The sequence below is a fragment of the Coffea eugenioides genome, chromosome 5, assembly GCF_003713205.1.
Source record: "Coffea eugenioides isolate CCC68of chromosome 5, Ceug_1.0, whole genome shotgun sequence".
NCBI classification, from domain to species: domain Eukaryota; kingdom Viridiplantae; phylum Streptophyta; class Magnoliopsida; order Gentianales; family Rubiaceae; genus Coffea; species Coffea eugenioides.
Genome location: NC_040039.1, coordinates 15414428 through 15486516, shown reverse-complemented (window position 1 = coordinate 15486516; position 72089 = coordinate 15414428). Strand labels below are relative to the sequence as shown.

Below are 72089 nucleotides of genomic sequence, written 5' to 3'. Positions count from 1 at the left end.
TTTGCTTGTTTCTCAATATGAATTTTTCAAAATGCATCCTCTTGAAAATGTTGATAAGATGTGTAGTAGATTTTGTGACATTATTCAAGATCTTAAATTGCTTGGAAAAGAATATTCTTTGGGTGAGAAAAATAGAAAGATTTTGAATGCCTTGCCAAAAGAATGGGAAAACAAAATAAATGCTATAGAAGAGGCAAAGGATTTAAATTCTATGTCCATTGAATCTCTTGTGAATTCCCTAACCTCTTATGAATTAAAGCTGAAATTCAAAGTGCAAGAGAAAGAAAATGCAAGAATGTATAAGAGAGGCATAGCTTTTAAAGCATCTCAAATGGGGGATAACCCATCCTTCATGGGTAATGAAAACATGGAAGTGGACAATGATATAACTCCTCACATCAAAAGTTTCAAGAAGATCTTCAACAAGAGAAGTTCAAGAGGAGATTGCAAAATTACATGGGATGAATGCAATTCAAAAAGAGAAAAATAAGAGTTGGCCCAAATGGCACTAATGGCCTTTGGAGAAGATGAGGTAAATTCTTATCACTCTTCTAGTGATGAAGATAATGAAGATGATGATGTGCAAATTCTTATGATTAAAATGCATAAAAGTTTGAGAGAATCTTATGCTAAAAATAAAGATTTGAAAACAAAAATAAATGATTTGTTGGAAGAAAACTCCAAACTTTTTCAAGAAAACAAATGTTTGAGAATGGAAAATGATGATTTAAAAAATCAAAAAGGTGTTTTTGATTGCAAAAATAATTTGAAAAGGAAGTTGGAAGAGAAAACAAAGTTTTATGAAAAAATGTTGGAGAACAAAATTTGTTAAAGAAAAGAATTAATGACTTGAACGAGTTTCTCCAAAATGAAAAACAAAAGTTTTCTCAAACAAAAGAAAGCAAATCTTTTCAAGGCACAAATAAGTTTGCTATGATAAGAAGTAAGAAAATTAGTTGCATTAAATCCACTTATGTGCAAAATACTTCTATCATGTGTCACTTTTGTTGCCAATTTGGACATATGCAAAATGATTGCTATGTAAAGAAAAATATGAGAAAAGGTATGAAATCCATGTGGATTGCTAGATCATGTTGTACTAACTCCCAAGGACCCTATAAAGAAAAAATACCAAATGAAATTTCTCATACTTAGGTACATCATGAAGATTTGATCCAAAATGTGCTAAATGGTTGAAAGTACATTTGAAAGTTTTGATATTCAATATGGTCTTGATTTGAAAAATAAAGGGGGAGTTTGCTTTTTGATTGATGCCAAAAGGGGGAGTAGGATTTATTGAAATTTCTTTGTATGTTGGCATTTTCTAAAGGGGAGTTTTATTTGAACTTATTTGATCAAAGAAATCTTCATTTTGTTTGTCATCATCAAAAAGGGGGAGATTGTTGACCTTGGTTGATCAGTCCTTGGTTTTGATGATTAACAAACCAAAATGTAGATTTGGACTAATGTTTTTATGTGAGAAATTTGTTAGAACAGGTCATTGATCCAAAAGAGAATCGAAAAGATTTGAATCAAAGAGAAGTTAAGAAATATGAAGGTTCGGACGTAGAGGATCGGACGCTCGATAGAGGATCGAACGTCCGACAGACGACGATACTCTTCGGACGCTTGGATCGGACGCTCATTCATTGCTTCGGCCGTCCGACACAAAAAGAATGAAAGTTGAACATTCTGACTTCTATCGGACGCAGGGTTCGGACGCAGAACAAATGGTTCGGACGTCCGATAGGTGGTTCGGACGCATGGTTCGGACGCAGAGCAAATGGTTCGGACGTCCGACAGGCCAACGGCTAGTTTCGACAGCATTTAATATTTGACCGTTGGAGAGCCTTTTTGGAGCCATTTCTCACCTTCTATAAATACCCCAAAACACAGAAGACACAGACTTTTGGCCAACACTAAATACAAGCTTACAAGTGAGATCTTTGAGTAGAAATATTCTTTGTTGGTTGTATAAGGGGTTGGGAAAGTTGGGTTGTGAGGTTGCTCAAGTGAAGGTTACTCTCTAGGAGGAGTAAAACCTTGGTGAAGGTGAACCTATCACTTGGAGTGGTAAAACCTTGATAAAGGTTGCCTCACTTGTATAAAGTAGTTCTTAATTGAATGGGTAAGCTTTCAATTGTATCTAGTTGAGGGTTTACTTGGAGAGTAGTAAAATTCCTTTGCTCAACCAAAGTATGTTTGGGGTGAGGAAGGAGTGAGCCTTCACTTGTACAAGTTGGTTAGCACTACCATCAATTGAAGAAACTATTTGGTGGATTCAACTCCAAGTTTGGAAGAAGCTTGGGAGTTTGATTGGTTTGAATTTCTTTTACTTTATTGTTACTCTATTTTTGTGCTTTAAAATTGCTTATATTCTTTGTCATTGTATTTACTTGATTACTTGTCTGGTTGAGTATTTTGGTTGTATTTGGTTGCATCGGGGCTTACAAAGAAGTTGGGAGTTTTTCTCTTCTTTTCCACAAAGAAATTCGGCCAAAGAGGGAGAAATGGAAGATGATTTTTGGTCAAAATTAGTTTTAAGAAGGAAAGAAAATATCTTGGTCAAAAGTCCACCCTCGAATAGAAACGCGACATGTGGCACCTTTTATGTGTAAGCTTATCGTCTTGTCTCTCCACTCTCATCCATATAACGACCTTTCATATAACACGAAAGTTGGTGGAGAACTGGCCAGTGAATTGGCTAGTGGCGGGAAATGAAATCAATGAATGAATGTCAATAAACTGGAGGAATTTTCACTTGCAAATGTTTTCTAATGTCGGAGGGATAAGAAAAATGATTGGCGAATGAATGAATGAATGACTTGAATGAATGGCTCCAAGTGAGCACGTATCCTTCCAATGATTGAGTGTTTGTTTCTTGAATGACTGGATATTACTGTACAAAATACGCAAATTGTTAAATGTAACGTTTCCATGATTTCTATACCGGATTACTCATTTGGGAACCTCATCGGGCTTTTAGCTTATTTCAAGCCATTTGTTTTCTTTATAGGGGGTACAAGCGAGGCGTGAGACTGGTACAGGCTAGCATAGTCCAGTTTTTGAAATTTTGCGATTGTACTCGCACTAGTCGCTCAATTAGGGTTGAATGTATTGAGAATTTAAATCTTTTGATATATTTGGGATTGTATGGATGTTTGAGATAGAAATGAATATATCTGTATATTCCAAACTTGGGAACTGTTATTTCCTTTATTCTTGAGGTTGCACCCTATTTTCTTGATGTGAGTGAGTGAGTCCTGGCGAGAGCTAGGCAGACGGTCCGCCAAACCCCTGGGGTACGCCTTAGGGGGAGGTGAGGTCGTCACACGTTTTCCATGTGTCTATACTCAAGAAATATCATCCAGACCAGTCTCATGTACTGCAATCGGAAAATATTGAGATTGACGAGACACTGACTTCTGAGGAGAGACCGGTGAAGCTTTTGGGATGTAAGGTGAAGGAACTAAGGAATAAGAGAATCCCTTTGGTAAACATCCTATGGAGGAATCAAGGAGTAGAGGAAGCCAGTTGGGAAGTAAAGGAGGAAATTCGAAAGAAGTACCCAGACCTATTTCTAGATCACGATATGAATTTTGTGGACAAAATTCTTTTAAGGGGGAGAAGATGTGAGGACTCATGTTTTATTTTTAATTTAGTCATTTTCAAAATTATTTGCCCTAGTATTACTTAATTATTCTAGTATTGCATGAATTACCCTTAAATTTCATTTTTTCGCGTGCGCGTCGAAAGTTTCTCGAAAGTCGTGTCGGTCCGATTAATTGGTGAACTGAGGAATTTGTATTAGACTCATAAGTATGAGTAATTAAAGTGTTAGAGGAATTATCTTGGAGGATTAGTATATGAGTGTATCAAACAAGAGAGAAAAGTGGTAGTACAAAACCCTATTACGACACTATTGAAAGTTGACTTTTGGCAAAGCTTAATAGCTACTTTTCCCTCTAATCTTCCAACACAAGACTCACACTCAAGACTCTCATCTCTCTCTCATCCATTCGGCCAAGACAAGAAAAGGAAAGGGAAGAAAGAAACTTCATCTCCTAGCTTCAATTTCACTTGCAAATCATCATGCAACTTCATAGATTATTGGGATTTTGTGACAGCCCCACCTCCCCCTAAGGCGAACCAAAGGGTTCGGCAGACCGCTTGCCTAACTCTCGCCGGGACTCACTACAGTCCTTAAATAAATTACAACACTCACATCCAATAACATAGGGTACAACCTCCATAATAAACGAAATAACAATTCCCAAGCTTAGCACGTATACTTACATACATTCCAATCTCAAGTAGTGGTACAATTCCCCAAATAAGACAAAAGTCCTAAGTTCTCATATAATTACAATTATAATATCAGTCTCAAATATTACATCTTCCAAAGTTTCCCCGAATTCACAAACCACAAGTATATCAAGTTCGAATTCAAATTATACAAGAGATATTCCTTCAGACACTCTAATAACTTATTACACGGGCTTCCTTAGCCTAGAGCCCTGTGAAGGGGAAATAAAATATTTGGGGTGAGCTAGAAGCTCAGCGAGTATCCAGTAAAATCAATAATCAAGTACATTGCACAATAATGCATTTAGATGATGGCATGATGTGACGCCCCGAAAAGTATAAGTGTGAGAACCCGGAAATTTTCTACTTTTCTAGGGTTTATTTTTTAAACGCCCGCCTTTTCTACATTTTCTTGATTAGAAAAATTCCCCAGATAAAGTTTATGAGCAAAAATAGTTTTAAAATGATTTTTCTAGTATCAGTTAGTTTTTGAGAAATTAAAAGCGTATTTTGGACGTGGGACCCGCAAGTGCGGTAAATGCATTATATTTTTGACAACTTGTTGGAATTTTGTATTAAGTGATATTATTTTACAATGTGTTAAGATATTTGTGTAAGAGAGACAAAAAGTTAGGCAAGCAATTAATGAAGAGGACATGTGTCACTTGAGGATTTATTCTTACCTTTTTGACCTTTTGACCTTTTGACCACTATTCATGCCTTTACCATTTAAACCAAAATTGACCCAAAATTCTTCTTATTTTGAAGCTCTTGGCCGAATTTCTTGCTAGGAACAAAGGAAAGAAAACTCTCTCAATTTTCAAGCTCCAATCTTGTCCAATCTTTCAATTCAACCGTTTAATCTTCAAATTTTTCCATAGAACTTCTTAGTTTGGTGATATTGAGGTTGGTTGTGGAGTTGTTTGGAAGAAATTGGTGCTAAGTTGCTTACTTTCTTGAGCTTGCAAGGTGAGTAACTAGGGAATTCTTCCTTTGATCTTGATAATGTTCAATTAGTGATTGGTGGTGGTTGAATAAGTGATTTTATGGATGATTTCATGATTTTGGTTGAAATTAGTGAAGTTTTATATTTAATTAGGATTTTTCTGTTCTCATATGATTGTTATTATGTGGTTATGTATGATGATTGGAAATGATAGTTGAGGAAGCTAGGAGGTGGAAAAAGTGATTAATTGCAAGTAAATTCTGTTTTGGAAGAAATCTGGAAAATTAGGGTTCTTGGTTCTTCATTCTGTCCGAAATTTTTGGTCCTAGATAGAGGCCGAATTGGCCTTGGCTCAAAACATGAAAGTTGTAGGTATTGATGTTTAAGGGTGCCTGTAACATTTCAGGTCAATTGGAGTAGTGTCGAATGAGATAAGCCGAATTTACTGTTGCTGTTCTGGGTTCATCAGGATGTAAGAACTGCGTCTGAAATGGGTTGTTTTGACTGGAATTGTTTTGGATTTGGGTGTTCAGGTCTTCTGATGAAATGTAACTTGATGTCCTAGCTACCATATGCCTTTGGAATTTCTGCATTTGGACCTGTTTAGACTGAGTTGTACTGATTACAGCATAGTGTAATTTGTAAACCTGCAATTACGGTTCTGGTTTGGTATTTGGCATATATGACTTAGTTGTGCTGGGATTTGGACTGAGTGTCCTTCTACATTGTTGTAGCCCTGGTTCTTAGCTTCGAAACGGTGGGTCTTGCACCTTCATCCGACCATCGTAGTGCTTTTGGCACCATTACCGCAAAATGACGTCAAAACTGTTTTCTGGTTATGAGCAATTGTGGTTAATTGCAATGTGATTGGGTTTGATTGTAGGTTGGAAAATAAAGGAATTAAGGGGAAATGCTGTCCGAATTTTGAATGGGCTTGATTGCTTTGCGTTTGTGCTTTAGGGCTTGGACTTGAGTGAAGTAATGCAATATGATGGATGGTTTCTGAGCCATGGAGGTGAGTGACCTCAAACTATTTCTAAATTATTAGTGAAAACCGTTTCTTGCATTATTTCTTTTGACTGTTTCCAGAATTTACTTTTGAATCGCTTTTTCCGCATTTTTACTTTTGAACTGTTTCAGAAGTTAATTTGGGATGTTTTCTTACATATCATGCTGCTGCATATCAGTGTCTTGTTATTCATCGATTTTGCTTCAATGATTGTTAAAACGAGTTTTCTAGTGTGTGTACTTTATCGCACTCGACCTAAATAAATATGAAATTTTAATGATTAAGATTGATTGAAATGTTAATTGTGCATGAATGTAAGCCTTTTGGGCTGAACTGGCCATTGCCCCTTGTTACCGGTCGTCTCGAGCCAGAAGCGGACTCGGTCGGGCGACTAGGAACTTGGGTGAAAGTTTCGGTATACTCGAGTATTACCTTGTAGGTTGGTGGAGCCTGGCCAAAAGCCAGGGACGGGGTGAATGAATGCACGAATGAAACCAAAATGCAATGAAATGACAGGAGAACGAACGTATCCTTTTCATGAATGTTACTATCGCTTTCCATTGTAAATGTTTCTTGAATTATTGATACTCCATATTGAAATGACATTATTGAAATGAACGATTGTGAAACTGATTTGATAACTGATTTTACTGGTTACTCGCTGAGCTTCTAGCTCACCCCAAAATGTTTTATTCCCCTCCACAGGGCTCAAGGCGAAGGAAGGGCTTGTAGTGTTTATTCATGGATTATCTCATGTATGGATTGAACTTAGAATTCCTTTTGTGTAATCGTTCATATTGGGATTGTATTGAATGTTTAGAATTGATTGGATGTGCAATAGTCTAGTTTTGGACGTCCTCCTGTAGAATAGTTGGTATCAAGGATCAGAGGGGCGCAGTGGAAGCGTGGACGCTTCGCTTTTGATATGTAAAGTTTGGGAACCTTTGATGTATATTTGATATAAATATCTTGAAATTCCATTGAGGATTGTAGTGAACGACTGAGTCCCGGCGAGAGTTGGGCAGGCGGCCCGCCGAACCCTCTGGTTCGCCTTAGGGGGAGGTGGGGCCGTGACAATTGGTATCTGAGCTTAGGCTTCAGATCTCTGTAGTGTATCCTAGGCTTGAAGTTTAGGATGCCGGACCGTGGGTTTGATTTGACTCTTGCGAGATTCTTGCGGGATGTCTCGACTTGATTAGTACAAGAGGGAATGTCGAGGACGACATTCTTTTAAGGAGGGGAGATTGTGACGCCCCGAAAAGTATAAGTGTGAGAACCCGGAAATTTTCTACTTTTCTAGGGTTTATTTTTTAAACGCCCGCCTTTTCTACATTTTCTTGATTAGAAAAATTCCCCAGATAAAGTTTATGAGCAAAAATAGTTTTAAAATGATTTTTCTAGTATCGGTTAGTTTTTGAGAAATTAAAAGCGTATTTTGGACGTGGGACCCGCAAGTGCGGTAAATGCATTATATTTTTGACAACTTGTTGGAATTTTGTATTAAGTGATATTATTTTACAATGTGTTAAGATATTTGTGTAAGAGAGACAAAAAGTTAGGCAAGCAATTAATGAAGAGGACATGTGTCACTTGAGGATTTATTCTTACCTTTTTTGACCTTTTGACCACTATTCATGCCTTTACCATTTAAACCAAAATTGACCCAAAATTCTTCTTATTTTGAAGCTCTTGGCCGAATTTCTTGCTAGGAACAAAGGAAAGAAAACTCTCTCAATTTTCAAGCTCCAATCTTGCCCAATCTTTCAATTCAACCGTTTAATCTTCAAATTTTTCCATAGAACTTCTTAGTTTGGTGATATTGAGGTTGGTTGTGGAGTTGTTTGGAAGAAATTGGTGCTAAGTTGCTTACTTTCTTGAGCTTGCAAGGTGAGTAACTAGGGAATTCTTCCTTTGATCTTGATAATGTTCAATTAGTGATTGGTGGTGGTTGAATAAGTGATTTTATGGATGATTTCATGATTTTGGTTGAAATTAGTGAAGTTTTATATTTAATTAGGATTTTTCTGTTCTCATATGATTGTTATTATGTGGTTATGTATGATGATTGGAAATGATAGTTGAGGAAGCTAGGAGGTGGAAAAAGTGATTAATTGCAAGAAAATTCTGTTTTGGAAGAAATCTGGAAAATTAGGGTTCTTGGTTCTTCATTCTGTCCGAAATTTTTGGTCCTAGATAGAGGCCGAATTGGCCTTGGCTCAAAACATGAAAGTTGTAGGTATTGATGTTTTAAGGGTGCCTGTAAAATTTCAGGTCAATTGGAGTAGTGTAGAATGAGATAAGCCGAATTTACTGTTGCTGTTCTGGGTTCATCAGGATGTAAGAACTGCGCCTGTAATGGGTTGTTTTGACTGGAATTGTTTTGGATTTGGGTGTTGAGGTCTTCTGATGAAATGTAGATTGATGTCCTAGCTACCATATGCCTTTGGAATTTCTGCATTTGGACCTGTTTAGACTGAGTTGTACTGATTACAGCATAGTGTAATTTGTAAACCTGCAATTACGGTTCTGGTTTGTTATTTGGCATATTTGACTTAGTTGTGCTGGGATTTGGACTGAGTGACCTTCTATATTGTTGTAGCCCTGGTTCTTAGCTTCGAAACGGTGGGTCTTGGACCTCCATCCGATACTCGTAGTACCTTTGGTGCCATTACCGCAAAAGGACGTCAAAACTATTTTTCTGGTTTTGCGTTTAACTTTCATTTCCGGACTTTTCCCTAGCTTGACTGGTACTACTTGGAGCTTGCTGAATGGCTATTGGATGAACTTGTTGTTGTTGTGTGTGTACCTTTGGGATGGAATGAGGAAATAATGAAGCCATGATGGCTGGAAAAGTAAGCAAATTCAGGGGAAGTGCTGTCCGAACTTTGAAAGGACTTGATTGCATTGAGTGTATGATGGATGATTGCTGAGCCATTGAGGTGAGTGACCTCAAACTGTTTCCAAATTTACTTTTGAACCGCTTTACTGCATTATCTACTTTTGAACTGTTTTCAAAGTTAATTTTGGAACTGTTTTCTTACATATCATGCGTGCTTGCATATCAGTGTCTTGTTATTATCGATTTTGCTTTCAAATGATTGTTAAAACGAGTTTTCTAGGCGAGTGTGTACTTTATCGCACTCGACCTAAATAAATATGAAATTTTTCAATGATTAATGATTAAATGCTACTTGCGCATGAATGTAAGCCTTTTGGGCTGAACTGGCCATTGCCCCTTGTTACCGGTCGTCTCGAGCCAGAAGCGGACTCGGTCGGGCGACTAGGAACTTGGGTGAACGTTTCGGTATACTCGAGTATTACCTTGTAGGTTGGTGGAGCCTGGCCAAAAGCCAGGGACGGGGTGAATGAATGCACGAATGAAACCAAAATGCAATGAAATGACAGGAGAACGAACGTATCCTTTTCATGAATGTTACTATCGCTTTCCATTGTAAATGTTTCTTGAATTATTGATACTCCATATTGAAATGACATTATTGAAATGAACGATTGTGAAACTGATTTGATAACTGATTTTACTGGTTACTCGCTGAGCTTCTAGCTCACCCCAAAATGTTTTATTCCCCTCCACAGGGCTCAAGGCGAAGGAAGGGCTTGTAGTGTTTATTCATGGATTATCTCATGTATGGATTGAACTTAGAATTCCTTTTGTGTAATCGTTCATATTGGGATTGTATTGAACGTTTAGAATTGATTGGATGTGTAATAGTCTAGTTTTGGACTTCCTCCTGTAGAATAGTTGGTATCAAGGATCAGAGGGGCGCAGTGGAAGCGTGGACGCTTCGCTTTTGATATGTAAAGTTTGGGAACCTTTGATGTATATTTGATATAAATATCTTGAAATTCCATTGAGGATTGTAGTGAACGACTGAGTCCCGGCGAGAGCTGGGCAGGCGGCCCGCCGAACCCTCTGGTTCGCCTCAGGGGGAGGTGGGGCCGTCACTGTTGGTATCAGAGTTTAGGCTTCAGATCTCTATAGTGTATCCTAGGCTTGAAGTTTAGGATGCCGGACTGTGGGTTTGGTTTGAAGTATTAGTGATTCTTGCGGGATGTCTTGACTTGATTAGTACAAGAGGGAATGTCGAGGACGACATTCTTTTAAGGAGGGGAGATTGTGACGCCCCGAAAAGCATAAGAGTGAGAACCCGGAAATTTTCTACTTTTCTAGGGTTTATTTTTGAAACGCCCGCCTTTTCTACATTTCCTTGATTAGAAAAATTCCCCAGATAAAGTTTATGAGCAAAAATAGTTTTAAAATGATTTTTCTAGTATCGGTTAGTTTTTGAGAAATTAAAAGCGTATTTTGGACGTGGGACCCGCAAGTGCGGTAAATGCATTATATTTTTGACAACTTGTTGGAATTTTGTATTAAGTGATATTATTTTACAATGTGTTAAGATATTTGTGTAAGAGAGACAAAAAGTTAGGCAAGCAATTAATGAAGAGGACATGTGTCACTTGAGGATTTATTCTTACCTTTTTGACCTTTTGACCACTATTCATGCATTTACCATTTAAACCAAAATTGACCCAAAATTCTTCTTATTTTGAAGCTCTTGGCCGAATTTCTTGCTAGGAACAAAGGAAAGAAAACTCTCTCAATTTTCAAGCTCCAATCTTGCCCAATCTTTCAATTCAACCGTTTAATCTTCAAATTTTTTCCATAGAACTTCTTAGTTTGGTGATATTGAGGTTGGTTGTGGAGTTGTTTGGAAGAAATTGGTGCTAAGTTGCTTACTTTCTTGAGCTTGCAAGGTGAGTAACTAGGGAATTCTTCCTTTGATCTTGATAATGTTCAATTAGTGATTGGTGGTGGTTGAATAAGTGACTTTATGGATGATTTCATGATTTTGGTTGAAATTAGTGAAGTTTTATATTTAATTAGGATTTTTCTGTTCTCATATGATTGTTATTATGTGGTTATGTATGATGATTGGAAATGATAGTTGAGGAAGCTAGGAGGTGGAAAAAGTGATTAATTGCAAGAAAATTCTGTTTTGGAAGAAATCTGGAAAATTAGGGTTCTTGGTTCTTCATTCTGTCCGAAATTTTTGGTCCTAGATAGAGGCCGAATTGGCCTTGGCTCAAAACATGAAAGTTGTAGCTATTGATGTTTTAAGGGTGCCTGTAAAATTTCAGGTCAATTGGAGTAGTGTAGAATGAGATAAGCCGAAATTACTATTGCTGTTCTGGGTTCATCAGGATGGCCGAACTGCGCCTGTAATCGGCTGTTTTGACTGGAATTTCTTTGGATTTGGTTGTTGAGGTCTTCTGATGAAATGTAGATTGATGTCCTAGCTACCATATGCCTTTGGAATTTCTGCATTTGGACCTGTTTAGACTGAGTTGTACTGATTACAGCATAGTGTAATTTGTAAACCTGCAATTACGGTTCTGGTTTGTTATTTGGCATATTTGACTTAGTTGTGCTGGGATTTGGACTGAGTGACCTTCTATATTGTTGTAGCCCTGGTTCTTAGCTTCGAAACGGTGGGTCTTGGACCTCCATCCGATACTCGTAGTACCTTTGGTGCCATTACCGCAAAAGGACGTCAAAACTATTTTTCTGGTTTTGCGTTTAACTTTCATTTCCGGACTTTTCCCTAGCTTGACTGGTACTACTTGGAGCTTGCTGAATGGCTATTGGATGAACTTGTTGTTGTTGTGTGTGTACCTTTGGGATGGAATGAGGAAATAATGAAGCCATGATGGCTGGAAAAGTAAGCAAATTCAGGGGAAGTGCTGTCCGAACTTTGAAAGGACTTGATTGCATTGAGTGTATGATGGATGATTGCTGAGCCATTGAGGTGAGTGACCTCAAACTGTTTCCAAATTTACTTTTGAACCGCTTTACTGCATTATCTACTTTTGAACTGTTTTCAAAGTTAATTTTGGAACTGTTTTCTTACATATCATGCGTGCTTGCATATCAGTGTCTTGTTATTATCGATTTTGCTTTCAATGATTGTTAAAACGAGTTTTCTAGGCGAGTGTGTACTTTATCGCACTCGACCTAAATAAATATGAAATTTTCAATGATTAATGATTAAATGCTACTTGCGCATGAATGTAAGCCTTTTTGGGCTGAACTGGCCATTGCCCCTTGTTACCGGTCGTCTCGAGCCAGAAGCGGACTCGGTCGGGCGACTAGGAACTTGGGTGAACGTTTCGGTATACTCGAGTATTACCTTGTAGGTTGGTGGAGCCTGGCCAAAAGCCAGGGACGGGGTGAATGAATGCACGAATGAAACCAAAATGCAATGAAATGACAGGAGAACGAACGTATCCTTTTCATGAATGTTACTATCGCTTTCCATTGTAAATGTTTCTTGAATTATTGATACTCCATATTGAAATGAACATTATTGAAATGAACGATTGTGAAACTGATTTGATAACTGATTTTACTGGTTACTCGCTGAGCTTCTAGCTCACCCCAAAATGTTTTATTCCCCTCCACAGGGCTCAAGGCGAAGGAAGGGCTTGTAGTGTTTATTCATGGATTATCTCATGTATGGATTGAACTTAGAATTCCTTTTGTGTAATCGTTCATATTGGGATTGTATTGAACGTTTAGAATTGATTGGATGTGTAATAGTCTAGTTTTGGACTTCCTCCTGTAGAATAGTTGGTATCAAGGATCAGAGGGGCGCAGTGGAAGCGTGGACGCTTCGCTTTTGATATGTAAAGTTTGGGAACCTTTGATGTATATTTGATATAAATATCTTGAAATTCCATTGAGGATTGTAGTGAACGACTGAGTCCCGGCGAGAGCTGGGCAGGCGGCCCGCCGAACCCTCTGGTTCGCCTCAGGGGGAGGTGGGGCCGTCACTGTTGGTATCAGAGTTTAGGCTTCAGATCTCTATAGTGTATCCTAGGCTTGAAGTTTAGGATGCCGGACTGTGGGTTTGGTTTGAAGTATTAGTGATTCTTGCGGGATGTCTTGACTTGATTAGTACAAGAGGGAATGTCGAGGACGACATTCTTTTAAGGAGGGGAGATTGTGACGCCCCGAAAAGCATAAGAGTGAGAACCCGGAAATTTTCTACTTTTCTAGGGTTTATTTTTGAAACGCCCGCCTTTTCTACATTTCCTTGATTAGAAAAATTCCCCAGATAAAGTTTATGAGCAAAAATAGTTTTAAAATGATTTTTCTAGTATCGGTTAGTTTTTGAGAAATTAAAAGCGTATTTTGGACGTGGGACCCGCAAGTGCGGTAAATGCATTATATTTTTGACAACTTGTTGGAATTTTGTATTAAGTGATATTATTTTACAATGTGTTAAGATATTTGTGTAAGAGAGACAAAAAGTTAGGCAAGCAATTAATGAAGAGGACATGTGTCACTTGAGGATTTATTCTTACCTTTTTGACCTTTTGACCACTATTCATGCCTTTACCATTTAAACCAAAATTGACCCAAAATTCTTCTTATTTTGAAGCTCTTGGCCGAATTTCTTGCTAGGAACAAAGGAAAGAAAACTCTCTCAATTTTCAAGCTCCAATCTTGCCCAATCTTTCAATTCAACCGTTTAATCTTCAAATTTTTCCATAGAACTTCTTAGTTTGGTGATATTGAGGTTGGTTGTGGAGTTGTTTGGAAGAAATTGGTGCTAAGTTGCTTACTTTCTTGAGCTTGCAAGGTGAGTAACTAGGGAATTCTTCCTTTGATCTTGATAATGTTCAATTAGTGATTGGTGGTGGTTGAATAAGTGATTTTATGGATGATTTCATGATTTTGGTTGAAATTAGTGAAGTTTTATATTTAATTAGGATTTTTCTGTTCTCATATGATTGTTATTATGTGGTTATGTATGATGATTGGAAATGATAGTTGAGGAAGCTAGGAGGTGGAAAAAGTGATTAATTGCAAGAAAATTCTGTTTTGGAAGAAATCTGGAAAATTAGGGTTCTTGGTTCTTCATTCTGTCCGAAATTTTTGGTCCTAGATAGAGGCCGAATTGGCCTTGGCTCAAAACATGAAAGTTGTAGCTATTGATGTTTTAAGGGTGCCTGTAAAATTTCAGGTCAATTGGAGTAGTGTAGAATGAGATAAGCCGAAATTACTATTGCTGTTCTGGGTTCATCAGGATGGCCGAACTGCGCCTGTAATCGGCTGTTTTGACTGGAATTTCTTTGGATTTGGTTGTTGAGGTCTTCTGATGAAATGTAGATTGATGTCCTAGCTACCATATGCCTTTGGAATTTCTGCATTTGGACCTGTTTAGACTGAGTTGTACTGATTACAGCATAGTGTAATTTGTAAACCTGCAATTACGGTTCTGGTTTGTTATTTGGCATATTTGACTTAGTTGTGCTGGGATTTGGACTGAGTGACCTTCTATATTGTTGTAGCCCTGGTTCTTAGCTTCGAAACGGTGGGTCTTGGACCTCCATCCGATACTCGTAGTACCTTTGGTGCCATTACCGCAAAAGGACGTCAAAACTATTTTTCTGGTTTTGCGTTTAACTTTCATTTCCGGACTTTTCCCTAGCTTGACTGGTACTACTTGGAGCTTGCTGAATGGCTATTGGATGAACTTGTTGTTGTTGTGTGTGTACCTTTGGGATGGAATGAGGAAATAATGAAGCCATGATGGCTGGAAAAGTAAGCAAATTCAGGGGAAGTGCTGTCCGAACTTTGAAAGGACTTGATTGCATTGAGTGTATGATGGATGATTGCTGAGCCATTGAGGTGAGTGACCTCAAACTGTTTCCAAATTTACTTTTGAACCGCTTTACTGCATTATCTACTTTTGAACTGTTTTCAAAGTTAATTTTGGAACTGTTTTCTTACATATCATGCGTGCTTGCATATCAGTGTCTTGTTATTATCGATTTTGCTTTCAATGATTGTTAAAACGAGTTTTCTAGGCGAGTGTGTACTTTATCGCACTCGACCTAAATAAATATGAAATTTTCAATGATTAATGATTAAATGCTACTTGCGCATGAATGTAAGCCTTTTGGGCTGAACTGGCCATTGCCCCTTGTTACCGGTCGTCTCGAGCCAGAAGCGGACTCGGTCGGGCGACTAAGAACTTGGGTGAACGTTTCGGTATACTCGAGTATTACCTTGTAGGTTGGTGGAGCCTGGCCAAAAGCCAGGGACGGGGTGAATGAATGCACGAATGAAACCAAAATGCAATGAAATGACAGGAGAACGAACGTATCCTTTTCATGAATGTTACTATCGCTTTCCATTGTAAATGTTTCTTGAATTATTGATACTCCATATTGAAATGACATTATTGAAATGAACGATTGTGAAACTGATTTGATAACTGATTTTACTGGTTACTCGCTGAGCTTCTAGCTCACCCCAAAATGTTTTATTCCCCTCCACAGGGCTCAAGGCGAAGGAAGGGCTTGTAGTGTTTATTCATGGATTATCTCATGTATGGATTGAACTTAGAATTCCTTTTGTGTAATCGTTCATATTGGGATTGTATTGAACGCAGATTGGATGTGTAATAGTCTAGTTTTGGACTTCCTCCTGTAGAATAGTTGGTATCAAGGATCAGAGGGGCGCAGTGGAAGCGTGGACGCTTCGCTTTTGATATGTAAAGTTTGGGAACCTTTGATGTATATTTGATATAAATATCTTGAAATTCCATTGAGGATTGTAGTGAACGACTGAGTCCCGGCGAGAGCTGGGCAGGCGGCCCGCCGAACCCTCTGGTTCGCCTCAGGGGGAGGTGGGGCCGTCACTGAAGGCCGATGCCGAAGAGAGAGAAAAAAGAAGAAGGGCCCTACACTGGGGTAAATTATTTTTGAAAAGATTCTCTCGAAAAATCAGAAAAAGTCAAAAATCAAAAAAAGGAAAAATGAATGAAAAAAATCAAGTTTAACTTCTTGTTTCTCGACAAATCTTCTTGAAACATCACGTTGGACCTGGATCTTGTGCCGCCACTTCACAAAGATCACGTTGGGCTTGGTTTCCATGCCGCCAACATCACAACATCACGTTGGGCCTGGATTTTGTGCCGTCAACTTCACAAACATCATGTTGAGTTTTGATTTTGTACCACCAATTAAGGCAGGCTCGGGTTTAATCCCACTGACCAATTTATCACACTGGAGCAAATATTTGGATAATTTTCCGAGCAAGTTTTATACAGTTTTTTCATACATACCAGCATTTTATGCTGCCACTAGCCGTTGGGTCAGTCCCACTAGTGCGCATTTCTTTTACACTGCCACTAGCCGTTGGGTCAGTCCCACTAGTGAGCATTTCTTTTACACTGCCACTAGCCGTTGGGTCAGTCCCACTAGTGCACATTTTTTTTACTCTGCCGCTAGCCGTTGGGTCAGTCTCACTAGTGAGCATTTCATTTTGCAATGCCCACTAGCCGCTGGGTCAGTCCCACTAGTGAGCATTTCATATTACACTGCCCTAGCCGTTGCGGTTAGTCCCACTAGTGAGCATTCTTTTACTCTGCCACTAGCCGTTGGGTCAGGTCCCTTAGTCGGCATTTCTCTTATTCTGCCATAGCCGTTGGGTCAGTCCCACCTAGTAAGCATTTCTTTTTGCATTCGCCACTAGCCGTTGGGTCAGTCCCACTAGTGCGCATTTCTCTTATTCTGCCACTAGCCGTTGGGTCAGTCCCACTAGTGAGCATTTCTTTTGCATGCCACTAGCTGTTGGTCAATCCCACTAGTGAGCATTTCTTTTGCATCGCCACTAGCCGTTGGGTCAGTCCCACTAGTGCGCATTTCTCTTATTCTGCCACTAGCCGTTGGGTCAGTCCCACTAGTGAGCATTTCTTTTGCATCGCCACTAGCCGTTGGGTCAGTCCCACTAGTGCGCATCTCTTTTTATCGCCACTGAACATGGGTCAGTCCTACCAGTGAGCATTTCATTTTCATTGCCGCTAAACATGGGTCAGTCCCACTAGCGTGCATTTCATTTACATTGCCACTAAACATGGGTCAGTCCCACTAGTGTGCATTTCATTTGCATTGCCACTGAACATGGGTCAGTTCCACCAGTGAGCATTTCATTTTCATTGCGCTAAACATGGGTCAGTCCCACGAGCGTGCATTTTTTTCATTGCCACTAAACATGGGTCAGTCCCACTAGTGTGTATTTCATGTTTCATTGCCACTGAACATGGGTCAGTCCCACCACTGAGCATTTCATTTTCAATGCCGCTAAACATGGGTCAGTCCCACTAGCGTGCGTTTTATTTTATACCGCCACTGAACATGGGTCAGTCCCACCAGTGAGCTTTTCATTTCCACTGCCGCTAAACATGGGTTAGTCCCACCAGTGAGCATTTTATTTCATTGCCGCTAAACATGGGTCAGTCCCACTAGCGCGCATTTTATATCGCCACTAAACATGGATCAGTCCCACTAGTGAGCATTTCATTTACATCGACACTAAACATGAGTGAATCTGATTTTAAATTTCATGTTGGGGTCAGTCCCGATTTTAAATTTCATGTTGGGGTCAGTCCCGATTTTAAATTTATGTTGGGGTCAGTCCCCTTCGGGTCAGTCCCGATTTTAAATTTCTGCCTCGGGTCAGTCCCGATTTTAATCTTCTGTTGCGGGTCAGTCCTGATTTACATTTCCTGTCTCGGGTCAGTCCCAATTTAAATCCCTTTGTTCGGGCCAGTCCCATGTTTAAAATTCCTTGTTTAGGTCGGTCCTCCGAGTAGTGTACAGCCGAATAACACAGGTACGTATTTGGTGTCTACTTTTTTGTCTCAAGTTTTTCCAAATCTCAGACAAAGAGGGGCAAACTGTAGACACCAAATTTTTAAGGTATTTTTTGTTTACTGGTTTTTTTTATTTTTGATTAATTTCATTTACTTTTAATCTTTTATTTTTAAGTCATTTTATCTTTTAATTAAACTTTAATCATTTAATCATTTTATTTTGCTTGTTTCGATTCTAGGTTTTTATTTTATTTAATTTTTTATTTTTGATTCGTGTCTCTTGTCTTACTTTAATTGAATTAAAAGTTTTTTTGCACTAAAAAGAAACAAAAAGAAAAAAGGAAAAGTCAATCAAAGGGACAAGAATAAGACACATAAGCTTATTTTGGGGATTGAAATCTTGGCCTTTCATATTAGGTTTAGTTTTTGGGGTGCCTTTAAAGATGAAAGGAGCCGCAAGCCAAAAGGGGGGGAACAATTAGACAGGGGAGCTTCAGTCTGAGGCTGGAAAAAAAAAAGGAAAGGGAACAGAAAAAACAGAGGCGGCGATCTGAAGGAAAAGGAGGAGACAACAAAACAGATGGGGTTTTAGGGCTGGAAGAAAGGAAGAGAGCCGGCTGAGGGGAGCTAAGTGAGAAAAGACTACGGACGGCTGAAGAAAATTCAACGGGGCGAGCAAAAGAAAAGAAACAGAGGAGGCCGAGAGAGGTTTCAGCTAAAAATAGAGCGAGGGGGCTGAGGGCAACAACAGAGAGTGATAGAAAGGGGGAGGCGGCTGAGCTTGGAAAAAACGAGAACTGGAGAGTAAAAAGGGCCGGCAAGAAAGGGCGAGAGGAGGAAAGGAACCGAGGGATTGCCGCAAGTGAGAAAGAAAAGGGAAAAACCAAGCGACGAAGAAGGCTAGGAAATCTGGGAGAAAAAGCTTCGGGAGTTGGGCTAGAGGAAAGGTAAAACCAGAAACGAGGGTTTCTGGAGCTGAAGGAAGAAAAGCAAAGAAACCGAGAAAGAAAGGCGAGAAAGTCGTGGGCTGAGGAAAATAAAGCCACGGGCGGCTAAGAGGAAAACGAAAGAGCTTGGGGGAAGTGAAGAAACCTGGGTAAGATCATAGAGGAATCAGAAAAGAAAGAAACAGGAGGAGACCCAGGGAGCTTTGTCTGGGGGCTTGAAAAAAAAAACAGAAGAAAAGAAAGAAACAGAGAGCTGAGAGAGCTTGAGGCAAAACAAGAGGAAGAGGGCCGGAAAGTAAACTAAGAGGAAGGGAAACCAGAGAGGAAATTTTCTGAAGGAAGAAGAAACGAGAAGAAGAGTCGGCCCTGTTTCTTTTGCCTTTCTTTCTGTCGCGCATCGCCGGCCATCCCAAAATCTCCTCTCTCCTCACGCCATCTGCCCAAGCTACCACCAGTCCACATCCGCTGCTGCTCGCTCCCTCCGTCGACCACCACCAGCACCGCCACCGTCCAGCTTCGATTCAACTTCAGAAACCGAGAGCCCTGTAAGTTTTCTCTTAAAATTTCAGTTCTTCTTAAGTTTCTGAAATGGGTTTGCCGTGACATTTTTTTAGTGCAAATCTCCTGTTAATTAGCCTAAATTTTTGAATACATATGCTTGTGGGCTGATTGGACTGAATTTCCTTGGGTTGCTGACAATTTTGGGGTTGATTATAACCCCATTTGAGCCGAAAATTGATGATGTTTTAATGCCCATTTGGCGTTGGATGAAATGTCTGATTGAAAGTTCTAATTAAAAGATAACTTGCCTACATCTTGCGTAAAAGGAAAATGACATGGTCAGCAATGGTAGAAGGTAGAGTTTTATTTTTTGAGGGTTTCTTGCGTGCTTATTTTGGTGTCATTTCTGTTTTCTTTGTCTTGTCCTTCCCTATGTATCAAGCTGCTGTTATGAGAGGGAATAGCTAGAGTTGAGACTGAATTGTCGATATTGCTCTGATTGAAAAGAAAGCTGAACTGATAATATTAATTGATGTTAGCTTATTTGATGCGCTTTTCATTGAGATGTTTTTCATCATGTCCAGCCATCTGTTTGGGTTTTGCCGCATGTTTCATTACCTAATGTTTGTATTTGGGAGAAAAACTTGATGTTTGATGTTCGGGTTGAGATTGGCATAAGAATTTGCCGCTTTGGGTTGCTGAAGCTCTGTGTTTGCTTGAAGTTAATGTTTAGCTTGCTGTTCATGGTTTTGGATAGTTCGTGCCTTATATGTTTGAATAGGACTGAAATCTTTTGATATTTTGAACAATTTTTGAGTTTGATCAACTTCAATTCAAGCAAAAATCTGATGAAATTCTAATGCCCTCAACCTGTTTGTTAAAATGACCGAACGATGTTTGGCTTGTATTGATATGCGAGGAAGACGAACTGGGTCGGGGAAATATTTATGAATTTTCAATTTGACCCCTGGACTTTACTTTTCTTTAATTTCGCCCCCAAACTGCTATAATTCACTCAATTGGGTCCCTGCTTTTGTTACATTTGAACCCCTCAAGCTGCCCTTTGTTCTGTCTTGGCCCAGAGAACTAGATAATTTAACCAATTTTGTCCCTTTAAATGTTTTCTTCTTTGATACGAGTTAATGTGATTCTTGGATAGATTATTTCTGGGATTAAGAGCATAATTAGTCCTTAATAATTTTAGTTATCTTGTTTATTTTGTTGGATTTAGTATTATGGGTTTAGGTTTTGGGTAATGATATTTGTTTGGGTTTGTAAAGGTGGATCTGATTTATTTTGATTGGGTTTCTAGTTTGGGTTTAAGAGAGTGGGTTTAGCTTATATACTTGGGTTTCTAGTTTAGGCTTAGGAGGATAAAATCCAACACTTTTGGGTTGGGTTTTAGGATTGGGCCTTGACTAATTTGGTTGGGTTCTGATTGGTAAAAAGTGAATTGACCCACTTCATTCTCTTGGACTTCCGATCGGGCCAAGTGGTCTTGGCCCAAAAAGAGGAGTCATAAAATGGCCCAATGGCCTGTTTGATTAAGAATCTGGTAATTGAATTTGCGAATCAGTCCCTGGATTTTCCCTTAACTATATTGTGGCCCTAGAGATTTTCATTTTCTTTCAATTGGGTCCTTAATTTAATTGCAAATAGGTCCTTGAACTTTATTTTTCTTTGATTGCGACCCCAGATTTTTGTGATGATTATAATTTGACCCCAAAGCTTTGTTAATTTTTGTAATCAAGTCCTTCATTGTTTTAATTTCTTGAATGTAGGTTGTTTATATGATTTAATTGATTCAATTTCATGATTCATTTTTATCTTTATGATTGTTTTGTTAATTAAAGTGGTGCCTTGACCTTTTCTTTGTATTTTGGAGGGCAAATAAGTGATTTCATTTCACTAGGGTCCCGACCCAAGGGAGGTACACTCTATCCCTTATTTCCACTTTATTTGACCCTATGTGCATTATATGACTTTATGTGCTTAATTGCATACCTTTTAAGTGTTTTCATTTTATTTATTTATTCGCTTTATTTGTTTTAGTTTAGTATATTTATTTTATTTTTTGAAAGGCATTTGAATGCCACAATTGTAATAGTTAGGCTATTATATCATTTCATTTAATTCCTCCCCCTTAGATTGTAGTAGGCTTCCCCCCCCGAATGTAATAGTTAGGGTTTTATTTTTTTTACTTGCCTTATGTGTGTTGCATGCCTATGTGCTATGTGTTACCGCTTTCTTAGGTTTTGGCATCTAGATATGCATGCTTATGTGTTATGTGAATTACGTGCTCACATGTCTACTTGCTTTAATTATGCACATTACTTATATATGTGTATGATGGATGTAAATGCACGAAACCGTGGCTAGTCCAACGCTAGTCATGGTCTTCCCCTCGAGCTCTTACAAGTCCAATGCTTGTGAGAGAGCGCTAGTGAAGGACTAGTCCAATGCTAGATCCAATAGGACCGTCCCTCGCTAGTACATTCGCATGCCTTCATCTCATGCATATCTTCACTTTCTAGGGCCTTTTTCACCATGTCGCATGACACTTCCCTTATATATGTATACCCCTTCCTCAATATTTTCCCTTATATGTATATTACTTGCCCATTTTGCATGCAAACATGACATTAGACTTGCATTTCATATAACCATTAGAACTAGGTTAGTTCATTTGCTTGATTAGATTAGGAAATTGCCCCTTGGATATGGGATATGGACGAGTTTGGCTTTTCTAGTCTTAGTACGCTCGTATTCCCTCTATTAAAGGGAAAATTGAGTCACGAACATTAGTCCCCCGTACCCGACATAATGCATTCCTTTGAGACATGTATATTTTTTAATTATTTTATCCTTTTCTTCTTCTTAGAGTCTCATATTTTTGCATAATTCGTGGCTTCTTTAAAGAGTCATTATTGGGCCTCACAATTAATGTGATTGGTACTAATTGAACTTTGAAGAGAAATTTTGTCCCCCGATACCCTCCTAGGTCTAGGGTTGCATTCATATAGTACGTCCAAATGTGATAAATGCTTTGGTTAAAACAAGAAAATCCTTGACTAAATCACGCAACTAGCCTTGGCTAGGTCGAAGGGGTGCCTTGGATTTTTATCCTTGCCTTCCCCTTCGTCAAATGTGACTCCCGAACCTTTTTCGTTGGTTTACGTAAACTAGGAGTCGTTTAAAAGGGGTTTTTCTTACTTTATTTTTCTTTAAAAAAATTCATTTTAGGTGACTTGGTACACCTTAACTCTATACCAAGTGGCGACTCCGATTTTTATTCAAAAACCCTTTTTAAACTATATTTTGGGTCAAATCGTCGCATTTTTAAGTCCCATTTAGACCCGTGCTCTTTATTCATTTTTCAAATCAAAAATTCACTTTTTTAAACCATTTATTTAATTTTCTTGTAAAAAATGGGGCGCGACAGGTACGAATGCAGTTAATTTTCTTGGTGGAGGACTGTTTTCATATGAAACTAGTTAATTAAACATCAAAATGCTATATTATGGCCTAGGTTTATAATTTTAGGATTTAGGATCCTTGAACTTGTTCTTAAAACTTAATAATTGACTAAATCCTTATTTTTGATATAGACATCTACTTTTGTGAAATTAGATATGAGAAGGGGAAAACTTAGTTCTTAAAACTTATAGTAAGGAAATAAACAATAAGTGTTCATATCGATTCTAGGAGCTGAGTTTTAGCTATAGACGCAACCCTACCCCGAGGCGTGAACTTCAATTACTTAAAGCTTGGTGAGTGTTGTATATTTGTTTATAATGATTGAATACATGATGAACAATAAATGTTATATGCTTAGTTGACTAATACTTGTTGGATTATTGATGTTTGAATTGTTTGAGTGAAATTTGATAATTGCTACTATTTTATTGAAAGGCGACCGCATTCTTTATTGCACTCAATCTAAGTGAATTTTGAAAATGATAAATGCCTAATTGTTATTGAAATTATGCATGAATGTAAGTTGAGTATGTACTTTATTACATAGGCTGAACTGGACCCCAAACCCCACTGTTGGACAGTCTATTCGAGCCGGTAACAAGGTTGGTCGAGTTTGCTGGAAGACCTTGGGCACATAAGAAACGATAAGATAAAGAGAAAACTAAAAAACTAACGACTTCGTGAGCCGTACTTCGGTCCAAGTTTCAGATGGATACGTCCAGTTTTGATGTATATATTTTGAGTGGAATGAAAAGTTTGTGCTGCTAATTATTTTGAGCCATCTAATTTGGAATTTTTTTTGGGTAAAATATTTGGATTTGTTGTTACACTAGTGATGGAGTTAGAATTTTTTTAGTGGGTGACTTTTTCACTTATTATTGTAAAATCTTTTATGCTCAAATGAAAGTTCCAAATGCACATTTGTATGTTTTGCACTATGTAATTATCACTGTAAACGTATAATTTCAGTTTTACAATTTATAAGTTAAAAAATTTTGCATCGATTTTAGTTACGGAATCAACTATTATAAGGATAGGAGCAAAACAACAATAAATACAAGATTATTGAATATACACACCAGAACCTCAAATTTTCCAAGATATTGAACATTTTTTGTGATCATTTAATTAGATTTAATTTTGAGATAACACTACTGATCAATAGGATAATAAACGAAAATTGAGAATTTACCTTAAAATTCTAGGTGTGCAAGACGAGTAAGTTACAACATAATAGATATATAATTAACATATTTTTTCTAATGGCAAACCCCGTACACAGGTGAGGGATGCCAGTCCTTTATTTTATTCATGCAAATAAATATTCATGCAAATAAATAAAAAAGTACAAGAATTTTTGGGGGGGCCAAACATGACCTCAAATAATAAAATGAAGATTAATAATTGCAAATTTTTAATTAAATGTGACTTGTTGTGCAATAAAAACATGACATTATTGATTAGTTAACAATTAATTAGGAAAGATTGGTAATTAAATATGATTTGTTAGTCAACCAAAAAAAGAGCTCAAATTTTTGCTAATATGTTTTGTTAGGCCAAAAATGTGATTATTGGGCAACCAATGAAACAACAGAAGAGGCCAAATTCTCTCACAACCATACATGCAATTAGAGAACTGCCACTTCTTAGTCAATCAAAATTTGCCACATCATCAATCTCATTTGCAATTGGAGGACTATCACCGATTAGTCAATCACAACTAAGCACATCATTCGGACGATTGCATTCATGCTTTTACTATATATGCTAATGACATTATTAATGAGTTACCGATTAATAGTGAAAGATTGGTACTTAAATGTGATTTGTTGGGCAACACAAAAAAAGAGCCCAAATTTTTTGGTAATGGGTTTTGTTAGGTCAAAAATGTGATTTATTGGGCAACCAAAAAAAAACAGAAAAAGCCAAATTTTCCCACAATCTTACATGCCTCGATATCTTGAGCATATGAGATGTAGCTGTAAATGGATAACTGCAAGTTTTGTTTTATTTGTGCAAAACTTGAAAATTCTCTATACAATTTTTGATGGAGAAAATCCATCTTGCTAAAACATATTATTCGATTTCATCCACTACAGAATCAAAAGTGGAGGCTGTAAGGCAAAAGCTAGTTCTATCATGACCTTTACCTATATATTTGTATTTATTTGACTATTTTGATCGTCGGATATATTTCAACATTCATATGGCAGTCAAATTTAGCTAATTGATATAGATTATATTTGACTACACAGTCTACACATCTATTGTCCAAACAACAGCTCTAACTATTACTTGCACCCTATTGTCTCTCCATCTGTATTGAGGATATGCATCTATTGTTTGAATGGTCTCTTCACAAAAGTCTTTTAGATAATTATTTCCATAAACAACATTCTTTGTCAAGCAAGTATCTGAGGGATTAGCAGGACCACAAGAGCCATGAAGCATGTGTTTAACTATCATCTCATATAGATGATGATGAATTCTTTATTTGGAATTTCTGTAGAAACAATTTTATCATATTCTTCAGGACTATACAATTTATATTTAGACATTAATATTAAAACAATGAGCATGTGACATTCTTCATTTTTGATAGTCAATTACATACGTATAAGCAGGTATCTCACCAAAAATGCACTTTTTAAATAATTGATCTTTTAACAATTCTAAGTTCGAGTGTAATACTCTAGCGAGCAAAGCTAGTCTATTTTGTACTTCTCTTCTATCAATTAGATCATCTATGATCTCTGGCCAATTAGGATTGCATATTATAGTTAGAAAGATATCTAGTTTCCCAAATATTTGGACCAAAGTCATTGCGTCCATATATTTGTATCTCATATTCCTTGGTCCTCAATGAAGGATGGTGGTAATATGATTTACCGACCAAATTTTGATGCTTGTGCTTCACCTGCAGCCACAACATCAATGATTCCTTGCAAAAATTTCTTTTAGATTTCCTCTTGTTGATTCCTAAAGAAGTCAAGTCTTTGACTTTCTAGTTTAACATATTGATCTACCACATATTATTGTAGTAACCAAGCAAAATGAAACAGGAATGATTCATCATTATCCCTTATTTGGAGTTTATAAGTATATTACTCTCGAAGGGAAACAAAATACGGATCCTCTTGAAGGCTGTTGATTACTATGTCAGGTGGGTAAAAAATTCTTTATTAGTTATTATATATATGAAATTTTATACTAAACATTGCTAATTAATGAATTAGTATTTTACTTACCAGCATCTTCATTGTGAAGTAGTTCATCTACATTAGAGACATTCATTGGATGAATAGATTCAACTGCAATTTTGTTTTCTTTTGTTTTTTAGTTTGTACTCTTATTCCCTTTTTGGGAATACCTTGTACCATCCAAGATCACCAAAAGGAAATATTAGTGGGTACTGAAGCGGATCATAACATCCATAATAATATTGAATATTCTTTGAACTACCACTATGAGTATGTACTCTAATGTCTCGCTTTCCAGTCTCACCAATCTCTTCACCTTTCACCCACAAAGCCGCTACTTGTGAGTTTGTAGGCTTATTGTAGACCCTTTGATCAAGGGAAGGAAGGCTCTTCAAGACAATGTGATAATTATCAAGATTAGGCACCCCACTTAAAACTCGAAAAAAATCTAGCATATGGATTGCTTTACAATATGCACATGAGTTTTCTAATTAATGGCTCTGACAATCTAGGGCAAGATGCTAATCGATTGGCCAACTCAATCTTAGGATCATCGAAATATAATGGAAGGTTTTCACCATGACTGTTAACTAGATTCAACTCATTCAAAAAGTGGTAAACTTGCCCCTAAACTCTAAATGTATAGACTCCCATATTTCTTCTACATAATTTCTTGTCAAATTTAATGCCAAACAAAGTGAAGCCAAAATGGTTATTGTAGGCTCTTATCATAGCTTCTAAACATGAAGTTAAAAGCTCTTTTAGAATATCAGGGAGATTATTTTGAGAGAGGACTACTTCACCATTAGAACAATAAAAATTTGCCATCTTAGAACAGAATTTCTATGCTCTGCAATGCTCACATTGCAGCTACAATGGTAATCTATCAAGACAATCAGCTATAAAGTTTAATAAATCTCTTTCAATTGGACACAGTATACCTATAATATAATTTATATACAGTGATTAGTATTGATGGAATGTTACAAATTGACCTACATTAGAAATTAAGAAGAATTCAACATGAAGTTGAATGCTTGTTATTGCAGGACTGTTTAGATGTTTGACCGTAAGATTGTTGAGTAGGATAATTGACAATATCTATTTGACATTTATAGTATCAATAATCATATGGATTAACAAAAAGTGGTCTCAAAATGTTTTGAAAACACTCATAATATGATACAATTTAGATAGTAATGGTAATAATAAACTTGAAAACTTAATTAAGGTGTCATCAGAAATCAATGAAGAAGAAATATATATGTATATTTTGATTGCAAACAAATATAAGAAATATAATATAGTATTATAGTAGCAAAGTGGAAACTTGTCGAAATAGTGGGACATTTTAAACATATCCAATCCAAAATAAAAGAGAGTTACAAGAAAATCACATATTATTAAGTTCGTAATATTTTTAATTTTGCTTGTGCAAAAAAAATGTATGGAAGAAAGTAAAAATACATGTATTTTCTATACAGTACTAATTACCGATTTGAACCAGCTATTGCCGATCAGATTCCAATGTAGGCTTGACAAAAGCAGTATGACTGCCAGTCATTTTCACTGGAATGTTGCATTTGAGATGTAAAATGTTTACCCAATTTCTTAGATTTCCACCTTAGATATGCTCGTTTTCTATAATTCATCTTCTCCAAGTGTTTATGTTTAGCATTATATGAAGAAGGATGAAAAGCAATTGTAGAAAATGGTATTAAGAGTGCAGATGACTGCGAAGTGGAAACATTGTATGTTCCATTGATATCATGAGGTTCAAGGGCCATTAGATCATTGTTTTGATTGAAAATGTGTTCACAAAAAGGCCTTGTGTTGGAGATTAATGTAAGGTGAGCATGATCCAATTGAGGGAGTGTCCTCAAATGAGAACTATGTGTTCTAGGGACAAATGTAAGATTGATGGAGAGTAGTGAATGCTAAAAATTGGTCTTAATCATTCCAAGGTAGCTTTCATGATTTTCCATAATCATACTACCAATTTTTTCTCTTAGAGTAGGCAATGAGTCTACTTAGATCATTATTATTTCTGGAAACCTGATTATCTATACATGCATTTTTAGTGTGAATATTCATTAGATTAATAGAATGTGTGTTATCATTTTTTGTCTCTTAAGTATTTTTCCTGAGGAACATCTAGTGGAGGATCCAAAGAAAGACCGTGAAATGGTATTGCTGACATAGGCGAATGAGAAGCAGAAACAGTGTGTTGTTCTCTGATATCATGAAGATTGAAGCAATTTGATTGTCACTTTAATTCAAAATCTCCTAACAAGAAGGCTTCTATTGGAGGTTAATGTAAGCCCACCATGGTTCAATTGAGGAAAGGTCCTCAGATGAGAGCCATGTGATCCAAGAATAGATGTAAGATTGACAAAGGATGAGTGCTCAAGAATGGACTCAATTCCACTAATATAGGTTTCATGATTCTCCATAATCATGCTACCATTTAGCTCTATGACAGAATGGATCGTGAGCCTACATAGATAAGTATTATTTCATGAGGTATCAATTTGTGCACATCCAATATTAAACTGGATGTTCATTCTATTAGCAAAATGAGCTTTAGCGAGCACCATGTTTGCTAATAGCTCTTTATAATGTAACATTTTATGAGAGCTATTTGATCCGCTTTTTAATGAAGCTTGATAATTGCAACCTTCATCAAACAACTCATCTACTAAACTAAAGTGTTTTTGTGTTCATTTTTCTTTTCATACTAATCGAACTGAGAGTAAACACCTATAACTAATAATAGATAATCCAAAGGATAAACCTAAGCTATATACGGGAAGTCCATACTACTAAAAGAAGCAACTGAGGGAGGAATATACCACAAACTAATTATTTAAAGCTATCATATCCAACTGATCAAAATGGTTGGATACTAAAAGCCAACATATAAAAAAAAGTCATATAAAACATGAAATCAGTCAATAAATATTACATAAAAGTTAAGCAAGAAAAGGATTTACATTGTCAAAGTCACTAAACACCAAGAATTAATTACTGAAACACACAAACATTGTTTGACAAACAAACACACAAAATAAACAATAGAACTAAAGTGAAAGTAAAAGAAGCAGCAACTGAAAAAGCATGACTAACAAGGAAGTGGAAAACTAGATTTTTCATCACGAACATGTAATCATAGGGAACAGCAATATGGTTATCAAAATATGAGAATGAAACACAAGAAAACTTAGTGAACAAAATCCGCAAATATAGTGAAGGAATAGAAGAAGCTGACCTCTAATGCAAGCAAGTCATTCACTCCTCTTGTGAATCCTAAGTAAAGCCCTAAAAAAGTTCTCAATGGAAGTAAAACCTAGAAGGAAATTATCAATCGGGCCAAAAATATACAAATTATCCAATTGGTCTACTACTAATGGGAAAAAATTAGACTAAAAAAAAAAAGAAGAATAATCAGTCTTACTAGGAAAGAGTGCAGAGAAAAAGATAAAAAGATGGTATAACTTATTTAATGCTATCCCCTTGCAATGAAAAGATGAGACCATAAAACCCCAAAGTAGATTTTATGAGGTGATACACGATTCTCTTTCACTTTGATTTCTAATTTCTCCACGAAAAATAAAAAGAAAAGGCTAAATTCCTATGAAACCTATTGGACATCATAAGTAGAATAGGGGCAAAATCAAATGGAAAAATAATTTTTTTTATGTAAAAATGCTATGGATGGGAGATGAAACAAAGTATGGCTGAGAAAAATTCGATGGCCACCCATAATTTTGGGGGAAATATCATTTATTTGTGAGGGAGCAAAATAAATCTAATATGAGAAAAAGCCCCGCAATTGACTCTTTGAGAGTACAATTATCATGTGGCCAACCAATTTGTGTAAAAAAAAAAAATCAAAGACAAATCGCCGTGATTTGACATCGGAGAAAAAAAACATGGAGTAGTGTTTGCAAGGGCAGCTCAGCTGCTGTCTTTTCTATCTGAGACAACAAAGCAAGAATGGAAACACGCAAAGCAACAGAGAAGGAAATATGGTGGTGAAAAACCGGAAATCACCGCTAGTAGTTAGCTATCATTATGGAAGCCTATTATTTCTAGAAGGGCAAACACATAATTTTAAGTAAAAAGACAAAAATGCCCTAGAATAGATATAAACTATTTAGGCCATAGTGCACTTTATCAGGGTAATATTGGCAAGAAAAAAAAATTTCGCAATTGCCTCTCTCCCACATTCTTCCATGTGGATCAATGTAGAAGAAGAAGCATTGTGTTTTTCTATATAGGTACTAGGAAAACCATGCTGTGCAAGGCACAGCTTGGGCCCATCTAAAATATTGTTTAAAATATATATAATTACATTTTTATTTAGAAAAATAGCAGCAATATAAGAATTAAATATATGGCAAATATAGATTCAACATTGTCGCGCCCCATTTTTCCGCGATGAAAAATAAAGTGTTTATAAAAAGATGTGATTTTTATTTAAAAAATAAGTGAAAAGGACCTAGAATGGGACTTAAAAAAATGCGACAATTTAGGTCCAAAATTTAGTCTAAAAGGGTTTTAAGAAAAAATAGGAGTCGTCACTTGGTATGGAGTTTTAGTGTACCAAGTCACCCAAAAAATAAAGTAAAATAAAATAAAACCCTTTTGACAACTCCAGGTCTTTGAAAACAAGAGAAAGCGAGTTTGCGAGTCGCGTTTGAAGAAAGGGAAGGCAAAGGTTCGATTAATTCAAAGCTAAGGCACCCTTTCAACTTAGTCTAAGCTAGTTGCGAGATTTAGTCAAAATTTTCCTAATCTAACCCTCAATTTTATCACATTTGAATGTTTCCTATATGAATGCAAATCTAAATTTATAAAATATCGAAAGGGACGAAATGTTCATTCAAGGGTTTAATTGAAACCAAGCGTATTAATTACGAAGGCCAAAATAATTCCTTGAAGGATGTCACAAATATATGGATGATGAAATTTAATGAAAAGAAAAGAAAATTAAATTATATACATAGATATAAGTGATCAAATAATAGGGATGCATCATAATGGGTACGGGAAACAAAAACTCGTGACATAATTTTCTTATACAGGGATCGATGGGGTATTTAAACTAAGAAGTTATAATCACCTATTTCCCATGCTCAAAAATAATTCTCCTAATATGAACAAGCAAATGAACTAACTTATTCTACAATTTTCTAAATGAAATGCAATTCTAAATGATTGATTAACACATATAGAGGGTAGGGGTAGAAGATATAATAAGGAATATCATACAAATGAGAAAAGATCTTAAAAATAAAAATATGCATGAAAAGGTAATGAATTATCACACAAATGATTCTAACGCACGAACGATTTAGGGATCTAGCGTTGGACTAGCCCATTTCTAAAAAATCCTTGCTAGCGTTGGACTAGCAAGTAAACGGAGCGAGAAACCACAACTAGCGTTGGACTAGTATGGTGACATCATACATAATAAGACAAGTAGACATAAATTAAAACAAATAAACACATAAGAGCACATAGCATGTAACACATAAGCATAATATCTAGATGCAAAAATCCTAAGGAAAATGGATAAGGCACATAACACACAACCTACCTATTACATCGGGGAGAGCCTAACTACAATTCTAAAAGGGAAAAATATAATAAAATAAATTTAATTATCCTATCTATTACATTTTTTTGGTATTTAAATGCCTCTCAAATAATTATAAAATTAATTAAACAAACATAAGAAAATTTAAATGAACATTTAAATCAAATAAACAAAGCATATAAAAATATAAACACATAGGAACACGTAAGAGCACATAGGAGCACGTAATTGACATTGAAATAATAATAATAATAGAAGTACCTCCCTTTTGAAGCGGTGACTAAATGAAGTCAAATTTCTCTATTTATACTCAAAATGAACAAAAGAATCATGGTACTAATTTAATTGAAAATAATAATGACGAAAAAAAATACTAAATTCACCTTATCATGTCAAAATGTAAAGAAATTTAAGAACATCTAAAATTACAAGTTAAATATACTCAAAAGTAACATAATTAACTATTAAAGAAAAGAAACAATTATAATAAAGAGAGCCAAAATTCATCAGGGACTAAATTGCAAAATTGAAAAACTTTTGGGGCAAAAATATATTTTTTCAAAGTCCAGGGGTCAAAATTAAATGAAAGGTAAAATTCAAGGATCAATGTACAATTAATTTAAGGACCTAGATGAAAGAAACTTAAAATGTTTTGGGCCGCAATGAAACTACTCCAAAAATCAGGGCTAAAGTGCAAATTTCGATTTCTGATTTGGGCAAGAAAAAGGCCACTGGGCCATCATTTTATTTATTTGGCTGAACACTACCTAAGCCCAGCCGAAAGTCCAAGAGAAACACACAGGCCAGGCCGTCTTTTATCACTCAAACCCAACCAAAAAAAATACATGGGCTTTGACCTCCTAGCCCAATCGAAACCCAAAAGAAATAAACCAAAACCCAACCAAAAAAATAAACTCAAACCCATCAGAAAAAAAAAACATTCGCCCGTTCTTTTTTTCTTCTTTTTTTTTTTCTTTCTTTTCCTTTCTTTTTTTTTCTTTCTTCTTCCTTCCCTTCTTCTCTATCGAGGAGTTGAAAGCTCCCTTCTGGCTGGCGGCTATGGTGGCCACCGGTACCGCTGCCGCCACTGGACTGCCGCGGCCGGCAACCTCTCCGGTCACCAAATTTCACCAAAATACACCCTTTCATTCGATTTTTCGCGTAGAATCCGTTTTTGAAGTTAATTTTTACAAAAGATGATCCGAAAGTGGCCAAAATAGCAAAAAGTCAGTCCAATTTTTTATTTTTTAAAACAACATAATCTTCACCAAAAATAATAAAAATTATGCTAAAACCCTCCTTGTAACTTCAACATTACAACTATAGTCTTAGTTGGACAAGAAAACAACATAAAATGGCTAAAATAAATCAAAACAGCCCCCAAATGAAGAAGAATAATGCAATACCTTTAAATCTCAAAACTCCACAAAAAAAAAAATAGATAGCCAAACATTTCCAGGCCTTGGGCTAACTAACGGTCATCTGTTTTGACAACAACATGCACAGTATTCAACTCTTTAATTCGTTTTTCTATTTCGGCAATTTTGCAAACGGTTAATATGCATGCATAAGAAACATTGCCTTTTCATCAGTTTAGTTCATGCCATTTCCCAAATTTCAGTAATACAATAACAACAATAAAAACCAGCAAACAAGAGAAATTAATATACAACAACAACAATAAAACCAACAAAAGCAAAAGAAACTAGACATTGAAACATGGATGTAATATGATAAAAAAAAACTAGAAAATACCTCAATGTAGGTGGTAGTCTCTTGACCAAGATGTTTTGATACAATTTCCAAACCTTGAGCGTATCTTCCTGGCTCCTTTTGATGATTGCTTTGTGTGTAGAGCGAGAGGGAGAAAGAGCCGAAACCAAGGGAGAGTTGGAATTGTTTTTTTTCTTTTAGTTCTCTGATGGAGTGTTTTGGGAGAAGTTGAGAGTGAGAGAGTAGAGAGACCAGAGGGAGATCAGATAAAGTGGAGTCATTTTCTTTCCTTTGCTTGTCTTTTTTTTTTTTCCTGTCTGTGAGACCCGAGAGAGTGAATTAAGGGAGTAGTTTTTTTTTTTTTTGAGCCCCAAAAGTGTCGTTCCTTTTTTGTCAGTCCCCGAGAATAAGGAGGGAACCAAGGGATTTTTGTCAAATGGGTTTAGTTGGTTTTTTTTTTCTTCAAATCATGGCTTCTCTCTCTCTCTCTTTTTTTAAAGATAATCTACAAAAATGAGACAAAAATATACTTAAAAAATGCAAGAAAATAAATTGCTCATCAAATAGAAAATATTCAAGAAAACACAAAATTTGACAAAAATTTGGTGTCTACAGCTTGCCCTTCTTTGTCAAAAATTTTAAAGAAATTCAAGACAAAGACGTAGACACCAAATTGCTTACTTGTCTCTTCTAACCATACCTGAGTTAAAATAAAGAAAAGCAACACTTGGCTGAAATTAGTGAACAAAAGATGTAATGAAATTGCAAAACACGTGACTGAACTCATGTAGAGTTGCCTACGTATCCCGCCATGGGAATCAGGTCAAACGTAGTTCAAATACCGGTAAACAACAATAAAACATGTGCATTGACCTTCTGTGATCTTTGCAAAGTCGAAAAATTCCGAACTCTCAGCACTTCTAATACGAAACACAAGATAACTGAGAAAGCACAATTATTAATCAAAACAGTCAAGAAAAGTATATTGTCATAATTAGAAAAAGATGTGTGGAGGGACGCGGTTACGCTCCAACAGAAAATTAAATGTAGTCGTCTAGAAGGGGGGTAGAAGGGTGCGCGGCGGATGCTGAGACCTCACCAACAAAAAATTAAATTTGACACTTTTTTTTTTGAAAAAGATGCGTGGAGGGACGCAATTACGCTCCAACAGGAAATTAAATTTATCCAAAAGGAGGTAGAAGGGTGTGCGGCGGACGCTGAGACTCACCAACAGAAATTAAATTTGACTCTTTTTTTTTTTTTGAAAAGATGTGCTGAGGGACGCAATTACGCTCCAACAGGAAATTAAATTTGTCAAGAAAGGAGGTAGAAAGGTGCGCGGCGGACGCTGAGACCTCACCAACAAGAAATTAAATTTTCAAGAAGGAGAGATAGAAGGGTACGCGGTGGACCCTGAGACTCACCAACAGAAATTAAATTTGACTCTTTTTTTTTTTTGAAAAAGATGCGCGAAGGGACGCAATTACGCTCCAACAGGAAATTAAATTTATCAAGAAAAGAGGTAGAAGGGTGCGCGGCGGACGCTGAAACCTCACCAAGAAGAAATTAAATTTTCAAGAAGGGGAGATAGAAGGGTGCGCGGTGGACGCTGAGACTCACCAACAGAAAATTAAATTTGATCTATCAAGAAGGGAGATAGAAGGGTGCGCGGTGGACGCTGAGACTCACTAACAGAAAATTAAATTTGATCTATCAAGAAGGGAGGTAGAAGGGTGCGCGGTGCGCGGGGATGCGCGGTGGATGCTAAGATCTCACCAATAAGAAATTAAATTTGACTCTTTTTTTTTTTTGAAAAAGATGCGCGGAGGGACGCAATTACGCTCTAACAAGAAATTAAATTTATCAAGAAAGGAAGTAGAAGGGTGCACGGCGGACGCTGAGACTCACCAACAGAAATTAAATTTGTCAAGAAGGGGGATAGAAGGATGCGCGGTGGATGCTGAGACTCACAAACAGAAAGTTAAATTGGATCTTTTTTTTTTTGATTTGGATTGCTTAATAGGACTGAATCCAAACCCAGATGCTTGTCAAGAGAATGAAAATATGCTCGAAACCCAGATAATGGGTGGGATTAAACTCGAGCTCAAATAACTAGCGGAAAAATTGAAAACACAAGTTCTATGCTATCGAACTGAATGATCAGAATGCATGTTGTTCAAAAGGTAATAAAGCAAGACAAACTTACTTGGTGGACTTACAATTTTTCTTGATTTTTCGAACTTTAAAAGAAAGGGAATAATGATTTTTCTTTCTTCAAAAATGTACAGCAAAACTTGGAGCTCAATCCTTCTGCCATTTGCCCCAGTGTGAATTATGCTCAACTAAATCAGTATAGTGTCACGTAATTTTCCTGCAAACAAGAACAAAGTCAAAGAAACAACTGTGATGAAAATACTGCCACCACCATGTGATCCCTTTGCCTTGAGAACCATGTAAACATGAGTTTCAATATTGACAAATTGCTTCCTTAGGTTCAGTCGGCAACCTCTTCAGAATCTTTGTAACTGTCAAATGTCAATCATCCAGACTTTGTTATCATCGGACCTTCAATTTTCATGACTCTTTTGAAATAAATTATAGAGGATTGTCTTTTGAACAAAACCCAATAAATGAAGAATATAAACAATTGAAAAAGGTATTATGCATCATGCGATAATGTTGATATGAAATAAACAATGATACATAATAAATGAATAAAATAGTAAATAGAATAGTAAAACAAAATTGTTAAATTTATGAACGTGGATCCAAGGATCAAAAGTTGGATACACATTCAGAGGACGGCCTTTGATGAAGAAAAGTGCTCCATCTTACCCCCTTAGATGTCATCCATTTTGGAATTCATTGTCAGCAAAAGAACAACAATATGAAAGAGACCCAAATCAACATAGTCACCGGTTTTCAGACCTCAACATCTTCTTTTTCGTTGCTGATCCTCTTGTATTCCAAAACCCAACCTTAGCGTCCTTTCGGGTTTTCACTAAGGTTACCCCCACCCCTTTTTCTTTTGTTTTCTTTGTCCTTCTTTCATTTTTCTTTTTTTTTTCTTTTTCTTTCTCTCTTTTTCCCTTTTTTTTTTTTAGAAGGTGCCCTTTCAGGTTTTCATCTAGAGACATAAACAAGACAATTTTAACCCCAATTGTATCAATTCAATCATATTTGATAATGAGTAGCATCAGTGAGACAATCTTCTCTAACATATTTCAGAAAAGTTGTATTTACATCATTTGCTAGCTGACTAAGAAAAATTTTCTCCAAAATACTGCAAAAGATGAAAGTTGACAATTTTGGCTCTTGTGAGTAGGATCGGATAGAGTAGTAAAGGAAAGGTTAAGGGTTGGAAGGTTTGACAGCGGATCATATGATGGGTTTGTAATCATTTGAGATAACATTCTTTCAAAAACTTGCTCCAATCTAGGGTTGGAAAAGATAAAATTTTGCCCCATTTTAATTCTAACCGAACTTCTCTATTTTCTTTTTCCGCTCTTTTTTTCTTTTTTTCTTTCCTTTTTTTTCTTCTCTTTTTTTTTAACAAAATTGCCCCAGTATGGGGTTAGTGGTCTTAAGGGACTGCCAAGTGAAAAAGAAAGGTGATTCTGAAAAGTTGAAAGAAAAAAATTAGGAATAGTATATCAAAATGAAAAGATGAGAGGAAGTATGCCTAAAATCCGTCTTTTGCAGTATTATTTAAAGAAAAAATTTTTTAATCAAATGAAAAACTTTTTGCACATGTTTGCATTAATTGGTTGGAAAAAAATTTGACCGTCCATTTCCATAAGGATAAGCGCTCCTCCGAATAGCACTTTCTTAACAATGAATGGTCCTTACCAATTGGGAGCAAACTTCCCTTTAGTCTCATCTTGCATTGGAAGAATCCGTTTCAAGACTTATCTCCGACTTCAAACAGACGGGGCTTAACTTTTTTGTTGTAAGCTCGAGCCATTCGCTACTGATAACATTGTCCATGACAGACGGCATTCAACCTCTTTTCATCAATCAGAGACCACTGCTCATGACGTTCTCTGACCCATTCAGCTTCTTCTATCTGAGCTTCCATCAGAATGCGTAAGGAAGGAATTTCAACTTCTGCAGGCAATACTGCTTCCATTCCATACATAAAAGAGTAAGGAGTCGCTCCGGTAGAAGTTCTGATGGTAGTTCTGTACGCCATCAGGGCATAAGGCAGTTTCTCATGCCAATTCCGGTGTGCTTCAGTCATCTTACGAATGATTTTCTTCAAATTCTTATTTGCGACTTCAACGGCTCCATTCATCTGAGGCCTGTAAATGGCAGAATTTCGATGCCTGACTTTGAACTGTTCACATAATCCATCCACCATATCATTATTGAGGTTCTTGGCATTGTCGGTGATCAATGTCTCTGGTACCCCAAAATGACAGATGATGTTATTTCTCAAGAAATTCGACACCACTTTCTTAATCACATGCTTATAGGACACGGTCTCAACCTATTTGGTGAAATAGTCAATCGTCACTAAGATGAATCGATGCCCATTTGAAGCAAGAGGATCAATAGTTCCGATCACATCCATTCCCCAGATCGAACATAGCCATGGAATAGTTATACTATGCAATTCTGTAGGAGGAGCACGTATAACATCACCATGCATCTGACATTTGACACACTTTCTGACAAAATCTATACAGTCATGCTCCATAGTAAGCCAAAAATACCCTGATCTCATGATCTTCTTGGCCAGAAGATGCCCATTCATGTGTGACCCACAAACCCCACTATGCACTTCTTTCATCATATAATCGGTTTCATCTTCATTGATGCATCTTAGAAGGTCCAAATCAGATGTTTTCCTATATAACACTTCTCCATTCAAGAAGAATCTTGATGACATTCTGCGTATGAAACCTTTTGCAATGGAATCAGCATCAGGAGGGTAGGATCCCGTTTTCATGAATTTCTTAACATCATTGTACCAGGAGCAACCATCAGAGACCCTTTCCATAACCAGGCAATGCGCTGGCCTATTCTGAAGTTGAATCTGTCTAGGTTCAATCACCAGTTCATCTGGATGTTGGATCATCGAAGACAGAGTAGCTAAAGAATCAGCAAAAGCGTTATGAGTGCGGGGAATATGTCTGAGTTCCAAATTTCTGAATTTGTTGGCCAAGCTAAGCAAATTACAATGATACAGTATAATTTTTGAATCACGAGTTACCCACTGCTTAAGCGTCTGGTGCACAAGTAAATCAGAATCACTGAATGCTATCAGGTCCTTGATTTCCATGTCCAATGCCATTTTCAATCCAAAAAAATAAGTTTCATACTCAGCCATATTGTTGGTGCAAGGAAACCGTAATTTGGTAGTAGCAGGATAGTGTTTCCCTTCAGGCGATACTAAAACTGCTCCAATTCCAGCTCCAAAAGAATGTGACGCACCATCGAAAAATAACCTCCATCCAAGATACTGCTCACTCATGTCCTCAATTGCTCCAACGAACAGAATTTCTTCATCAGGAAAGTAAGTATGCAATGGCTGGTAATCATCATCTCTTGGATTTTTTGCCAAATGATCTGCTATGGCTTGACCCTTGACTGTCTTTTGTGTTGTGAAGACAATATCGAACTCAGAAAGGATCATTTGCCACTTAGCCATATGTCCCGTGGGTATCGACTTTTCCAACAGGTATTGTAGAGGATCAGAACACGAAATCAGGTAAGTGGTATAACCGAGCAAATAATGTCTCAACTTCTGAGCTGCCCATACTAAAGCACAACAACTTCTCTCAAGGAAAGAATAGTTGGTCTCATATGCTGTAAATTTCTTACTCAGATAGTAGATGGCTTGTTCCTTTCTCCCAGACCCGTCATGCTGTCCCAAAACGCATCCAACAGCCTCATCAAGAACAGACAAATACATAATCAGAGGTCTTCCTGGCTGAGGTGGCATTAAGACCGGAGGATTTAACAAATAATTTTTGATCTTATCAAAAGCTTGCTGACAATTTTCATTCCAATCCATAGGCGCATCCCTTTTCAACAATTTGAACAAAGGCTCACTGGTAGAAGTTAACTGCGCAATAAACCGGCCAATGAAATTGATCTTTCCAAGAAAACTTTTCACATCTTTTTGAGTTTTTGGAATGGACATATCTCGAATTGCCTTTATTTTCGCAGGATCTATTTCTATACCCTTTTTGCTGACAATAAAGCCTAATAATTTACCAACTGGAGCTCCAAAAGCACATTTCGCAGGGTTCAACTTCAAATTATATCTTCTCAACCTTTCAAACAGTTTCTTTAGGTCCTCGACTCTCTTTGATTTAATTATGATATCATTTACATAAACCTCCATCTCTTTGTGAATCATGTCATGGAACAGGGTAGTCATGGTCCTCTGATAAGTAGCTCCAACATTCTTCAATCCGAAAGGCATCACTCGATAACAAAATGTTCCCCATGAGGTGATGAAAAAAGTTTTCTCTCTGTCTTTTTCTGCCATTAAGATTTGATGATATCCAGCAAAATAGTCACCAAAAGATTCAATCTCATGTGCAGCAGTGTTGTCCAAAAGAATATGAATATTTGGCAAAGAAAAATCATCTTTCGGACAGGCCTTATTCAGATCTCTATAATCAACACATACTCGCACCTCCCCAGATTTCTTAGGCACTAGCACAGGATTCGATAGTCAGATGGGATAATGAGACACCATGATTATCTTGGTATTGAGCTGCTTCACAATTTGTTCCTTTATCTTGAGGCTCATTTCTGGTTTGAATTTACGAGGCTTCTGCTTCACAGGTAAAAAATTTGGATCAGTTGGCAACCTGTGAACCACTATGTCTGTAAAGATCCCTGGCATATCATCATATAACCATGCAAACACATCTTGAAATAGCATTAAAAATTCAATCATTTCCTCCTTATGTTTCTTATTCAAATGAATACTGACTTTAACTTCTTTAACTTTCGTCTTAGTGCCAATATTGATGATTTCTGTTTCTTCTAAGTTGAGTTTGGGTTTCTCTTCATACTGTTTTAAATCTCTTGAAATGGATTCAAATTCTTCCTCAGTATCGCTCTCATTTTGAATTTCAGATTGCATGATTTCAAGTTCATGAGAGATATCGAGATTGCAGCCATCGAATTCCAAAATGGTGACATCCAAAGGGTCAGAGGGTTTTATTTGTGGCCATCTGAAAATAGAATAGAACATAAGTAATAAATAAATAGCAAATACTGGAGAAGTCTTTCATTTCATTAAATTCAAAATGCATCGAGACTTCACAAAAGAAAAATATACAGACATGATTGCTATTTAAAGACATATATAGCGCAAACCTTTATTTCCGTTTCAGCAATTTTCTTGAACAAAACAAGCTATATTAACTAAAACGAGAATAAAGGTTCAAAAAATTAAAGCAATTTCTTTTAACAAAAGATCCAGACTACCGTCCTATCTGGATATGATCTAGACAAAAGACAATCCCCTTAAATTTACCGAAATTCCCTTCGAGATGGAAGATAATCAGCAGTCCAATTCTGAATAGCTCCTTCGGTAATTGACAAAAATTCTGCATTCTCTGATGGCTCCTCCTCACAAGTGATCCCGACAAATAATTGAGACAGGTCCACTTCAATTTTCTCCACAAGATCCTTCGTTTCTGGCATAATCACCTCTGATGGACGAGAAAAAGTGTGATATAGCGGTGGGACATTTAAGGCAGTTTGTTTACCCTTCTTTTCAGCTTATTTTCGAGCTTGCATTTTCCTTCTATACTTAGCAGTTGGATGAAATCCCAGACCAAATATATCCTGCTGCGTCGGGATCTCTATTGGCTCCAAAATTCCTTGCAATTCCCGCCCAAGACCTTTTCTTATTTCATATCCGCCTCAGATCATCTCCCTAGCCATTATAATACTGGCCTCTGGCAAATCTGATTGAGCCAGCGACTTATCCCTGAATACCCATCCCACAGAGACGATGTCAGCAACGTGATGAGATGAAATTGGAGTTCTTTTTGTGTCTTCACCTTTGAGTTTTGCATCAACGATCATGGTACAGTCATCCTCAGCAAACACAGTAATGAGTTGATCATTCACAATAAACCTCAACATTTGATGTAGAGAAGGTGGCACTGAATTGGAAACATGTATCCAAGATCTTCCAAATAAAATATTGTAAACGTTGGAGAAGTCCATGACTTGGCAAGTAACTTGGAATTGAGTAGGGCCTATCTCCAATATCAGATCTGTCTCTCCCATAGATTCTCTCTTTGAACCATCGAATCCTCGAACCACAGTTGCAGATGGGTGGAGTTTAATGTCAAGAAATCCAAGCTTGGTGAGAGTGTTCCATGGACAAATATTCAATGCTGACCTATTATCCACCAAGACCCTCGACAACAACTTTCCATTGCAGCGGACTGATATATACAAGACTCTGTTATGTCCGATCCCTTCTGCAGTCAGATCTTCATCGGAGAAAGCGATATGATTAGCAACAAGTACATTCCCTACAAGGTTAGAAAATTTATCCACCGGAATATCTTTAGGGACTCGAGCTTCGTTCAGGATTTTGAGCAATGCTTCTCTGTGTAGCTCGGAGGTCAAAAGAAGATTCAGAAAAGAAGTCTGAGTAGGCATTCTATCCAACTGTTCTACTATTCTGTACTCACTTCTCTTTAACATCTTTAAAAAATCCACAGCTTCATTTTCAGACACAAGGGGTTTGGGCGTCGGAGATTTAACCTTAGCCCGGGACTGAACATCAATTTCAGAGTTTCCCACAATTCTCCAAGACAGGGTAATAGTAGATCCCTCCTCCTTTAAGCATTTTTTTATTTCCAATCAATAGAATAGACTCCTCGTAGTTCCATGGCACCTCTTGCAAGTTATTCACAAGCATTTGTTCCGAAAATTCAAGAATGATAGGTTCTGATATATCCCATTCAAAAGATGGTAGATCCAAAACAAAAGGAGCTTTAGAATTGTCAATCTTGGAAGGCCCTCCTTCTACTATAAATAGCTCCTCCTTTTCAAATACCAAAGATTTCAACTTTTCCTCAACATTATCCTTAGTCATGGACTTTTCAACAGACGACAGTTTTCTCATTCTCGCATGGTCAGCTTCCAACACGCCAAACACCTCAGTTTCATCTACAATGTATTGAGTGGGATCGGCAAAATCTTCATCAATGATGATAACCCCCACAATGCTCCCATGCTCAGGTAAAGGATTCTTACTAACATTCGGTCCCTGCTCTCCCTTTCTTCTGAGAAGGATGTCTCCAAAGTCAATCATGTCCTGAATCTTATGTTTTAAATCTCAACAATTGCCAGTGGTATGACCAGAAATTCCAGAATGATAAGCACAGATTGCATGCGGATCATAACCGGCAGGAGGACCTCTGGGATAGAGTTTGGGAGGAACAGTGCCAATTTTTCCAGCTGCTTTTAACTGCTCATACAATTGATCAATAGGTCGGCCCAAGTTGGTGAAAGTTCGAAATTGCTTCTGAGTTTGAATTCCACTGGTTTGAAAAGAATTTTGAGAAGGGTTATTATTTTGCAGGGTTGGTCTGGAATGGTAAATGGGATGAAGGTGATTTTGAAAGACAGGTTGTGGGATTGGAGGTAAGGGTGAGGTATTCAAATAACTTGGTCGGGAATGATGGAATTGGGTAGTAGTGTGGTAGACTGGTTGAGGGTTGGTGTAATACGGGTAAGGAAAAGAATAGGTAAGATGATTTCTGGGTCTGAAAGATGGGTCTTCATCCCATATAAAAGCAGTATCACCTTCTTTCTTCTTGAATGGGGGCTTTTTCCCACTGTTGTTTTGATTTTGTAGAGCATCTAATTACAATTTTAATGCCGATACATTAACAATCTCCCTGCTTTGACAAACTCATCGTATTCCTCCAACTTGTTAATAATGGCGGCAAATGAACTTCCAGTCATGCGAAAGATCTCTTCAAAGTAGGGTGAATCGTGAGCCTTGATGAAAGTACGAACAATCTCCTCCTCAATCATAGGAGGCTGCACTTTGGCAGCTAACTTTCTTCACCGCTTTGCATAGGTCTTGTGATCTTCCGATGGCTTTCTTTTTGTACCCTCCAGTGTTGTTCGTGTTGGTGCCAATTCACAATTAAACTTATATTACTTCACAAAGGCTGTTGCTAAATCCAACCAGGTTTTAACCTCTTCAGACTTCAGATTTGAATACCAATTTAGAGCATCTCCCTCTAAACTTTCTGGAAACAGACGCATAGGCAGATTTTCATCATCCATGGGCTTACCTAACTTGTTGGCAAACATCTTGAGATGCGTTTTAGGATTTCCAGTTCCATCATACTTGCTGAATCTCCAACTTTTCACAAGTTTCTACAGCTAAACCTCTTATAATACTTGAGATATATATGTTACATGAATTTCCAACGCTATTTTCCATTCTACACTTGTTAACAAGCTGCAACTCTAACCAATGAACTTTCGGTTCCTACCAGTTTCAGTCCAACAGCTTTTCAATCCCAAATCAGAATTTTCCTTGGTCAAGAATTCATTTTCCTTGCTAAACTTAACATGCAACTTATATATTCACTTATACTTAATAAGTAAAGGTTTATTACAGAATTTTTTCACCTCCTTTCCTTTAGAATTCAACAGTTGCAGACTGCTCCAGTTTTTAAGCTTCGGTTACTCCAGATTGCACCAGCTCTCACTCTGTTCCCTCACTGATGCAGTTGATACGTGAGTTGCAGACTGGTTTCATCTCTTTGTACTCACTCTTAGCTCATGGTTCTAAGGTCACAAGCTAGATGAATGCAGCTAACACTGTCTAACTCTCTCCTCCTCACTCTTTCGGTTGCACTGGAAGCAAGAGAAAATCAGAAATGCTTCCTTTCCTCCCTTTTGATTGTGTACGGAGATGAGAGAAATATGTCTTAGTTTCTCTCGGTCTTGCTCTCACTCTCTCTCACTCTTGCTTTCTTTCCTCAGTCTCTCTGTTTCCTCTCACTCGGTGGTATTTGGAAATGCATGGGTGTGACCGAAACTCTCCCTCAGTTTTGTTTCTAATACTAGATTGGTAAGAAGAGAAATGAACATATTTCCTTCACTCAGCCGACCACTCAAACCTCTTCATTCGGTGCTAATCATTCCAACTCTCATTCGGTCACTGCTTACTCAGCAACTTTTGGTAACAAGTTCATTCCAACAGCTGTCCAAAGGAGAGTTATTCACCGCCCCAAGCTAGCAGCCAAAACTCTACTCATTTCCTTTCCACCGTTTAGTGTGGTAGCTAATTGGCCAACCCCTATTCAATTTCAATTCCTCAAACTCTCGGTTTGTCCTATAAATTCCTGATGGTTAGTTCTTTGGCTGCATAGTAGTTTAACCAAAAATTCCAAGGTTAGTTTAGTATTTTCATTTTAGTTCATTTGGTTACCACAAGTCCGTAATTTTGTCTCGATGTTTCGTTTGTTTTAATTTGTATGTACCTTATAAAAAAAAAACAATTTCCCTTATATCGATCCAGTAAATTCCCACACATTTGGTTTTAAAGAAAATTAATTAGGCATATATTTATTCAACTATATAATGTATTCAAATGGCTCAAATTACAATATGCATATCATATGTTTATTTATTTATTTATTTATTTTTTACCATTCTAGGATATTTCTTCTAAATTCTCAATTTTTATATAAATTCAATTAGGCATTTAATTTAACAATTTTTTTGTTATAATATTTCTAATATCGAAATAATTAAAATAAAAGAAATTCATAGCATACATATAATTTTTCTCGAGTTTTCACATATGTTAGTAAATTCGCCTCATTTAGAAAAGAACATTGAAAGAGAAAGGTGTAAAGCGTGGGAACGAGTAAAGAGGTATAGGATGAGAAGGGATGAAGCAGCGGCACATTAGGATTTGTGTAAATTTTTGTCTTGGTCAAAAAGGGAGGAGAAAATAAGAGGAAAATAATGAAAAAGAAAAAAGAAAAGAAATTAGATCATGAAATATGCCACTTGTCAAAAAGAAGGAGAGCCATGTGGCAAGCTTTGGGCTGCTACAGTAACCCCCTTCTCTTTTTATTATACTTGAGGGAAGATAAGATAAGATCTCTGTTTTGAAACTCGGACCGGACTTGAGGGAAGATAAGATAAGATCTCTGTTTTGAAACTCGGACCGGACCGGCCGGTCGAACCGGGAACCGGCCAAGTGTCCGGTCCGAGTCATGGTAAAAAATCGGAAATTTAAAGCCCGGTCAAAGCCGGTCAAAAACTGGATTTGACCGGAAAAAAACCGGTTTTTCCGGTTCAATGGGCATTTTTTTAAAAAAAAAACTCAATCTTTTCAATATTATGTTTTGGCCCCCTAAATTGTTAGAACTTATTAATATATCTCAAATATTTCATACTTTATAAATATTGTCCTAAAATTTGATGTTATTTTTCAATTAAATTCATAATTTTAATTCTAAAGTTGTTAATATTTATTAAATAACATAAATTGCTACTTGATTGTTCTAATTTCTTTGTATTTTCTTGTTAAATATATTTGAAACATCAAATATATATGAATATACCTTTATTAATATTAACATATTATTAGATATTTTATATATAATATTTTAATTTTTAAATAATTTTTATTTATGACGTCATCCGGTTCGATCCCTATCGACCTCCGGTCGAACCCATTGACCCCTGACCCCTGACCTCGACTGAGTCGATACCCGGTCCGGTTCTGAAAACATAGGATAAGATACGTAGGATTTTAGCTTCTTTAAAAATATAGCATTAATTGTAGTTTGAACTTCTCAACTATTCTAATATTAAACTTTATACCCTAAACTTTGAATTTTAGCATTCAACAACCTACAACTTTTAATTTCTTTTACAGAATATACTAGTTTACCCTCGATTTTTAATTTACTTTCCAAAATTACCCTCCCTCAAATTCATCTTCACAATAAAGTCAAATTCCTTCTATTTACAAACTTTTCGTATAAACAAAGAATTCCTTAAAAAATTAATTAATACCTAAAAACTCAACAAACAAAGAAACAAACAATTTCAATGGTTGAATCACCACTATTACCTATTCATCGTAAAAGAGAACCAAACACCAAAAAAAATAATTAAAAATTATCCTATGTTAAAAACTCACCAGCATAACTCCAACAATATCATAGCCTCCAAAAACTATACTAATCAAATAAATTAACAGCAAAAATTCATCAAAAAAATGCTTAAAAATTAAACATCAGAAGAAAAAAAATAAAAAATGCCAACTTCAACAGCCGTACCATCATCGTAAGCTCTTAATTTCACCACAACTATTATCTTTTAAAATTCATTACACAAAATAAAACCAAAAATATCAGACAAAGAAGAAAATAAATCATAAAAATACCCCATCATCAAATCTTGCCCACTACAATTGTGCCAACAACACTGTAGCTTTTGAAACCCACCAATATTGTCGTCTCCTCTTACAGCAAAAATGAATCTATTTTTTTATTTTATCAACACCAATTTTTTTATATCAATTCATCATCAATAAATCTTGATTTGAACTCCTCCAAAATCCAATTTTATCCTTCAAAAAATAAATTCTATGTCACCATTGTTCTTGTTCTACTCCTCAACGTTGTACTGGGGGACCAAATTCTTCTCTGGGATAGGGAGAAGACAAGGATAGTAGAGGGGAGAGACGAGGCTTGGGGAAGAGAGGGATGGTAATGCTACTGTGTATTTTCTAGGATGAGGTTTTGATGGCAGAGAGAGGAAATAGGGTTTTGCTACTGCTATGTTCTCAAATATGCATTGATGGAAATTTTCGGACTTCACTCGAGCAGTTGAATTTTACAAGCGTAAATTACTAGCCAGTTAAATTTAGGAGTGAGCAAATACAAAAATTACCGATTTACAGACCAATTTTGAATTGAATTTGGAAATTCAAAATTGGTAAAATGGAATTTGTTCAATAAATCGGATATTCCGAATTCCAAATGCTTGAAATTGGTTCGAATTTGCTATTAGGAATTATGATTTCAAAATTTCCGAATTCGAACTCACATCCGTAGTTTCGTATGTCAGACGTATAATAGTATAGCTGTATAAGCACCATATATAAAAAAATTATTATAATAATCAAAACACATACAAAATTACCAAACCCCTTCCTATCTCTTTCATTTCTCGTTTACCAAAGCCAGCGGCTCTTTCCGTTCTCAATTATCACTTGGTCCCTTTCCTTCCCCTCTCTACAACTTCCCACTCCTCCTCCTCAATTGCTGTTGGCCATCTTTTCATTCTGTCTCTCTAGTTATGAGCCTCCTCTCTCATCTAGCAGTATTAATCTCTCAATGAGTACCAGTCCGATCACTTCTTACTCCCATCTCCTCTAACTTTTTTTTAATTATGGCCAAATTTGGCCCTAATTTTATGTTTCCCTAATTCAATTGTAGATTGTGCCGATTGTGGTCATAGTGTCAACTATATTGACATTGTTGCATGCTTTAGTTTACTTTCAATCTGGTGGTTTCATGTTTTGGTTTACTTTTGTGGAGGCCAATTGTGGATTTGTCCACCTCGGCAACCCCGCACCTTTGAGGATGTTAGGATGGTACCGGATGGGGCCTCCCCAGGATTCGAACCCCGCACCTTAAGGATGTTAGGATTGAAGTCCTGGTACCACTTGAGTGCGGGGTTGCCGAGGTGGACAAATCCACAATTGGCCTCCACAACTTTCAATCTAGTGAAGCCAAATTTAATGATGTTTGAAGGTTCTCAACGAAAAGCCAAATTCTTCAATGTTGGCAGAAGCTAAAGCTTCAAGTTTGAACATCATAGCTATCGTTCTTCTTTGTTTTTGGCTCAAAATTCTTTTTCGGTGAAATCGGTAAAATACCATTTTTCGATTTCATTTCTATACGGAATTGAAATAAAAAATGTAAAATTTGAAAATGAATTAGTTTGAAATTTTCCAGAGACAATTTATCGAAACTACCAATTTCATTCTCCCAAATTATTGAATTTGATTTTGATGCACACTCCTAGCTAAATTTTACAAGTGTAAATTCCTTCTTTTTATTTTGCATTTGAAACTCCTTAACTTTTAGTTAATACATTGTGAAAATTTTGTGTATTTGTTATGTGGATAGAAGAGGGTATTTTTGGGACTAAAGAAGAATAAGGGAGCAAATCATCTTTTCACCCGTTGAAATTTTGTGGATTGCAAAAAATTGCTGAAATTTAAAGTTTAGGGAGTAAAGGCCAATTGCAGGATAATTGAAGGGTGCATATTACAATTAACCCAAAAATATATATACAATTTGCATGTCAAAGTTACAAAAATCTCCACCAAAACATTCCTTTTTTTTTTTTTGGTAGGAACACAAATCTCCACCAAACTTACCACACAAACCTGCTCTAATAATTAAGATATAAAATTGTGGGTTATACAATTGTAGGCTACAATAGATAACCAGACAACATTTATGCATACAGCAAAACATCCCGGTACCCTGATATTTGACTAGCACCCTCAAAATTTTCTGCAGGTAAAGCTTCGAGCAGGTTGTTATGTTAGCCAACACCAACCTCAATTCTTGCAATTTCTCATATTTCCCAGTTCATGGACATAATCATGCTCCTCCGAAAATTCCATCTCCGCAACCCATTAAACCTGAGCAGCAAAAGTTCCCAATTGTTATAAAATTAAGCACAAGATTTTATGAAAAACACTGTAGGACTCGTACTAGCTGTAATAGTAATTGGAAAGATGAGACTGGAATCAACGGCAGCATAAAACTGGTGCCATTGCAGAAACTGCAAAATTCATTTTGGTGTTACAGTTCATTGAGCACGGAAGAGAACCCGGAAAATCCCATATTGGAAAATGAAGAAATTTGTCTGGAGGAGGAGAATGATGCAAATAATGGAGGAGGAGGAGGAGGAGGAGGAGAAAGGGACTGGACGACGTCGTTGTTGCTCCTTGGACTTTATGCTGGACTTGTGTACTATGTTGTCTTTCTAGCACCAAACCAAACCCCGGTATGGTATTGTAGTTTATTATATGGAAGGGGAAAAAAAATCTTTGATATGTTTTTTTATCTTCTTGATTAATAACTACTGAAAGTTTTGGTTATTGTAATAATAAAAAAAGAGGGGGGAAAGAAAGACTTTGTTGGTTAATTTGTCTTAGATGTCAGACGAAATGAGAGCTGAGGAACAAGAAAATGGATTTCTTTTTTCTTTTTAAAGCAATTGCACTGTGTTGTTATTGGCTATTGGGCTTTTCTTTAAGATTGAAACCAACTTCTTCAGTTGTTATTTGTTCGATTTCCCAATCAGCAATAAAATTAGTAGGAGTTTTTGAAAAAGGAAAAGAAATACTGGGAGTTTTATTATTTATCATGGCAACCTGATGCTTCAGGAGGAGAAGGTAGAAGCTTCTATGGTGTCATGTGCTCATCTTTTGCCCTATTTTCACTATTGACTTTGATGATTGTTTGCAGTCGACAGATGTGTATTTCTTGAAAAAGCTTGTTAATATAATAGGAGATGATGGCTTCCAAATGAATGAAGTGCTAGTGGCTTTGTGGTATATCTTGGGGTTGTATCCGTTTGTGTACAGTATGTTGCTGCTTCCGACTGGCCGATGGTAATTTTGATGACTTGTATTGCTTAAGTTTACTGATAATGCCTCTGAGTTATTGTTTACTTCGTGCTTGGATACCTTAAGATAGAAGCTAGGCGGTTCAGAATTGTATTTTCACTTCTCTAAGTCTGTATAAAGTTAACACAGGTGATGATTAGAGTCCCTGGTCATATTCTTTACACATCTATTTTCAAAGATAATGTCGCACACCGATGCCTTTCTAATTGAATGCAACTAAGAGTTACACGGGAAAGGACTCTATAAGAATTTGGGAAGCACAATGTTTTTAATTTGTGCTTTAACTTTTTTCAAGATATATGGAGGTTGATTGATTCTTATATCTGCTGGTCTTTGATGCTGCAGTGAAAATAGGAGTGTCCCTGTCTGGCCCTTCCTCATTCTTTCAGGCTTTGCAGGTGCATATGGTCTGATTCCATATTTTATTCTTTGGAGACCACCACCACCACCTATTGAAGTAACTGAGCTTAGAAGATGGCCTCTGAATTTTCTGGAATCAAAAATAACTGCCGCGGTAAGGAGAGTTCTGTGAGAAATTTATGTCATGTAATAGATGTTTGCAGAAAATTAGTTTTAATATGAACTCTTTTCAGGATCGATGATGTGAAAGAAAGTTATCATGCATGGGTTATGCCAAACTAAAATCTGCAAAACTAAAGTTATCATGCTGTTATCATGTTTAGGGGTGCCTGATGTAATAGGTTGTGGGTGGATATGAGTTGGTGGAAATGAGTTGATAGTTTTTTGTACCTTGTAGAGTAACAAAAGTTTACTCCTTTCACTGTAAGTTATAATTTTGGTTCATGTTCACTACAACAAGCATTGGAAAGGCCATAACTTTATAGTGCTGACATTAGGCTAAATTGTGAGAGAGAGATTTGAAGCTTAAAAAAGTAACTGATTCAGGAATTAGTACTAAAGTTGCATTAGGGGATTTGTTATGGAGATCATAGAAGCATGCATGACTAGTATCCTACGCTATTAATTTTGCACTATGAAGACTTTCTGACTTATCGTGCCAACTTTTGGCTAGAATCAGTGAACAGGGTTTTGTTGAGAAACTTTAAGGACGCTATCATCTGCTGGAAATGAGCTAGTCTATTGTCTTGGTGTTAGATATATCAATCTTGTGCAAAGACATTAGTTCTAGAGCGTATGAAGCAATCTCAAATTTGAACTTCAATAGCTGTGCTCATTGATCTAAAAGGCATTCAATTTTATAGTGAAAAAACAAATAAACAAGAGTCAAGTTTGACAGAAGCACGACAAACAAGGTATCGAGAAGATCAACAATCTTTTGAATTCTTAAACATGGTTGAATCAGGTTTGAACCGGCATGTTGAAATATAACTGTGTTCGTGACATATAATTAGAATTTTGGTTTGTTTACTGCTTTGAATTCATTATTTGTAAGAAGCATGGCATGCAAGTCATACTATCATTATCCAGGGATGAAAGAAAAGAATGGTTTCTACTATCTTAATGTTTCAATAATTGTTCAGAAAACAAAACTGGTTTTATTAATACTACTCTCGCGCTTTGTTTGAATTTGATGCACCAGAAACCTGGAGCAACCTTTTGTCTTGTTAAAATAAATATGTCTTTGGATTGTAATTATTCTGGAAACTTTATATTTGGTTACTACTAAAACACATTTCAATTACCTTTTCTTTGTAATGTCTCAAAAAGTACCATAGTGAATGATTCCAAAAATTTATCTGAATAATCTTAAATCCCAAGTATGAAACTTCATTTAATGTAACTATCCTAGTTGGTCACAGAGTGGAAAGGTTAGGGAGGTATGGACATATCATATTTAACGTGTCTTTCAATAAATAAGGAGACAAACAAGTAAATGTTAGCATTTGATCATTCTCTATTACGATATGGCTAGATACAAGCCTCACTTTTTGAGTAAATATATCCCTTGCCTTTATGAGAAAGCCTTTTGATCTCAGTATACTGCCAGCCTAATATGGCAAACCTTTCAATTGCATGTTGCTTTCTCTCTCCTCACTCTACACCTCCTTCACTGCTTATGATGCCTATTTTAGAGCACAAGCGTTTATACAAAAACTCCAATTTGGTGGACTAACTGTTACATGAAGTGGTTTGCCAGAATAGGAATACATAAAAGCTACATTACTCTTTATGTTATTCCATTATTATTGTTTGTGTAGATACATGGCATGATGGTGACAGCTGTTTGTGGTTATTCACATTTTACCTCAAAAAGAGGTCGCCTTTGACATGATGCATACTCTTTATATTAGCCGGTCTACGCTTCTTAGCTTGGTTTTAGTCATCAGGCTAAAGCTCAATTTCCTTGAATTCTGAGCTCCAGAGCTCCAGTTTCCACCATAATGAAACAGCCCCTGGGTTTTTATGATTTGCTTTGAAGGAGTGGGGTTGGACTGTGATTAAAGTTTAATTGATTAGGAGAAATTATTGAAAGCTTTCAGATGAAAAAGTGGAGGGGCGAAGGAGGCCTTGGTCTAATGGCAAGGTTGAGGCCCCAGGAACTCGCCCTTCAAATCCACCTTCATCCTCCCTGTTTCTTAAATCTCACCCTGGCCCTGCTTTTTTTTTTTTTGGGTGTTTGGGGGAACAAATGAAGGACTTTTAAAAGCCAAGGAGGTCTTGGTCTAGTGGCTAAGGTTGAGGTTCCAGGACTTTAGAAGTTCTGCGTTCAAATCCACTTTTCCGTTTCTTCAATTTATCCCTCCCCTACTATAGAGAGAGAGAGAGAGAGAGAGAGAAGGAGGTTAAAATAAAAAAATAAAAAAAAAAGCAAAGAGAAAGAAGAAAAATGAGAATGTGAAGGAGAGCTGTACTTTTAAGGTTTAGCAAAATTACAAGCACAATCTTAGATTTGAAGAGTATCTTTATTGAAGCTTGTGAGTTACAAGGTGGTAATACTAAAGGCAATTTCAAAAACTGTTTCTACTACAGCAGGACTTGGATACCTAAGTGGTGTTCATGATCACTAGCTATAGGTTTCTACTATATTACCTAAACTTCCTACTAGGATTGAATGTATGACATGGTCAACAATGAATTAAATTCATGATATATAATAAAACTGAAAAACTGCCTTTAAATTCTGAATTTTGGTTTGTTTTGATAAAGATGATGTGATGGTTAATTTAAACCTAAAGTACAAAATTTTATTCCAAGTCATGAAACATCTCCATGTGAACATATTTGACATCCTGATCCTCTACCAGCTCTTTTTCCTCTTTCTTGATGAGCATGAAGTTATATTTGTTGATGAATGGTGTAAGAGTTGCTGACCTATTTATTGCCTTAAGTTTGTTGTAAATGACTGCCATCTTCATTAGTTAATTTGAGTTGGTCTGTGATTGATGATTACTTAAATGGATCTAAAAGTTAAGGAGGGTATGTTTGGCAGAATAAGAAGGAAAAGGGATGGCAGAAAATGTTGAAGAGTTGCATGAGTTGCTGCATAGTGTACTGGGGAATTTGATGTGCTAATGATGTTTGCTCTGAAATGGAACACAATGATATTAGGAGAGCTGCAAAATGTAAGGCTTTGCCTTGCATAATAGGTGTAATAAGTTGGGAAAGCTGTCAATTGCATTAACTTCTGAGGAATACATTTCACAAGATATCATTTCCTCTTGTTTCCTTATTGGGAATTTCCACTGTCTAAAGTATGATATCTTTGGACAACATTTGACTGAGTCAGGATGGGCACATTCCTAGACTTTGTGCCTCCTCCACTGTATTTGATTTCAACTGCCGCATGACTTTCTTATTGATCACTAAGTCACTCCCTCCTTGGAGTCCCTCAAGCTTGCACAGTCATGATAAGTTGCTGCAAGCAGTCATTCATCAGAGTAAAAATTAGAGGTTAACTATTTAGCATTCAAATAACTATTAACAAATCCTTTGGTTGCATCCAAATAATTATCAACTCCTGTCAAAAAAAAAATTTCCTAAGAAAATCAGGTTCTACTTCTCAATAAAAATTTAGTGAAGTTCAAATTAGAAATGATGAAAATTTTGGTGTGGTTCTATAATTAATTTAAGTTACACTCGTAGGTCATTTTATAGTAAAAATAGAAATTAGTGGATAAGAGTCTGTTGTTTGGACTCCTTAAGCATCTGGTTTATATATTATCTTGATTTGACGTGCTGGTTTTACATTGAAGTTTATATCTTAGATGTCAGTTGTTTCATGTTTGCTCCTATTCTTAAAGTGATATCTAACTAACTATGCCTCAGATTGCATTGGCTGCAGGGTTAGGTTTAATGGCTTATGCAGGTTTATCTGATGGGGCTGTTTGGAGGGAGTTTTACCAGTACTTCAGAGCAAGCAAATTTGTGAGTGTTTATATACTTGAACTTGCATGGCCTTTTTACTTGATTTGCAGAGTTGGGTTCATTCATGTCATTAACTGTGTTCACAGCTTAGCAGTTTCAAGAGATTCTATGTTTGGTTTTTAATCTTATCAGGCCATATCTACTTTGATTGTGTACCCTTTTTCTGCCACCAGTACAACTTTTGGATGTGGCCAGGCTGCATTATTGCTTCTTTTGTATTTTTACCTTGGAAGAAAATGGCAAATGCAAAGGTATATGACCCTAAGTGGGTGGCAAACATTAATATGAATAAGCCTTTTTTTTTTAATGTCTGTATATGACAGATTCTGACCATGTTGATCATCTAGTAGCTGCAATCACCTTATTTCAAATCATCTGTATTATGCTTCTTGTTGGGTTTACAAATAGTGAAAGATGCTCACAAGCTAGACACTGATTTTTGGCGTTGTTTTTTGGATGAGGGGGTTCTTTGCATTTGGTGAATGGTAAGTCAAGAACACTCTGACATTAACCAAAGGAGTTTTTTTTTTTTTTTTTTTTTTGAGGATGAAGTAACTGACCTTGCATTTAGCAATTGTGTGGTCAAAGGGGTTGCATTTGCTGAATGCGAGGACCCTTTCTTCAGGACCTGCAGGAAAATCTCTCTTGAACAAATTAAATCCATTGTATTTTAGAGTTTTCTCGTGATAATGGGTCCTACATGTATTCCGCATGAATGCTGGTGTATATAAGAGTTCCCAAATAAAAAGTAATGCTTTTTTCTGGACTTATTGATGATTTGAGAGTTTGGCTTCATTCATCAAGTTAGAACCAGGATTACCTGAGTACTGTGTTTAGTGTGTTTTATTCTCTATGTTGGCTAAAAGGAGTAAGAGGCGATTAATACAGGAGAAACAAAGGGACAAATTTAGATTCACTTGGTAAGTTAAAAGCCTTGAGGCCTTGCTACAATCAATTAGGAGTGTTGCTTATTTCAGTGTTGAAGCTGGACACCTGTTACTATTATAGTAACTCGCTGAAAGATTTTTTCGCATGGAATCTGCTGCTGCTTAAAATATCTTTGGCCAACTTTAGGGAAAGTGAGTGGTACAATTGAACAAAATGAGAAATCTGATACTAGGTCATTAAAAAGTTTTTTATCTTGTAGGCTGTGGCAGGCAGCCTAAGTCCTTTGCTATTTGTGAAACTGAGCCAGTTTTCTGGAATGCAGATACATCTTACATGCATTGACTTTGCTTTGTTATCAACATTTGCTCCATTCTGGGTTTACAATGATATGACTGCTCGAAGATGGTAAGTATCCAGTCAGCCTCCGTATTATTCATGCTTGATGCATCAAAACACTTCTATTCCTGAGGGCACACAGAGGAACTTGCTTATTTATGACATCCAGGAAGAAACATTATTTAGATCCCCATTCTCTCTGCAGGGATAACAAAGGTTTATGGCTGCTTCCCTTATCATTGATTCCATTAGTTGGTCCTGCTTTATATCTCATCCTACGACCTTCCCTGCTAGCTGTGCCAGCTTTGCTAAGCTCAAGCACTTCAGAAGAAAAATGATGGATGACCTTTGGGAAAATTTGTGAGAAGCTGTTATGATAGACTATTGTAGAACCTAAGACCGGAAGCTGTCAAGCTCCATTTGTGATGCATGAAGCCACCATTCGTGATGCATGAAGCGGGTGGTGCTCTGACTCTCTCTCTCTCTTTTTCTTTTTTTTTTTGGTTTGTTTTTGTAATCCTCAATTGTTTTGTGGAAATTTAAACTTTGAACTCAAAATTAATTGGGCAAGAACAGATGATACTACTAAATTTTCGAGGTTTGTAGAATTCCATGGATGGGAAAGATACACAAGTATGTCAGATAAACAGTGAGCTGAAATGAGGAGGTGTAGGAAAACGAAACTCATTTAATAGTGTAGAGGAAAATACAATTTCAATTGTCAGTATGAAACTTATTGGATATCTCATTATTGTTTGCAAGTTATTCGCAAAAGTACGTAAATTACAATGTTAAATTTCCCTGCTAGGTAATTAACCCTATAGCATATGGCATCGGTAAACAAAAAATTTGAATATAGTCATCAGATATCAAAAACAAGATTTTGGAAATTCATGGGCGAAAAGCACCAGGTTTTCAAATTATACAAGGTTACAAGATTAGCTTTCGGTGAACTAAAAGATTATACAAAGATTACAAGTTAGCTAACCAAACAACTGATAACGTTTTACTCAACGTCCTAGCTACAGAGAATTTTAGGCACTAGTTATTTGGAATCTGCTGTCATTTTGTGCAAAATGAGCATGGTACGTAGCTATTTCTACATTGATCAAGTTCGAATCTTTCACTGAATTGTCACTCTGATCCTTCCAGAAAAACACAAAAAAAAAAAAAGAAACAGAACAACAGACAAAATAGAACTAGAAAATTCAGATAAAATTTTGTGATGGGCATTGCGTGTTATGTTCCAATGTGAGCCCAAAAACTGACATGACTCGTATCATGAACAGTTACAAGGCACTGGCAAGTACAACGGCTACAGTTCTTCAAGCATATAACTTTTCCAGCTCATCCTTAAACTTAGCTTTCAACTGTTCCCTCTTTAATTTGAGAGCTGCAGTAACCAATCCAGACTCCGGAGTCCATGGATCTGGCAATAGTTTGATCTTTGCAGGAATCTCGAATTTGTCCAATTTTGCTTCCTTTGCTACCTGAAATTTGGACCAACATCAGAAATATGTTGAATACCCTAGAACATGTAGCTTTAGCATTCTGAACTCCAAATGACAATGTGCATTTGGGTTTAGATCGTGTAGAACATAAAGAATAGCAGTAGAATGTTATAAATAGATGCTATAATTTGGAACCCCAACTTACTCTCACCTGTTCCTTGTTGATTCCAAAGAACAAAAATGGAAATCATTATGTGAAAGAAAGGGTAAAAAAGGGTTCCTTTCAGGCAAATTATCTCCTTAAAAGAGGTGAAGTCAATGATCACAAAAACTATCCCCTTTCAAGATAAATGTCACCTTTTCAAAAAAAAAAAAAAAAAGCTTCGTCACTCGATACACCCTTCATAATCGAGATATAGCCCACAAGGACCCAATCTTAATGAGTATCGAATATATCACCTTAGTGATACACCTTTTAAATAGGCAATGAGGGAACAAACCTTGGAAAGTGATTTCTGGACCTCATTGATAGCTTCAGTTTTGTTACACAAATCGGAAAATTTATCGTGGCTAATGCCAGAATCTTCAGCCCATTTCTTGAGGGCCTGATGTGAGGGAACCACAAGAGCTACGCAATAATTATGGAAGGGATCAACATATACCATGATATTATCAACATAACTGCTTGTGATAAGTGCTGCCTCAACCTGCAATGCATTGCACAAGCTGATGAATATACATGTTTTGCTTCAATACGTTTTGTCCCTTCCAAAAGAAATATAAATTAAGAACAGACAGAGAAAAGGCAGAAAAGACAACCCTTGAATTGAGAAAGTACTGATGCATATCAGCAAATACAACACTAAAGAGCAGAAACTGCAATTGCTCAATTATTGTCACTATACAGCAGACTTAAATTCTTCCAGATGTGTCCATATCCCTGCTACATCAATTCTTATCCATCACAGGGCTACCCATGTTGGGCATGACACGACACTGGTACTGCTATGGGATCTGTGCCCGACACTTCATTTGAAATTTTGGACGCCTCAAAGTTAATGAGCACAATAAGAAAAATGAAGGAGAGCGAAGAGGGTGTAATGTTTATATCATGGTTGAAACAAATATCACTGCATGAGTTGGATTTGGTTCTAATTGTGACATCTATTTTCTGTTTTCCTCTTAAATGCTTTTTTCCCCTGTGCAACACTAAGATATACATACATATATCTAAATAGAGGACACACCCCTGTACCAGTGTTTGAAAGGTCATTAAGGTAAACAGGAGAAAAACAGGTTTTGATTCCTTTTCTGGAAAAAGCAATAGAGAGGATTTCACACCTTCCCTAGAGAGATGTACTCCCCATGCTGGAGTTTGATGATATCTTTCTTTCTGTCGATAATCTCAAGGCATCCATCAGGGTGAAACCTTCCAATGTCACCTGTGTAAAACCACCGCATGCCCTTTTCATCAACCTGCATTGTCGAGTCAAATAGCAAAATGAACTAGAATTGCAAGATAAAACTTTCCACTTGCAATTGTACAGATAACCAGAAAACTAGGTACCTTGTACACTTCATTCGTCTTGGCTTCATTTTTAAAGTAACCAGAAGTTACACTGCATCCGCCAATAACTACTTCTCCACGTGGCATTGGTTTGTCATACGTTGTGTAACCACCTTCTTCCCAAGAAACAAGCTGCATGAAAACATGATAGTCAGTCAATAAAAAAGTGGTTGATGAACCAGCAACCACGCATAATTCTCAAGTGGACGAGAAGAAAGTACTTAAAAGTCAAAAAAATGGAAGTAACATATCTGGCGCATCTATTTTGTTTTTGTCAACTCTTTTCTTCTCCAAACCTTCCAATTTTCCCAAGGAGATGGGGTAAAATAGGAGAGGGGGCTAACTTCATTTTTAGGAATTAAAACAGTTTTGATCAAAGTAAAAGATTGTAAACCAGGATGATCTGTGATTTACATTTGAGTACTGCTACTGAAAGAAACTTTAAATATTTGCAGTGTAAAAACACACAACACTTTTACATACACAAAACCATACTGCAAACTGTGCATGCTAAGTATTAAGACTTCATGTCTACGTGCATGTATGTGTGTGTACATTCAGCATACTGTTTGTTCTAGTTTTCAAGATACTAATCAAATAACAGTCTCATCAAGGATATGCAAATGGCATCTTAAGAGTTTATTTCTCGTGAGAAAGGAAAAGTCTGAGAGTTGAAACATCAAAGTGCAACATCAACAAAAAATAAAGTTGCAAAACTCAGTAACAATTCCTTGTTATCTATCACAGAATAACATATACATGCAGAGTTATCTACTCTGGATATGATATGAACAAAGAACTACAGTAATATCGACCATAACTACCACATCAACTAAAGGATCTTAAACTAAGTATGGATAGGCAATTAAGCATATGGTTAAGATGATAATGCACAACTCAGTTAAACCTCAGGACATCAAAACTCTGATTCCCCAGTGTCAATACAACTTTGTCCAGGACAAAGAAGCAAAAATGCCCCCCCCCCCCAAAAAAAATAACTTTGAAAGTGTAATAGTAAATAAAGTCATGACAAATATCTTATCATGGGTAACAATTCAAGATCCCGATGTTGCTACTCAGATATAATATGCCTCGTGGAGCCTTGGACATCAACCAAATGATCCCAAACATCTAATGACAAACAAATTGGTTTGTCATAATATTTAGCCTCTAAGCCCAGGTATCCTTGTTTAACATATACACCACCAGGGTGCAAGACAATCCCTATGTACTACGAACCTCCTCAGATCTAATAATCATAATTCTCAAAGGCATTAATTGGAGAACTCGCTGGTCCCAAATGCTTAAGTTACTAAATTTGACAGTGTCTTGTATCTTGATCAAACAAACCAACATATCTTGTTGAGACTTGGCCGGAAGGTCAAGCATTCCCCACCACATTTTTTCAATTAATGCATGGGATCTATAAGTAACTTTCAGGAAAAATCCCTTCCCATCAATCTCATGCTCTTGATAACGAAAACCCTAATTAGTGACGAGAACTTAAACAGAGTTCTGCACGTGCAAGAAGCTAAGATTCTAAAGTGTCTAATGTGTCAGCCATATGATATTTAAAAATTAGAATGAAGAAATGGAACTTGACAATGTTTCCACAAATTAGACCTACAGCTTGACATTGCATTTATAATATACGTCTAGCACAGAAACTGCAAGCAAAAATTTGGTTCCGTGTTATTTGAATCTCTTGATATGCACAAGCTAATTTCAAATCACTGCACCCCAGTTCCTCATCCTTTTCCCAGAGTCTAGAACCTCGAATTGTGTTCAATACTAACTGCTAAGCTAAAACTGCATTCTAAATTTCCTACAATATGGAAGACATAGAACCACAACGTGATTCCTAGTAGAGATCAATTTTGTTGCATAGTGGCACCATTATTCAGTGAATCAAGGAGAATAAAACTCACAGAATAATTTACTTGACAATTGAGAACCAGATGACAATACAAAGCTATGTGTGACTTCAAAGTTTGAGATGACATAATCAGACTATTAAATTTTGAATATTTAACCAAAAACCTCTTAAAAGAAATAAGTTGACCAATGATATCCACTTATCGATTCCATTTGTTTCCTAGGCAGATGTTACTAAGCACACCTTGATGTAGCAACAAGCAAGAGGAGGTCCAACACGTCCAACAGAAGAGTCGTCCCACTCCGAGAAAGCAGCTCCAGCAAAAGTTTCTGTAAGCCCATATCCTTGACCAATGGGAGCACTGCAACATTTTGTATAAAATACAGATGCATGATAATGATGAAACAGGAATACAGGAGAAACTTGGGCAGAATAACATGAATGGCATCATTTATGTACACACTATGCAGTGACATTAGCACACTGATAGGATAACTTTTTCTTCTCCTTTTCTTTTTTCCATAGAGGGGAAAGTATAGATGTGGTTATGTCTGGGACAGGAGGATCAGAAAAATTACCCCATGCAGATATTAATAAATCTTTGCGTGTCACCAGATAAAGGAGCTCCACCACAGAGCATGAATCTGATTTTTCCTCCGAGAACAGAGCGAATCTGTGTAAAGATGATTATATCCCATAGTCGTGCCTCTAAGCCCCATGCCCCAAACCAACTTCCTTCTATAGCTGCCAAACGTCTCTTAAAAGCAATGTCGAAGAGTTGCTTAGCTAAACCTCCCTTCTCGTCAACCTAAAGACATCAAAACAACAAATTAAAAGAAAAGAAAAAGGTGCATTGATAGCTATTTATTGATCTAAAAAAGGATTCAAATAGCATCCAAATAGTAGAATATTTTTGGTCAATATAGTCCAAACCTTTTTCAAAACTCCTTCCCTGACACGATCTAAAATAGCAGGAACTGCTGCCATTAAAGTAGGCTGTAACATTGAAGCATCTCCCTTGGTTCCTTTCTTGATTTTGTTCGATGTGTCTGTTAGTGTCAATGCTGAGCCATAACCAATTGTAGCACCTGCAGTCAACATCACAGACTAGAGAAAAACAAATTTTAGGAGGACACTCTGAATAACCAATGATGTTGACATGCAAAGTATCATGAAGAAGGTACCTCAGCAGCCAATTCAAAAACATGAGCCAGTGGCAGGTAGGCCAAGTAAACATCATCACTTCCAAGTCTCGGGATCACAGTCATAACTGCAGCAGAAGTGGCTACGATATTGCCATGAGTTATCATGACACCCTAGAAATCATACTGGTACAGCATAAGCATTGTGCAACAGCCCAGAAACAAAACATCACAATTCCATGAAAAACCAATTTGTTTGGAGAAGTAGAATAAAGCCTAAGACTCTTGATGGAGATCGGGCACAATTCTTAAAACTGGCACTGAAATGTGGAATAAGAAGTAAAAGAGGAGCAATTTGTAGCTTTACAATGACTAGGTGAAGGTCTTGATGTCTATAACTTTGCACAAGCAAATGCAAGCTTGTGTACGCATTTGTCATCTGTTACCACTAGATAGACATAAGGTTAACCCACATCCTTACCCACAAAGTCCAGTAGAGACACTACTTTCTCCACAAAAAATTTCAATGTTTTAGCAATTTGCTAGTTCATATTGAAGAACAAACACACCAATGATGAAAGACAAATCTTTTCCAAGTGTTGTGTTTTCATCAATGAATAAGCAGTTTCATGTTAACACTATAGATGATAAAAGGCACCAAAAGTTCATTTCTGCTGAAAGATGTAAAAAAGAAAAGATGATCAAACCTTTGGCAGGCCTGTGCTGCCACTAGTATACATCACAACGGCAATATCCTTCTTAATAGGCAGTGTTGGCAGAACAGGATTACTTTTACCAAGTTTCTCTATTTCAGAGAATGAGAAAACTGTCCAGTTGCTAATATTTTCAGAAGTGTTTGAGTCACTAGAAGCCTCTCCGTCTTCAAAGTAAACAATGTTTCTAATGGTCTTCAAGCTTGAACTTACTGCAGCCAACTTTTTTAATTGCTTGGAGTCACAGATCAATGTTGATACTTGAGTCTGTTAAAAATTTATGAAACTCAATTAAGGACTGTTGAGTCCTAAGTTCTAAGATGCCAGATTCATCTCTGACATATTGAAGAACATAAATAGGAAAGGACACTAAAAGAGCTATACAGAGAAGAAGGTAGGCAGATTGTTCGAATTCGAAAAAGCACTTTGTTCCTACCTCATTCAGAGAGTGTATTAACGCATCATCCCCTAAGGAAGCATAAATTGTAACAACAGTAACATTCTGCCGGAAGCATCCCTGAACCAAAAACAAATATTTTTATTAAAAAACCAAAGGGCACAAAGAAGAAAAATGGCCCAAATACAAAAACAATTTCATCTACCTGAAACGCAATGAACCACTCTGCCCGAGTTTCAGAGAATATTGCAGCCCGGGTATCCACATCATGGCCTAATTTAACAAGACCCGATGCAAAATTGCAAGCACGATCAAATACCTGGCCATAAGTCTCCCACTGATAATCCCCCAAATGAAGTTTTTCAAACTTTCTCCCATCACTGGCCGTCACAAACTCCCTACCTATCAACTTTCTCCTTCCAAGAAACCTTTGCCCCCAATACTTTTTACAAGACTGCTCAAATAAAGCAGCCATAGTTGTGGCTCCTTCCCAGGGAACCTCGACCAATCTAGCCTGTCTAGCATTGCGCATTGCAAGACCAGCCTCACCACTAACTTGTACATGAACTCCTCTCTGTTTTGCCTTCTTCTTCCCCACAAGTACAACAGAGAGAAATACAGGCACAGCTATGGCGAGAATAACTGCGCCTACAATCCCACTTGTTCCATACTCTTTAATAATCGACCTATAATCAGTCCCATCCATGTTCACCACAATATATGGTTCTCCCACGACTTTCCTCGAATCCAACTAATTCGTACACCTTATGCGCCTATACCTCAAAAATTGGCATGTACCCTGCATTAAATATTTAAAATCAGATACCTTTAAAGCTTTACATAATACCAATTTGATCCATTTTCACTTTGATCAAAACTGACACAGATGAAGCTCACAACAAGAAGAAAAATAATGAAAAATGCGTTGATTAAATACTTAAAACAAAAAAAACAAAAAAAAAATGTATCATCAATAAAAATCAAAGCAATAACTAAAATAAGAAAACAGTATTGATCACAAAGACAATAAAACACAATCATCAATATTACATGTCACTGAACATTCAAAAAAAAATTTACTAAACCATCGAGCTAACACAAATGAAACCCTAAATTGATTACTCTTCGAATAACAAAAACAATAAAAAAAAAATTAAAAAAGCGTACTGTAAAAGTACCTCAGGGGAGAGACGAGGAACAAAGTGTTGAGTTGCCTTTTTTCCACTTCTTTTGGTTCTTTGGACTTGTTTGTATTTTTGATTGGTGGGTGGGTTTAATGGGGTGAGGATTTTAGGATTCTTTTCACGAGTAGCAGTAGAAGAATGGATTAGAGATGATGAATTGATGATGGCATGGGAAAATGAAGAAAGTCTGAGAGATGTTATTCCACGAATCGAGAATGTATCCCCTGTGCGAGTGTGTAGGGTATATATAGTGTTCCTACCGACGCAGAGGTCTTGTTTAGCTGTTACTGCGACGTTTAAGGAAGCAGTTAGTTACTAATTCACGCTTACTAGACAAGTTTTACATGCAGAATTATAATTTAGGATTAATCTTACAGCGTATTCACTTGACCGCCATGGATGAATTGTGGTGTAAAAATTGGACCGATAAGGTGACATGGATTCATACCTACTACTATATATATATGTATAAATAAGATTGACTAATTTATCTAAGAGCTGGGTGGTTGGCATTATTTAAGATTAATCCAACTTACTTGAATAATTATAATCGAGAGCTGTTTGGGTTGTGTTATGGAAATTAGTAGCGGAATCATAAGTGTATTTCGCTATGGGTATGATTTTTGTCATTCCAAACTAATGTTTGGTTCGGAGCCATAATTTGTTTCTTTGGACATTATTTAAGTAGGCTTGATCTAGAGATTACTCGAAACTGTGATATTATTTAAGTAGCCATAATAGTCATGCTGGCATTAATTTTCTACTTTTCTTGTATGAAATAAATACATCACGCAAACTTTATGAGTATGTCCAAAACCCAACAATTCACCCACTAATTTGAGAGGTTAGGTTGGGTAATTTAGGTGTTGGGTCAATTTTGGGTTGAGTAATAAAAACCAAGATATATTTTAGGCGGTTTGGGTATTTATGTTGGACACCCATTGCCCCACTTAAATTTAAAAAACAAATAAAAAAATTAAATTCAAGAAATAACTCTTGTTCCAGCAACTTCAACGAGCCCAAAACTTCTTGTCTTGCTTGGCAACAAATAATACGTCAAAACGGTTCCTGGTATAATCCCCTTGTCACATATCGATACCAGTCAAGAACCATGGATTCACTAAAAACAGTTGTTGATGTAATAATCCCTTTGTCATGTAACAATACTGGTTTTTTTTTTTTTTTTGAAAAAACAATACTGATTAAGAACAACAGATTCCATTATATGTTATGACTTAACATGTAGCTATATTAGTATTGCTATATTAAATGAAATATCAATACCAAATTCTAAAGTTAGAATCCAAAGCTGAGTACTCGAAAAATAGAAAATGGTTAGAAAGTGGATCATAGATTAACTTTTCCTCTAGAATTATAAAGTAGGACATCTTCTCCTTTATTTTTATCTTTTTTTAAAAAAAATTTTATCACTTAAAATTTTTAGAAAAATGTAGGACCGATGGCATTAGAATGTGCTTTATTAATGACTGGTGGATGGCTGAGTTGTCATTGGACCTGTTTTAATGCTGCGTTAATTTTTCCAAAAATTTTCAAATGAATTGAATAGTGATATTTGAACTAATTGGTTGAGAATTGTATCTCTCTCATCAAAATTTCAGTTTAATTAAGGCGTGATTGGATCTTTTATGAGACTAGAAATATGTTTGGTATAGTTAACGCTAAATCAAGTAACAAGACTTGGAAAATCGTATATTGGTATACTAGTTTTTCATGCTATATCCAACTTGGACCAAGATTGTTTTAGTGTGGGAAAATGTGTTTATGTGTGTGAAAAAAAAATTTTATGTAAAAATGTATTTAAGAGAATTTATGTATCAAAATCTATTAATTAATATATTGGGTGATATTTGAATTATGATTTTGAGATGACCCAATATGACCCAACCCAGAATTAACCCAATTTAAAGTTGGACGGGTTGGGTATAACTCATTTAAATGAAAATCCGATATCAACCCATCCAACCCACCCAATTGCCGGTCCTAAATACTTAGTTATTGAATGTACCACCTGATTTACATGTAGATTTATAAATAAAGTCTACCTATATATTTATCATTTTCATTGTATCAACGAGTTAATTCACTCGAAACTTAGTGCACAAGTGGGAAATGATTAGACTAATGGGCAAGTTTTAGCATGTTTATTCTAAATTCGTATGGAAGATTTCCACAGCAATTGTATGAGTAGTATTAATTTTGACATCCATTTTTATTTTCACATATATAGCAACCAAACAAGCCCCAGTTATATATAAAGGGATAGATAAATATAAACAATCATAATATTATTTGTCTCCATATATATTTTGCATAATGTTATTTGCACTCCCCTTATGTTATTTGCAATCTCACTATCCCATTTTCATCCTGATAAGACCATATTATCCATGTCCTAATTTCTTCTCCTACCCTATCTTGTGTTCACATGCAAGGAAGTTGGGTACAATTGTCGTACGTGTCTAAAAGGTAAAAAAATTTAACTTTTGTTTCTCTTTTTTTAAATCTACATAACTTTATTTTAATTTATTTTTTATATTCTTATTTCAATTTCAAATTTGCAGATTTTGATGAGCACAATTGAGGTTCCATTGCATCAGCTGGATATTGGGTGCTGTTATGCTTTTGTTGAAATATACTAGAAAGTTTTACTCCCTCTATGGTGTCTATATGAGCTATTCTTAGTTGACTTTTTGTAGTATTAATATCCTATTTATGAGACATTGTAGCTATACTCAGATTTTTGTCATATCTGAAGCTTAGAATTTTATTTATTTATTTATTTTGGGCTTTAAGTTTGAAATCTGTTCATATTATATTGCTAGATTGATCTTTGGCATCATATAATTTCGTGAAGTTTTGTAGAAAAATACATAATACATACTAGTGACAATTTTAAATTAGCCATTATAATGTGTAATGGAATAATTAATTGGTTTTAGAATGTAAGAGAAAATCTAGCAAAGTTAACTCATAGACAAGGAGAAGAAATTAGAGATAGGATAATATGGTCGTATCAAAATAAAAATGGGATAGTGGGAATGCAAATAACATATGAAGAGTGCAAATAACATTACCATATATTTTTAGTGACTTTCCTAATCTGGTTTTATTTTTTTGTTGAAAAATTAATTTACTTGGGCTCTGCCTGTGCTCATTGGGCACCACCGGACGTGCTTATATTTTGTGTCCATTTGAACTTTATAATCCTTGGGTCTTGTTACTAGAGCAGGATGAAATTGGCATATAGAATTAAACCTTATTTGTAATTGAATTAGGTACTCTCAGAATAATATTCTTTTTTCTTTGGTGTTAAATATAATTTATGTAATTTAAGAACTTCGTTCTATATAAGCCAGCTGCGCATGATTTTTGTCAAAATGTTTCTATGATTTAGATGTTTAATTCTTTAGTTCTATTAGACAAAAAAAAAAAAAAAAACTCTCTTTCCTTCTCACTTAAAAAACTCTTTTCCTTCTCTCTAAAAAATTCTCTCGTCAAAACATCCTTCAACTCTCACATGGAAGAAGGATCAAAATTTTTCTAATCTTCCTTTCTGGAGGAGCCTCCCTCCAGTTTCTTTTATTTTGTGTAAAAAAAAGTCTATCCTATGAATTTTTAGTGAGAGTTTTTCCTCTCCTAAAATTGTCTAGTGAGAGTTTTTTTCTCTTCTAAACTTTTCTAGTAAGAGTTTTCATTTCTTCCAAAATTCCTAATGAGAGTTTTAGATAGTTTTAAAATTGTTTCTATTAGGAAAAAATGCATTTTTCATGCCTAGTGAGAGTTTTTTCCTCTTCTAAACTTTTCTAGTAAGAGTTTTCTTTTCTTCCAAAATCCCTAATGAGAGTTTTAGATAGTTTTTAAATTTTTTCTATTAGGAAAAAATGCACTTTTCATCCCCAATGTTTTAAGTGTTAACCAATTTTAAAATTTCATGCAAAACACATTTCATCCTCATAATTTTGTAATTTTGACCCATTTTGTGTAGAACACATTTCATCCTCATAGTTTTATAATTCCTACCAATTAAGGACAATTAAATGATTGTTAACCAATTTAGACATAATATCATCACATGTCCCATTAATAATTGTATTATTAATACTTAATTCAATTATTGATTAAATTATAGAAATAACAACAAGTGTTTTTGGATAGGAGGCTATCTCTTTTTTTCCTTTAAATTCTGATATGATGTATTTGAGACAAAATAAATAGATTGAAAGATAAATAAATGATTGAAAAACATGTATATGATGTAACAAAACAAAATTTTACAAATAAATGACAATCCAAACCATTCATTCTTTTGCATTAATATTTTTCTCCAATTATTTGGAATGGGTTTGTTAGACATTTTTCTCCAATTCGCTATAGTGGGGTTGTTTCTTTCCACTGACTTCATGTTCTTTGGATTTTGTTGTTCGACTGTGATTAAGAAGAGAGTAATGGTGGCTAAAAATTTCCTAGTCTTTTTTGTACTAAAATGAGCAAGTGAACTAAGAAAGGATTTTTGAACTTTTTGTTGATTCAATATTTTTTTTAACTAATAGGCATGCCATGGGCAAGTGACACTATCCCATTCAAATTGTTTGACAATCTACCAATTGTCCTTAATTAACCAAATTTAGGAAACTATAAGGATGAAATGTATTTGCGTAAAACTTTAAACATGAAATTAATCAAAATTATAAAATCACAAGGATGAAAATGTGTTTTGAATGAAACTTTAGAGATGAAATTGGTTAACACCTTGAACATTAGGGATGAAAAGTGCATTTTACCCTTTTCTATCATTAGATTTGACTTTTTTTTAAGTTTTAATTGTCAAATCTAGAATTTTTTTGGTCTATTTGGTAGATCTCACCACAATATCTAAATTTGAGTAGTTAATTAGCGATTGGAAACATGCACAAATCTTTTTGGAGTTACAATTGTTTTATTTTCGTTTTTATTTTTTCAAATCCATAGTATCCATTGTTCTCAAATATGTTCTTTGATATATGTGTATGGTTCACAAATCTTTTTGGAGTTACAATTGTTTTATTTTCGTTTTTATTTTTTCAAATCCATAGTATCCATTGTTCTCAAATATGTTCTTTGATATATGTGTATGGTTGATAATGTAACTTTCGCCTTTAGTGCAGATTTTAATGAAATTATGATATTTTATAAAAAAATTCTTTAGTTTTTGTATATGATATATGCATAAAAAGAGAAGAAATCAATGTATAAATTAACGAGACATTAGTAGATAATTCAAATGCTGGCCGACCATCCTCTACCGTGACGTTGGCCTTTGGCATTTTCCATTAAACTTCGGTTTTTATGTCTAACAAAAGGTCTATATTCGAAATAGAACTTTGAACATTTCTTCTTGACCACTAAATAAATTGCCCTTGTCACTTTGTTATTGGCTAAAAGAGAGCATTAGAAGATTTTTTTCCCCTCTCTTTCACTTAGGCTAGTATTTTCTAGTGGGTGTGGTTGAAACTCCAGGATTTATAGTTTCTATGATTTTCCTCCTTCCTATTTCTATTTCTTAAATCCTACCTTTCCCCTACTAGAAATTTTTTTTTCGTCTAGCATTTTGAAATTTTTATTTATGCCACGATTGTATTTAACTGGTTTCTTGTTTTGCTTGACACCACCCTCCTACTGATTTAAGATTTCATAGCATAAGAATAAATAGGTTGGGTAATTTTGTCATTATATTTAATTGGGAGAAGGTCTAAAATAACAAAAATTTTTGGAAAGTGATACTTCCCCAAACATTCTAGTTGACTATTCATATCATTCCTAAATGTCTTTGTTGGTGGTACAAAAAAAAAAGTTACTCTTCCAATGTAAAAGAAACTTCAAAAACCAAATCAAGCAATATAAACACTAGCCATTACATGCGTCCAATAGATTAATTATTGGAGGCAAGAAATATTGCTTAACATTATTAATCAGTCGTTTTATTTTCCATCTTTTAGTGGCGATATTGAAGTTTGTCTTAGTAGGAGAATGGTAGAATTTAAGAGACGGGGAGGAAAAAGGGGGGTTTGAACCCAGGACCATCTTGTGCAGGTTATTAATGTTTAACGTGTCAAAAAAATTAAATTTATGTGCTTTTTATTTACTCATGAGCATTTTTGTGTTAGTCGAATCTCCAAGAGGTAAAAAAATATAACTAATTGATTGCTTGGTTAAGACACATAGATAGGAAAGATTACTAGTCAAGCACAAAAAACAATATATATAAAACTTAAAGATATGTATAGAAATGAGAACCAAGAACAAGAATTTTGGTGCCCACAAAAGTTTTTTTTTAGAATGTGATTGGTTTTTTTCCTAATAAATAGGAAAAGAAATTTTCTCCAGATTATTTGAACATGTTTTTCTGCCATATTTTTATAGTTTTGATTATTTTTTTTCATGTACAACCTATCACAAAAAGTTATACAATTAATAAAATATTCTCAAATTAATCAAACGTTCTTGTTCAATTTCTCCTTTTTGATTTTAACAGGCAAACTTAGTAAATTTCTTTTGGTTATGATGGTAAAGGACTGTTTTTTTTTTTTTTTCACAATCAATTGGATAGAGTATTATTTGAAATATTATTTGGAATAAGTACTGTAGCACTTTTTATAATGTGATGTATGTGAGATAAAAAGGTGGTTGGAAATATAAAAAGGTGGATTAGGAAATATGCTTATGATGCAAGCGAAATATTATTTGGAAAAATTTGATATCCAAACAAGCTATTTCGCTTGCATCATAAACACATTTTCCAACCCACCTTTTTATATTTCCAACCACATTTTTATCTCACATACAAAACATCACAAAAAGTACTATAGTAATTTGAGTAAATCTTATATACACTGACAGTGTATACATTATCACCGTTTGGTTTATGATATATGTGCAAAAATTGAATTTCAAATTCAAATTTTACATAGTTGTCATTTATTCAACGCTGATAGTGTATACATATTCCATATTCCAAATAATATCTCAAATAATATCAATATAGAAAAGATTAATCTATGTTCCAAATAATATCTCAAATAATACTCCATCCAAACAAACACATACACGATCCTACTCTATAGGGGAGGAGGAATCCATCTGAATTGTACAAGAGACCGGTTGGAAGGCAAATTCATTTGGACTAAAAAGATGATTTGGCACACCTTAGAATTTTTCAACTGTAAGGTTACTTATAGTCCATACAAGGATTTTAAAGCGTTCCTGATCAATCATGAAAATGTTTATGATTGTAGACAATCTAGTTGTTGGACTGCCTGTGCCAGGAGCTATAAATGCAGCAACATATCATGATCATGATGATGGACCTCACGAGAACAGATCTTCCATTAAATAAAGGCACGCACTCCATGGCTTCTTACTTTCTATGTATCAGTTCATGGCTCTCACCTCCTTGATGTTGGCCGGGAGGGGAGCAACAACTAGAATTTTATAGCAGATTATTTGAAATAATTACTGTAATATTTTTTTGTGATGTGATGTATGTGAAATAAAAATATGATTGAAAAGATAAAAAAAAAAAGTATTAAAAAATATATTTATGATGCAAATAAATAATTTTTGGATAAATAAGTACTATCCAAACACACTTTCCGTTTGATAAATAAGTTTTTGATACAATCGTGATAAGGAACAAAATCTTCAATCCAAAATAAGTTGAATAGCTAATCAAATATGTAACTTTTTGCCTACATATTATCTTTTTGTTTGCTCAAAAATCTTATCCTTATCGTACTTTAATTGTGAAAAGCAAGTTTTTTAATACAATACTACTTTATGTAGAAGTTTTTCTCTTTCTGTTGCACAGGATCGAGTACGCTTCATCACAATTCACTACTTTGATTATAAATTATCAAGACAACCTTGAAATACAGAAATAGATTTTACTCACTATTTCAAACAATGAAAAAATTGTTCATGGTTACACCAATAAATCAAATTTTAAATTGTATCTGTTTTTCCTGCACATTTACTTTAAAATTTTTATACACAAATATGTGTTGATGTACGACAAATAACATTTATTAATTAATTTATTTATTTTTAAATAT

At 35.9% G+C, this 72089-nt stretch overlaps 3 protein-coding genes across 4 annotated transcripts; 1 reads left to right on the top strand and 2 right to left on the bottom strand.

The window, feature by feature from the left end:
- Positions 1–37354: 37354 nt before the first annotated feature.
- On the bottom strand, positions 37355–41058 carry LOC113771213. Its single transcript, XM_027315823.1, has 4 exons — positions 40889–41058; positions 40171–40583; positions 37955–40056; positions 37355–37876 (listed from the first exon to the last, which is right to left on the bottom strand). Exons 1-4 carry the CDS (start codon positions 41056–41058, stop codon positions 37355–37357), a joined length of 3207 nt encoding a protein of 1068 aa, XP_027171624.1.
- A 7806-nt stretch (positions 41059–48864) lies between these two features.
- LOC113772545 lies at positions 48865–56394 on the top strand. 2 transcript variants are annotated; one of them, XM_027317171.1, is made up of 7 exons: positions 48865–49455; positions 49920–50065; positions 50426–50594; positions 54329–54427; positions 54560–54678; positions 55638–55720; positions 55857–55948. In XM_027317171.1, exons 1-6 carry the CDS (start codon positions 48985–48987, stop codon positions 55705–55707), a joined length of 1074 nt encoding a protein of 357 aa, XP_027172972.1. In that variant the 5' UTR covers positions 48865–48984; the 3' UTR covers positions 55708–55720; positions 55857–55948. The 2 variants fall into 2 exon arrangements, with proteins under 2 accessions (XP_027172972.1, XP_027172971.1); XM_027317170.1 differs by lacking the exon at positions 54560–54678 and having other exon boundaries at positions 48868–49455; positions 55857–56394.
- Positions 56395–56532: 138 nt separating this feature from the next.
- LOC113770722 (long chain acyl-CoA synthetase 8) lies at positions 56533–64165 on the bottom strand. The gene is made up of 12 exons (XM_027315285.1): positions 63976–64165; positions 63003–63596; positions 62837–62917; positions 62395–62667; positions 61730–61861; positions 61479–61652; positions 61124–61353; positions 60789–60906; positions 58670–58801; positions 58444–58578; positions 57603–57809; positions 56533–57141 (listed from the first exon to the last, which is right to left on the bottom strand). Exons 2-12 carry the CDS (start codon positions 63501–63503, stop codon positions 56977–56979), a joined length of 2148 nt encoding a protein of 715 aa, XP_027171086.1. The 5' UTR covers positions 63504–63596; positions 63976–64165; the 3' UTR covers positions 56533–56976.
- Between the last annotated feature and the right edge of the window lie 7924 nt (positions 64166–72089).

Excerpts from the sequence above, each read along its gene's own strand:
- LOC113771213 (XM_027315823.1), bottom strand. The coding sequence starts at position 41,058 with ATGCCAGAAACGAAGGATCTTGTGGAGAAAATTGAAGTGGACCTGTCT. Across the intron at positions 40,057-40,170 it reads ACCTGTGAAGCAGAAGCCTC|TGCCTAAGAAATCTGGGGAG; the intron begins GTAAATTCAAAC and ends ATCCTGTGCTAG. Across the intron at positions 37,877-37,954 it reads GTTCGATCTGGGGAATGGAT|GTTGAGACCGTGTCCTATAA; the intron begins GTGATCGGAACT and ends TTCACCAAATAG.
- LOC113772545 (XM_027317170.1), top strand. The coding sequence starts at position 48,985 with ATGTTAGCCAACACCAACCTCAATTCTTGCAATTTCTCATATTTCCCA. Across the intron at positions 50,595-54,328 it reads AATCAAAAATAACTGCCGCG|ATTGCATTGGCTGCAGGGTT; the intron begins GTAAGGAGAGTT and ends ACTATGCCTCAG. Across the intron at positions 54,428-55,637 it reads ACTTCAGAGCAAGCAAATTT|ATACATCTTACATGCATTGA; the intron begins GTGAGTGTTTAT and ends TCTGGAATGCAG.
- LOC113770722 (XM_027315285.1), bottom strand. The coding sequence starts at position 63,503 with ATGGATGGGACTGATTATAGGTCGATTATTAAAGAGTATGGAACAAGT. Across the intron at positions 61,862-62,394 it reads GCAGCACAGGCCTGCCAAAG|GGTGTCATGATAACTCATGG; the intron begins GTTTGATCATCT and ends TATGATTTCTAG. Across the intron at positions 58,802-60,788 it reads TTGCTTGTTGCTACATCAAG|CTTGTTTCTTGGGAAGAAGG; the intron begins GTGTGCTTAGTA and ends GTTTTCATGCAG.